This window comes from Physella acuta, unplaced genomic scaffold (genome assembly GCF_028476545.2).
Source record: "Physella acuta isolate Inbredline_101_S28 unplaced genomic scaffold, ASM2847654v3 ptg001231l, whole genome shotgun sequence".
NCBI lineage: Eukaryota > Metazoa > Mollusca > Gastropoda > Physidae > Physella > Physella acuta.
Genome location: NW_026732747.1, coordinates 426,492 through 498,580, shown reverse-complemented (window position 1 = coordinate 498,580; position 72,089 = coordinate 426,492). Strand labels below are relative to the sequence as shown.

Below are 72,089 nucleotides of genomic sequence, written 5' to 3'. Positions count from 1 at the left end.
ATTTAAAATATTTTTCAATATTTTGTAAAACACAAAAAAATAAATAAAAATAAAAATAAATTAATGCCAAAAGCATTCATGGACAAAAGAATTTTTTTCCCCTGGGAATTATTTTTTTTGTTGGAGCTTGCAGCTGCTTGCTTTGGGGTAGATGAAGTAGAGTTCAGTTGTTTCTGTGGCCTTCGGTATATGAGTGGATAATGTTACCAGCCGCCTTTACTTTCTTTAGCGTGCGTTGGGTACCCATCAGAGCTGGGTGGACTCAGGGACTTTCTACTGACTATAAACCGTATTCGAACTCGATAGCAGTCTAATGCTCTACTTCTTGGCAACGCGGTCCCATTTGATTTAGAATTGATTTGTTATGAAGGCTATGTATTTGATAAATTGCAAAATATTCATTTTAACACACTCGTATATATATATATATATATATATATATATATATATATATATATATATATATATATATATATATATATATATATATATATATATATATATACACACACTTTACGTTTATTCATATGATACAACAAATAAAAAGAGTTTTTTTATTATTTTCTCAGATGCTTGTCTCATCAAGTGTAGGAAGAGAGTGTAAAGGACTTGCCATTGTTAACAAAAATTTTGACAAGAATTTGTGAAGTTTCCCAAGAACGCCACGGGCGGTGTAGTTGTAGCACCACTTGAAGCAGACGTGAAGCAGAAACGCGTGACCGTCTGGGCGCCCAACGTTGAGTGCCTCTCACGACATTTGAATCCATTGTCTGTTGTGTCGAAAATTTTGGGGAGGGGGGATGTAGGAACTTGAGGAGGTGGATACTAGTTTGTGGACGTTAAGTTTTATGAATGGGGCGTTGTGTGTTGATCTCACCATGTCGTTACAGTTTTCTTAATGAGATCTTCAATGGGTTTAAAAAAAAAATTAAAAAATAAATTAAAAAACCCCACTTCATCGTTGATTCACTAGTTCTCAGAAAGTGCTGGAAATATCCGTGTACACATTGGGCGATGCTAGGAATACAAGCGTGGACTGGCTGTGGTAGGGCGTCTTGGGAATCTTTTTTTAAATTAAAGGCAGCTCTTCCTACGTAATGTATTTCCCCTATGTCCCCCCGCCTAATGAACATTTGACTGTCATGAATCACTCAAAAATTAGAATGTATAATATTAAAGTAAAATATATATAATAATAATAAAACAGCAGATGGGAAGGGTTAATTAAATAAATACATTAAAAAGAAATCAAAACACTATGCTCAACATAGCACCGATCCTATTTGTCCACCGTTGTTGTTTTTACTTGTTTCCCCCCCCCTCCCCCCGATGTCCTGCGGCCCAGGCCACATCAATATGAAGCTGTTTACAGGGCAGTTCAGTTGTTAAAATATCGTGGGCTCTTCTTCTTGTTCGTTCTTAATTCTAAAGTTGGATTGGATTTCTCCCATCACAATTATGTATTACGTGTTAAAATGTTATGCGACATAATAAACATAAATTCAGCCTGCTTTTTTTTCTGGATTTGCTACCATAGCCTTTGTCCAATCAAGAACAAACTGCAAGGCAGCAGTTGTTTTGTTTTATAGTTTCCTCTCCTAGATTAGTTATAGCCTCCAGCTATGAAGCCACATCTGCCCAGGGGTTCGAACTCGAGACTTTTCGGTTTAGCAACAAGGAGCTTTACCACACTGACTCCAGATATCTTTGTGTTGTCGTACGCTTGTTTTGTCATCCATATTTTAAAAGGAAACTTTGAATTTTTCTGTTATTTGAAAGTGCTGTCCATATGGCGTTGTAGTAAGGTGATTACTATTCGTTGCTTAATGGACATCTCCGAGTTCAAGAGAAGAAATGAAACTTAAGCCTATTTTGTCATCCACATTTTAAAGGGAAACTGAATTGTTCTGTTATTGGAAAGTTAGGTACATATCGTATTGTGTTGCTTAATGGGCATCACAGATTTGAGAATCCTTCAATCATATTTGTTGACATGGATATCAATTGTGTTTTTTTAGATTTAATCATCTAATCGGCCGTATATATATATATATATATATATATATATATATATATATATATATATATATATATATATATATATATATATATTTTTTTTTTTTTTTTCATCAAGCCTAAGTTATAACCCGATGTTTCACTTTCGTAAGACAAATCTTGGTGTACAGGATCTTCGAGATCGACATACTCAAAACGCCACTTCACACAAATCTTATGGTACTGTGTACACACATCTTTGCCGATACAATTTTTAAATACAATTATTGTTTTTATTAGCATGACCTAGTTCAGCCATGTTTATTGTCATTTTCAGTGACAAAATGTACACAAACACAATTTTTCTTTTTTTTAAAAAGTCTAGTTACCGAAAATACAAAAAAAAAACATCAAATACATCCAATCTTTAGCAGTCAAACAAAAAATTAAAAAAAAAAAGTCAGATTTTTATAACCTCATCGAACATTATTTTTAAAATATTTAATAGGCCTTTTGAAAAATTTCGAGACTTTTCTCGGTTCGGTCAATTCAACCCTTATCGTCAAGGTTTGAATGAAAGGTTTGCCTTGAGTATTTTGCTACATTTACCCAAGTAGTACGTTTATAAAAAAACATATATAAACACTTATTCAAAGCACTAAAGAATCATAGGTCATTAGATATTCATTCAGTGCAGTATTGTACGATTAGGCTACACCTACTATTTAAAGCAGCTCCAAAATAAGCCACAGACGTGGGAACTACTGCTAAATGATCTGGTATAAATAGAACTATTATTTTCACTTTTCTGATTGGCTATATAAACTGTGCAAAAAATAAACAACGCCGCTCATGACGTCATCAAAGTTTGTGTAAAAGTGGGCCGAGCGAGTGACGCGAGGGGACACCACCCTAAAACATCGTGAGTGCACGGAGAGATCAAGCAGGAAACGTTCCACTGCAATCACGAGCTGAACTTGAGTGGGAGGGGTGGAGGTGGGGAGGCCAGAGGTAATGGAGGGAGTAGGTCGAGTTGATATTTCCTTATTTGATCTATGTAGAGTAGTGTAGTGTAGAAATCATTGGAATACAATCAAGTGTGTTATTATAGTTTATATATATATATATATATATATATATATATATATATATATATATATATATATATATATATATATACAGAGGCGTAGCGAGGGGGGGGGCGGGGAACGCACCGGGTGACAACATTTAAGGGGGTGACACCAAGGCAAAAAATAGCAAAATATATAGAGAAAAACTTGAGGGGGGAGGGGTGCAAGTCGAAAGTTTGAGGGGGGAGGTGCAAATCGAAAGTTTGAGGGGGACGGTTGCAAATCGAAAATTTGTCCCCGGGAAGGGTCGCTACGCCTCTGGGGGGGGGGGGTGACACCATTAAGTGCCGCACCGGGTGACACCCGACCTCGCTACGCCACTCGTATATATATATATATATATATATATATATATATATATATATATATATATATATATATGTATAGGTATACACACAACATATATATGTATATACATATATTATATGTATCAATCCTTATACACATGTATATGCATACCATACATGCATGCGTAGATGTTTGTATATATATAAATGCATATTAATCTAATGTGCATATGTGCTAAAATAAAAATGTAATGCATATTACTATATATTGATTACGTAAACATTTTTAACCAATCAGCTTGAAGCAAGCAGTCCCCACCTAACAACATATTTTCCGGAGGTCATTTTTTTCCCACCGGATTCTGCTGGCACTCCTAACAGCTGGCGTCAGTGGTTGCTCCCGTAGTGTAGGTCTGATACGTGCGCCTGTCGGGCGAGCCTCCGGTATCAGACTGGTACAGACGGGAGTGGGTTTAGGCGTGGGGGTCGTGGGGGTCGTGGGGGTCAGGTGTTGGAAGATGCGTGACAGTGCTGCATTACTTTCCTGATACTTAGACTCTTTGGTGCAAGCAAATAATAATAAATATTCCTTGTATTCCTATCCTCAGAGTGGTAAGGGATGGGATGGGGGATGGGGGGGGGGGGGGGGTATGCGTGACACTGCTGCATTACTATCCTACGAGTCGGCCCGCGGCATAACATACGCCGCTATTTAGTTGTTGTTTTTTCTACTTTTCAGTAATTCATAATTTGTGAATTCGACAGTACCAACGCTGCCACTGAAAATATTTCTTTAAAACACTATAAGTAGCTCGTTAAGGACCATAACCCCCCCCCCCCCTTTCCTTCCCCCCCCCCCCTTACGTTTAAAATCGTTGGCTCTGCTTTTAAACATTTAGAGTGAACACAGCTCACTAAAACCATGTAGGGGTGGGGAGGTAGGGAGCGCGTTTACAGATTGTTTTCTAGGCGCGTTTGCAGCTTGTTTTCTAGCGGCTCCCAGAAGAGAATTATATATATAGATTACATAGACTCTTTTGGTGTGACAATCTATCTATATATATAATTCTCTTCTGGGAGACGCTAGAAAACAAGCTGTAAGCGCGCTCCCTACCACCCCACCCCTACATGTTCTGGTGAGCTGTGGTTCACGCTAAATGTTTACATTCGTAGAGCCGGGTTTAGTGACGGCTGTTAGGGGCAGATAATTTAGTTTGAAACTTCTTCTTCTTCTTCTTCGTTCTTAATTTTTAGTGTTGAAGGGGATCGAGATTTATCTGCCAGTGGGTTTGAACTCGAGACTTTGTTCGAATTTATCAACCATGAGCTTTGTGCCGACTCGACCACGCCTCCAACACAATTAAGCGTTACGTGTCAATTGGTTATGCGCCATTGAGGCCATTGACTCCGATTTCAGCCTGCTTTTCTTTTTGGATTTGCTTCCATAGCCTTTGTCCAACCAAGAACAAACTACAAGGCAGCAGTTGTTTAATTTTGGAGTTGTCTCTCCTAGAAGAGTGGCTGTCCCCAGCTAACGGGCCTCATCTCAGAGGCGTAGCGACCCTTCCCGGCGCCCGGGGCGAACTTTCAATTTGGCGCCCCCCCCCCGCTTATATATATATATATATATATATATATATATATATATATATATATATATATATATATATATATGCCTCATCTGCCCGAGGGTTCGAACTCGAGACTTTTCGGTTTAGCAACCATGAGCTTTACCGACTCGACCACGCCGACCCCTTTAGTTTGAAACGATTTTATCGTTCTTAACGACCTACTGATAGTGTTTTAAAGCAAATATTTTCAGTGGCAGCATTGGTACTGTCGAATTCACAAATTATGAATTACTGAAAAGTAGAAAAAACAACAACTAAATAGCGGCGTATGTTATGCCGCGGGTCGGCTCGTTAGATATAATCCTTGTATTCAGAGTTTCTTCCAGGCAAAAAAGTCTACCCCCCCCCCCACCCCGAACGAAATGGAATTTATATAGAAAATATATACATTTAACAGTGTCCGCCCCTCCCGAAGAAAGTCCACCTCCCCCCCCCCCCCCCCCCCCCCAAAAAATATTTCAAGTGCCCCTGAAAGAAACACTGCTTGTATTTTAGTCGTTAGAGGGGTGGGGGGGCATTGGTGGAATATTGGTTTTAGAGCTATCACAAATATATTAAAACATGTGTATTATCCTAGCCTTAGGGGTGGTGTTAAAATCTTTCGCTTAAAGATTTTAACGAAATTAACATATAAATACATAAATAATCCTTGTATCTTAAAAGCTTCCTTGGGTCAAGGATATAGTTTGTTCTAGCGGCCCTTTTACGTAATACTCAGCGTCACTGAGGCTTAAGGTGTTAATTAAAATAAAAAAGGATTATCATTGATCCCACTGGTATGTTACACGTCAAACGAACATATACCGGTATTTAGATACATACATAATGAGCCCGGGCAGACGTTAGACGATGCGCGAACGAATTTGATTGATGTTTATGTGGCATATGGGTTTTGTTAGTACGTTAGGATTGCCGGATACTTAGAAAAGGTTTGGTGTTTAACAGAGGACTGACGTCATTTCCTTCTTTAAAATATTGAGCTGAGGACACCTGGGATAGGTAGCATTAAACATTTAATACATTTTAATTTTTTTTTGTGATTCGCGAAAGATTACAGCTTTATTGTAAAAGAATAGATAAAAGAATATATATATATATATATATATATATATATATATATATATATATATATATATATATATATATATATATATATATATAGGTTAACTACAAAAATAATGAATGTAAAATAAAATGGTAGTATGGTTTCGTTCAATTTTTAAACAAGGAAACTAATTACTTTCTATGCCACTTTTAGCGATCTGTTTTAAAAAATTTTCTTATGTAAATTTTACAACAGTGAGCAATAATTAGATCTAATAGTATTTGTAAAACATACAATTGGAATTAAACAAAATTTCAGGAAAATATTAATGTAGCTTGTAAAAAAAATTAACATAAAATTGTCAGAGGTCATTTAGATTACACTCATCACTGCCTACCAATGTCTCAGCGATTCTAAAGTTGTGGAAAGGGGCTTTTATCATATTTTTAAACATTTGTAGAACAAAAAATGTAAGAGAATAAATATTTTTTTTTTTGCGTTCGAATCGCATATTCACTAGATGTAAACGCATTTGTAAAAAAAAAAGAACGAAAAAAAAAATTAAAAATACATTTAAATATTACGCCCAAATTTGTTACATTTTAAATTATTTTAAACATAGCTTTCCTTGTTCTTTCTGTTACTATGGAAAAACAATATATTTAATATATCTGAAAATTTCTGTAGACAGAGACATGGTGTTACCAAGATTACTTTCGATCCAGTTCACCGTTCGTGCAGATAAAGTAGAGTTCATCTATTTTAGGGACCTTAGCATTTGAGGGGATATTGTGGTCAGCACGATGCCCAACCGCTTTTACTTTTCCTAACGAAAGTACGTTCTACAGATTGAACCCGGAATCGAACTCGAGACTTTCAAGTTGGCAGTCTAGAGTCTAGAGCTTTACCTCTAAGCCACGCCATCTTACGAGTATAGTGACGTTGTATTGTTTTTTTCCAAGGGACTTGTATGATCTGTGTAGGGGACTGGTGAAAGCGATGCTAGGATCTGGTATAAGCTGAGTCAGCTCAATGACTAATTTCAAACTTTGAATGAAAAATCGACTACGAACAAGATTTTCAGCCCCCCTCTACGACAAACATCAACAACGAATCACGTGTGAGAATACCGCGGGTATGCCGAGAACGTATTTGAGCTGATTGAACTCATTGTCTACCGGAAGACACGGATTGCATCTTGACCCTTACTCGTACAAACTCTTGTCCCTGTTAATGATAACTGTTTAAGAACCACTGTAAAGGGATATAATCTGCTTATATTTTCCCCACCCACTCCCACTCGAGAGCCCTTATCTCACACCCACACACCGATGATTCCCCGGGGGCCACGGCTGTTTGAAACCCCCCTGCTTATATTCACCCACCCTCACCTACATGAGTACCCGCTTCTTACACTCTCACACCGATGACCCCTGGGGGTCATGCCTGCTTGAGACCCGCCTGTTTATATTCTCCTACCCCCACATACATGAGTACCCTTCATCTCACTCCTACACCGATGACCCCTCCCCCACCACCCCCCGGGGGGCCACGCCTGTTTGAGACCCACCTGTTTATATTCTCCCACCCACACCTACGTGTGTACGGCTCCGTGTCAACACGGATGTGGTACACGTCACGTGACTAGACACTTAGATGTGGGGGGGGGGGGGACGACGAGACGGATTTAGGCCAACAGGTAAAGTGGACCTCTATGTAGGTCATTCATGCTTTCCTGGGGGGTCTTGAGATGGTAGGGGGGGGGAATCGAACCAGCGAAACGAACAATGTTTGCTGACTATAGAAATACTCGTTAGCAAGCGTTACGACACTGTTTGTTTTACCTGAAACTTTAAACATACAAATCTGTGTATACCATATTTTAGATTATATTTATAATATGTTATTTCCATAGTTTTGATTTCTAGCTAGCATGTGTTACTTATTTGGATTCCTGTTGATGCTCTAATCTATGAATTAAAGTCAGCTAGTGGCGTCACAAGGGGGTGCTGGTTGGATCCAGAAGGGGGCACCAAAGAAAAGTAATGGAAATGGGCTTAATCCGAGTTTCTTTCAGTCATAATTTCTCCAAGGAAGGGGGTGGGGTAACTTGAAACTTCCGGTGGGGTCAATGGAATTTTTCAGATGGGTGGGGGGGGGGGGGGCAAGTGAAGGTATATTTCTATATAAATTATATATATATATTTTTCGATAGTCCCGGGGAGTGGGGGGTGGGGGTGATGAAAGCATGGTGGGGGCGATGTACGTGCTACGGGGATTGGGGGGGGGGGCGCAGAAATGTTATAACAATGTTTAATAGCAAAGCTATGTGGAAATCAACACGCAGTCAAATTATTTTTGTTACATGTTAGCGGGTGACCCTATCCCAGCCGCTGTGTGGCGTAGGGTCGTGGTAAGGGCAGAGTTTCTTTGAGCCATCTCTGTTGATAAGGAATTGAGAATTTTTAAGTCCCTTGGCGGTCGCGCACAAGCTTCGAATGAAATGTTGATTTGGATTTTTTCAAATGTGGTGTCACCCCAATCAACTTTGTTGGGCGGTGTATTTTGTTCTGATCAGTACATTCTTTGTCTGTGGCAGTTGCGATTAGTGTCACAGCCCCTCCTCCCAGTTTGCCTAATGTATTAGGCGTCAAATTGCACACACATAATATTATTAATTAATCCACCAATTACCAATTAATTGAACTGTCAAAAAACATTTTTCTTCCGGACCTTTTGCAATGTTTGCCTTGGTGTCACCCTGCTTAATAAAGTCATAAATAAAGATACATAAATGTCTTTATAGATGAAGTATGTCTTGCCGAGTTAAAAATCCTTTATAGCTGTTAATCAAGCTATTTCAGATTAATATATTCCACACTAATAAGGGAGACAACCAATACCTTTCATATAAAAATTTGTTAAATAGGAAGAAATTTAAAAAATTAAAATATAATAAATGCAAACATATTTTAGTTATTTTGTTAAAATGCACATTAGTTATTTTAAAGACATGTAGTCTAAATGTAATCCTTTAGTAAGTATAGCAATATTTATTAGATTGTAGTTTAAATAGAAAACTAATAGCTATATTTAAAAAGAATAGTTTTAAATATTTCACAAAACGTCAAAGTACTGTTTAAAATTTAGCACATAATGTTTCCCAAATATATTATTGCGTGTCTTAACATAAGTGACAATAAAAACTCAAGTACACCTTTTGGTGTTTCAAGTAAAGAAGGTCAACCAGAGCTCATTGTACCAGGGAGTAACCTGTTAAAAAAGAAAAATAGCCTCATGGAGGAAATAAAAGAAATTAAACTGCCAACACCTAAATATTCACTGAAACCAGTCGACTCCTCTGCTGGAAGAAACTTGGTGCTGAAAGTGGACTTGCCTGGAGTAAAGTCTGTAGCGGAGTGTGAACTTGACATATCTGAGGATGATGTGAAGCTGCTTGTCTCAGGGATGTATGAACTGAAAGTCAAACTGCCTTTAGCACCATAGAAGAGGATGATGCCAATGCCAAATTTAGCAAAAAGACCTCAGTGTTAACACTTAGCATGCCTGTAAGGACCTGAATACTGAAATTATAACTTTGAATTGGCTTTGGTTACATGTGTAAAAGTTAAAAAAAACAACTGACATCACTGATTTAACTCTTCGGTACAAAAAAAAAAAAAAAAAAAAAAAAAAAAAAAAAAAAAAAACTAGCGTGTCCTAGAGGTTGAAAGCTAGATTACCAATCTGAGAGGCTCGAGTTCAAATCCAGATTCAAATAAGTGAAACATCCCAGCTATGATGGGTACCCAACTTAGGTTGTGGATATGTCGAGGTCTCCAGAAAGAAATGAACTCTACTTCATCTGCCCGAACGGGAAATGATGATGTTAAAACAGTATCAATATCAAGACTCATCCACATAGTTTCCAACAAAGTGTGTTACAGTGTTCTCATAAGGGGATAAATAATCTCACAAAAAAAAAATAATAATAACAAATTCAGCTCTTGTTATAACCCCAAAACCCCTTCAACCCACTACACCGAAAATGAAAAACCCCTTTAATTTCGTCTTTTTGTTTTATTTATTTGAAAATAAATAAATAATCACACATTTGCATTTTCAGTTTTTAAAAATAAAATTATAATTAAGTGGCGTCCGTAAATGACGTCTCACTGGTAGGGGGAGGGGGGGGGGACCGTAATTTTGTGACGGTGTGTGATGGGGGGGGGGGGAGGGGGGGGGTTCTGAAGGTGTGGCGTCACACTTTTTCATTATAAAAATTAAATGTTAGAAAACGAATTATAGCCGTTGTTTCGCGTTTTAGATTACTGTTTTATTAAATTGTATTGGAAATTGATCAAATACTCTATATTGGCATATATTTCGATGTTTTAAGAAAAATTCAACTGCATTTTTGAGGGGTGGGGGGGGGGGTGTGGGGGTTGTAGGCTGAGGTGTGGTGTCTGACTTTTTGTGGAGGGGAGGGCAAGGTAAAAAACGTCAAAAAAAGCTTGACGTCATTTATTGACGTTTTGTATTATGTATAAGTAAACCATTTTAAATGAATAAAAGTTCATGTCAGAAAGAAGTATTACTAAATTTGTATCAGTCCTCACAAGCCGATGATGAAAACTCTAATACTAAAGCGAACATGGAAAGGCATATCGATGCTGTACATTACATGTCCGAGCCAAAATAATACATAAAGAAGTTTTAATAACAAGCTTTTAAGTAATAATGCACTAAAAAGGAGAAAATAAATGATTTTCTTTAAGTATATAATAATACACTACTATTTAAATAACTAAAAAGAAAAGCGTGGGTCTCTTCCTAAATATTAGTAAAGGTATCCAATAGATAAATTTATAGTAACCCACGCTTTCGTCTCATACAATTAAGTCAAATTTGATGGCATATTGCATTGCCATCCGGTCTTGACCCACGTGCCGAATTTCAGAGAAATTGGTCAGTTAGGAGTGCTAGAAATTTCGCTCGCCTGTTTCGATCTATGACGACGGAAACAAACATGACGAGCAAGCAAGTTAAATAAAAACTTGTAAAAATGGCCCTCCCAACTCTCCACAGAACATTGAATCACCATGTATGTAAATATTTGATATTTCAGGTTTAAAAAAAAATTTGAAGTTGTGTGTTATGTACAAGTAAACAACTTTAAATGAATAGAGGCACATACCAGGAAGAAAAATTACTTTTGTAAATCTATACCAGTCCTCGCAAGACGATGATGAAAACTGTAAAACCAAAGCAATATGGCACGGAAAACTATGCTGTAAATTATATGTCATTATAAAAAAATAGGGACGGAGTGGCCTAGCGGTAGAGAGCCAGACTGCTAACACGTAAGTCGAGTTCAAACCCGGTTTCAAGTCAGTAGACCGTCCGTGAGTCTACCCAGCTCTGATGTTAGGGTAGCTAAAGGCGGCGGGGCATAGTGCTGACCACAATATCCCTTTATATGCCGAGGTCACAGAAACAAGTTTGAAAAGGAACTTCAATTACTTACTTACTATAAAAAAAATCGTATATTACTTCATAATAAACAAAATATAAAAAATAATCTGGATTGAACAGATTAGATAAAACGGGTTTTCATTGTCTACCTTAGATATGCTTTTCTAAATCACTGGCACATTGACGACATTATGTGTGTTCATGAAACTACCCGATATGGTTTTTGAAACAACAGCTTGCTTATATTCCATTACATTGAGGGTATTCGTACAACTCATTTGTCATTCGGTTTGTTATAATCTTTATCAGGCACCATCATATGAGATCAAGACTTAATAAGTAAACAATACTTGTTTCTAAGCGATAGAGCAGCTGAAGTAGAGTGAGTCTGTTGTCGACAATTATTGTATACAAGAAAATGTATCGCTCCCTTCAGTTTTGATTAAACCCCCCTTCCCACACTTATTTGCTAAATTAGGCTTAACGCTAGGCGGACTAACGACTGAAGGAGTGGGAGGGTTGTGTTTGTGTGTGTGTGTGCGTGTGTGTGTGTGTGTAAGTGGATATGTGTGGTAGGGTGTCTGGGGGGTGGAGGGGTGGGGGGTGCAATCTTGCTTCCTATCGCAGCTTGTCAACAAACTCCATAAGGTCATAAAATGGGATACATCGGGATGCATTCAGGATAGATCTGGATATATACAGGATACACCTAACGCATGCCCCCCCCCCTCCCCCAACCCCACCCACAATAAACTTTGGAACTGAGTTTTTTTGTTGTTGTCATCCAATCCCCCAACACTTCACCTTGACCTTGCACCAATCATTCAAATGTTGTGTGTGTTTGTTTAGTGTGTAGGGAGTTACAGTTCTTGACTGCGTGTTTGGTTTGTTGTATCTCTACAATACGCGTGTGTCTATTTATAGATTTAGAGACATGGTTAAAGGCACGTTTTTTGTTTTGACTAAGATGATAAACACTTTGATTAAGAATAGAGGGTTCCGCTTGAAGTAAGACTTGTAATGCAGTTTACATTTTAATTGGAGTGTTGTACTTCTGTGAGAAGGTGTGTGGAATGTAGGTTATTTTTACTTAAAAAAATGGAATTAGACTTTTTGAATTTAGCGACACGTTTTAAGGGCAGTTGAACCCATGAACATCATAGCTTTTCTGACTTCATTTTAAAAAGAAATTATCATTATTTGCTTGTATGTTTGGGACGGAGTAGTCGAATGGTAGAGCATCCGACTATTAACCAGAAAGTCTTGAGTTTGAATCCGAGTTCAAGTCCGTATAAAACGTCACTGTATTCAGCTCTGATAGGCACCTGATTTACGTTAGGGAAAATAGAGGCGGCTGGGTATAGGGCTAGTAAGTAGGTCACCAAACAGTTCTACAGGTCAATAAAACCTGCATTAGCCATAGAACTGTTTATTGACCTACTTACCAGCCCTATAGTGCTGACTACACTATCCCTTCATATGCCGAGGTCACAGAAACTGGTGAACTCTACTTCATTTGCCTCATGGAAGGTGTGGGAAAATTGTATTGCAGATACAGATACATTTTACCTACGCACGTGATAAATTACCATGTTTTTACTTTCTCGTATACGAAGTATAGAGAAAGTCTTAAAATCGTGCAAAAATATAAAAATCGATATTTTTGCAAATCTCGACGTTTTACACCTCCCTGAGTTGGAAAAACATAGTTTTGCAACATTGTCCGTATGTCTGTGTGTGTGTTTGTATGTGTATATATATATGTGTGTGTGTGTGTTACTTGAGTACCGTTACAGCTAGGTTGATGAAATTTCATATACAAGTATAATATCGAAATCGTAGATTAATATAAACTTTTCAGCGATTTCCGATAATCGGAAGTGGAACTTTTTCTACTTTCAATTTTTCAAAAGCTTATAACTTGAGCACTATTTCAGATAGATAAATGAAATTTCACATGAAAGTAAAAGATCTAATTCACTACCATCCACTGTTGTTTGTATAAGGGGTCATCCATAAATGACGTCAGGCTTTTTTTGGACGATTTTTACCTCCCACCCTCCCCTCCGTCACACGTCGTCACAAAAAGCCAGACCACCCCCTAAAATGACGTCACATCTCAGCCTACAACCCAACCCCCCCCCCCTCAAAATTGCAGTTGAATGAATTTTAAACATCGATATTTTTTCAAAGTCTTGTCCGAAATATGTCAAAATAGAGTATTTTTTTTTTATCAATTCCTATTATAATTTATTAAAACTGTTTTCTAAAACGCTAAATAACGTCTAAAATTCGTTATCTAACATTTCTTATCTATAAAGCAAAAGTGTGACGTCGCACCATCTGAACCCCCCCCCCTCCCCCTCATCACACATCGTCACAAAATTACTGACCCCCCCTCCCACCTACGAGTGTGACGTCACTTATGGACGACCCCTAAGCAGTGTTTCTTCCAGACTTTTTTCTCCGGGGGTGCACTTGAAATTTTCTGTGGGGGTGGGCGGACAAAAATTTCCGGGGGGGGGGGGGGCGGGGGTTGGGTAGACTTTCTTCGCCCCCCCCCCCTTTCGAAGAGATGCCTGGAAGAAACTCAGCCCCAAAGAATATTTGAGAAAGTTTAGGGGAGATCACTCCCGGTTTATTGCTATTTCAAGACTCAGGTTATACTAAAGATATACTACGGACTCAAACATTAAAACTGCATTCTGGCTGGAAAGACGCTATTTCTCGCTACCATACCTCGCATTGTGGTAACTGGTACATTGTTTTTTTTTTTAAATTTACCTTATTTAAGTTCATGCTGTAAACAAAGTAATGTTGACAAAATAAAAACAATTTGAATAATTCTGTTTGATTTAAGCTATCTTTGCATTAGTTAGTGTATTGAAAACATCTTGTTATGTCCACTTTTGCATTTCTTCAAGATGGGAGAAGAAGAAACTGAACGATATGAAAAAATTGACTTTTTGGGCGAAGGACAGTTTGCTACTTGATAAATAAACAGATAAAATTGTAGCTGTAAAAAAGATTAAACTTGGCTCTCGAAATGAAGCTGCTGATGGCATTAACCGAACTGCTCTTAGAGAAATCAAATTGTTACAGGAACTCTCTCATGAAAATATTATAGGGCTCCTTGATGTTTTTGGTCATAAGTCAAATGTTAGTTTAGTGTTTGATTTTATGGAAACAGATCTTGAGGTTGTAATCAGAGACCCAAATATCATCATGACAGCTTCTCACATCAAGTCCTATGTTTTACAGACATTGTTAGGGTTAGAATATTTGCATAGCAACTGGGTCCTACATAGAGACATGAAGCCAAATAATTTACTTATTAATGAACAAGGTAATCTAAAGATAGGTGATTTTGGTTTAGCCAAATTTTATGGATCTCCAAGCAGACCATATTCTCACCAAGTGGTTACAAGGTGGTATAGATGTCCAGAGCTATTGTTTGGAGCAAGAGCTTATGGAGAAGGTGTTGATATTTGGGCTGTTGGTTGTATCATTGCAGAGCTACTTATTCGGCTGCCATTTTTACCTGGTGACACAGATTTGGATCAGTTGAACAAAATCTTTCAAGTTCTCGGGACACCAACAGAAGCTGATTGGCCAGACATGAAGTTTCTGCCTGACTATGTGACTTTCAAAGAGTTTCCCAAACAGCTAATGAAAGATATTTTCACTGCAGCTAGTGATGATCTGTTGGAGGTTCTCAACTCTATGCTCTCATTGAACCCCTCCAAGCGTTGCTCAGCTTCACAGGCTCTCCAGATGCCATATTTCAGCAACAAACCTGCGCCTACACCTGGTATCCAGTTACCTTTTCCAAAGTCCAATAAAATTCTGGACAAAGATAAAGAAGCCAAGAAAGTATCACTCAAGAGAAAACAAGATGGCAGTGATGCAGGTGGCTTGAAAAAGAGACTCATCTTTTGAGACAACTTGCAGCTATGTAACTATATCACTGTATAAAGACCATACCCTTGAGTCTCATTTCACTAGTTGACCACATCGCAATCTCACATGTTATATGCGTACTGTGTACTTTAATTAATGGAATAAATTGTAAACATATTAAAAAAAAAAAAAGTTATGTCCACTTTTATGCAGAACCTGCACCAAACTCTACAAAAGTATAAGCCTATCCCTCTGTTACAGTGGTATAAATAATTTATCACCATAATTTTTATGGCAAAAGTAAACATCAAGTAAATTAGTAAAAAAAAAAAAAAAAAAAAAATGTCCACTTTTATTACTGAAATGAGTAAATTTTAAATTAAATTTATGTGACTAATAGTTCATCTAATTAGATTTTTAAAAATTCGAAATGTCAGCTCAATCGGACATTGGAAAGTGAGTTAAATTAAGATTCCAAGATTAGCGGATTCCCCCCCCCCCACTCACCACACCCACACATATACAGAGTAGCGTAGCGAGGGGGGGGGGTGACACCATTTAGGAGGGGGGGGTGACACCAAGCCAAAAAATAGCAAAATATATAGAGAAAAATGATAATTCCACTTAATTAAGTAATTCGAGTGTTGAATAGTTAAGAGCAAATTTGACAATGAAAAATCCCGACAAGGGTGGAGCCTGGGGGGGGGGGGGGTGCAACAAATCCAAAGGTTGGAGGGGGGGGGGGTGCAAATCGAAAGTTTGAGGGGGGTTGCAAATCGAAAGTTTGAGGGGGGTGCAAATCGAAAATTGAAAGAATGATCCAGAGAGCGCACCGAATTGAAAGCGTGTCCCCGGGAAGGATCGCTACGCTTCTGGGAGGGCGACACCATTAAGTGGCGCACCGGGTGACACCCGACCCTGCTACGCCACTTCATATACCTAGCAAACTCAATAAAAGCTTTTAAAAATAAAAGACCATTTATTTAATTAGGTAAGCATTTTCCGAAATCATGTTTGTTAAGACGCCAAACTTAATTAATTTATTAATTAAACATGATGATTCAACTGAAATACGGAAAAAACAACAACATATTGCCCCTAAATGAGCATAGATCAACACAATATATCGACGTCGGAAAATTACAACAAACATATCCTTTTACAAATCCTTATCGGTTTCAGATAGTTTTAAACGTGTTTCATTTTACGCTTGTAAAAAACATAAACAAAAAAACAAATCGGGAATATCCGGAATTAATGTTTCTAAAAAAAAAGACATCAATTAATTTTTTTCATGCGGCAGACGCTCCGAACCTTATCTTTCCAGGATGTGGTCTGCTTCGTGTCTAAATATAGAATCTAAAAAAGGTCAGAGGTCACTTCTCTCCGTGTGTAGGTGGGACGCAAGGTGAGATTTACAACAGTCTGCTGGTGGAAAGATTTTTTAAAATTTCCTTTTTTGGGTTAATTTTTTTCTAAATTTAATTTTATACCGCCCCCTCCCCTTAACTACTTCGTTATGTAGCTATTATCTTGATACTAGTTCTGGACAAGTTAGGGCGACTTATGATCAGTGGGGGGAGGGGGGGGGGGGAAAGGGGGCACTTTCGGGAGGGGGGTGGACTAAATTTTTAGGGGGGGGTGTACACTTGTAAAAGCATATATTTTCTATATACATTCTACTTTATTTGGGGGTGGGGTAGGCGGTGGACTTTCTTCGGGGGGGGGGGGGGTTCCGAGATGCCTGAAAGAAACACTGGTGATGGTCTGTTTTCTACTAGCAATGAAAAGAAAACGTACACTTAACATTAGCAAAGAGAAATTATGTTTTTTTTTAAATCACTTTTTAAAATTTGATGTAGTTAGTTAATTAGTTCGTGAACAGATCCCCCCACTTCCCTCTTAATTAATCAAACAAAAACCATTTACAACTATAATTGATATAATTAAAATTTTCCTCTGTTCTTTGTTCTTAATTATTTTGTTATAATTAAACAGCTTTTAATGGCTTTTATTGAGTGATAGCCATAAGAGTTAATACCGGGGGAAGGGTTAAGGTTAAGTTAAAATTTAGTTTGGTGCTGTCTAGTTGAGAAAATGTATAGTTTGGCACCACAGAGGCGTAGCCAGTGGGGAAGCTAGACGCCCACCAGGGGTTATCTTTAAGGAGGGTGGTTTTTTTTTTAAATTTTTCACTCATTTAATTTAAAATACTAAAACAGGCAACACTAAACATGTAAGAAAATTATAGTTGGTAAAGCTCATGTTTGCTAAACCAAAAGTCTCGAGTATGAACCCCCCGATTAGATTAGGATCATTAGCTGGGGACAGCAACACTTCTAGGGGAGACAACTCCAAAATCAAACAACTGCTGCCTTGTAATTTGTTCTTGGTTGGACAAAGGCTATGGAAGCGAAATCCAAAAAGAAAAGCAGGCTGAAATTGGAGTCAATGGCGCATAATATGTTGTCACATAATACTTAATCCCTTATGACACTAGAATTTAGAACGAAGAAGAAAAAGAAGATAGTGAGAGGTTGGTGCCAATTAGGCAATCCTTTCTTCCACTACACTAAATGAGCGATTGCAAGCCGGTTTAGCTGATATACTGCATGCTAGGCTTGGTCGCTTAAGTAAAAATATACTGGCATGTTTACAAAGGGCAATTTCCCGTTAATTAATTTCCCAGACACATACCTTCTTCAAATGCAAAAATATGTTTGAACATGTTAATTTTCAGTTAAAACGATAACGGTTTTTGATGAATAAGATGTTAATGTATAGATATTTTTAAAAAATCGAACATAAAATAAAATTGAAAATCAAACTGAGTACGGTGCTCCACCCCCCCCCCCCCCCCCCCCCCCTTACAACCTGACTTCGCCAATTAGGTGACGTCACATACCAGTATCGTTCCCGGAGAAACTAAATATTGGATGAACTTTGGCACGGCTAAAGGAATTTAACCGAACGTATTAAGCCTCATCTTACTAAAAATACACGAAAACCTTCGTTCTAATAATAACCTATACACACGTTAAAAAAATTCTATAATTAATTAAAACATACCTTAAAAACATGCAGCCTGTGATTACTAATTAAAACAATAACATAATTAATGACTATTTTTTTAACAAAACATGTTAGTTGCATTAACACACGCCTGCAAACTGGCGGAAACCGTGAAGTTACTTCCCCTGAAGTGTCACCTACTTTCCGGGCAGTGATCCTATACTTGTCAGACTCGCTGTACTGCAAGCTATTTATCTCCCCTTACCTGTAAATAGTTTGTCTCCCCATTTTTTTCTCCCCGCCTTTTTTGGCATTTAACAAATTAATTTTAATATGACTTCTGACAATTGGCTTAATGCGGAGTTAATGCACTACATGAGGGGCTGGTTTTAAATGAATTAAAAAAGACATTTTTAGAGTTGAAATTGTCGTATCAACTTACCCACCTTTTTCTAAATTTACGTTCGGAAAATCCCGAATAACTATTGTTAAAATGACATAGTTAAAACTCAAGTCAAACGATAGTACCCAAAACACAGAAAAAGATATATTTGGGAAAAAATAATAAGGAATTGAATACAACAAACTATGTTTCTACATGAGGTCTCCATGGTAATAAAGAATACACATTTAAAATTAATTTATTTTAAAATGAAAGAGTTTAAGAAAAAATAAATCATTCGTTGTTATTACTCTATAATTCATTTAAAAAAAAATGTTCAAATTCAACACGCTTCTTATGTCACTATTTTCTCTATTTTAGTGTATAGGTAAGACTAATTTTTGGAAAAAAAAAAAAAAAATGTTTTAATAACAAGCTTTTATAAAATTATGCACTAAAAGGAGGAAAATAAAAGATGTTCTTTAAATAAATAATAATACACTATTATTTTAATAACTATAAATAAAAGTAAGGGCTGCTTCCTACATTTAAAAAAAGGTATTCAACAGATACTAATCGGCTCTTGACTCCCTGCCAAATTTGAAACAAATCGGTCCGGAAGGAGTGGTCAAAATTTCGCTCGACAGTTCCGATCAAGGACAGACGAACCAAAAACACGACAATAGCATCAATCACCACATAAAAAGCTTATAAAAACATGCTTTTGTCTCGTTGGATCGGTCTCGTAACCATAGCAACAAGTGTAACGAATTAGCAGCTGGAAGCCATTTATCTTGAAAGTCTATTAGCTGAAGAGGTTTATCTTGTATCATAACCGTCATACGACGATTGTAATTCTCATTTATTTATAGACTGAAGGTTCAGAACCAGTGCGACCAACCCCTAAGTTGAGAAGCTAACACAGTCAGTGGCGTAGCCAGGAATTGGTCATGGGAGGGGTTCAAATAGTTTTCCATATGGATAAAAAATCATATATATATATATATATATATATATATATATATATATATATATATATATATATATATATATATATATATATATATATATATATATATATATATATATATATATATAGGGGTGTGAGACAATGGGAGGGGTTATAACCCCCCCTAACCCCCCCTTGCCTACGCCACTGAACACAGTACATCATGCCAGAAGTTTTGTTTTATACACCATGTAAAAGGTGATACGTTATACCATGCTAGAAAGTGACACCTTACACCATGTTAAAATGTGACACCTTACGCCATTTTTAAGATGGTACCGTACACCATGAAATACGGTGACACCTACACCTAAGTTGAAGGTGACACCCTACATGTGTTAACAAAAAAAGGTGACGCCTAACCCCATTGAGACTTTTAACAAGTGTTCCGGAAAAGAAGGAAGATAAAACATCAGCCTCCCCCCCCCCTGCCATTCTTCGCCTCTCAACCCACTACAACTTTATGAAGAAGAAACAAAAGCACTTCAAACCTTGAAGAAAGAGATGAATGGAAAGAATATTTATTCTCGTGAGAAACGGGAATTCCCCTTGACAAATGCGGAGTTACCCAACTTGTGAGCTTATTAGCTTAACACTAGCCAAAAGGAAGTGGCCGGAAGACTTTGTTAAGTTAATTAGTAGTGCAATTTGTTAAGTTAATTAGTAACGCACTTTGATAAGTTAATTAGTAACGCACTTTGTTAAATTAATTAGAAATACCCTGTTTGTTAAGTTAATTATTCATGCAATTTGTTAAGTAAGTTAATTAATAATGCAGTTGATTAATTGAATTAATTAGTAGTGCACTATGTTAAGTTAATTAGTAACAACTTTGATAAGTTAGTAATCATTGCACTTTGTTACGTTGATTTGTAATGCATATGGTTAAGTTAATTGATCAAGCACTTTGTAAAGTTAATTAGTCATGAAAGTTTACTTTTTAATTCATATTTGCGATGAGGCCAATAATTTGATATTATCAAGTAATTCGGTAACTCGGTAAAAAGGTTAAGGGACCAAGGTGAGGGGGTTTTCCTGACCCCCTTGACCTATATAACAGAAGCCCATGCGGTTTAGTTATCTTCCATCTCAGCGATAACTTATAACAGATTGACAGAATTTTAAATACCTCACTCTAGCTAACTTCTGGGTAACAGCAGACAGAACATTCAAGAAAGTTGATAGTTTCAGGACAAAACCCTCTCAACATAAACCCAGATATAAACCCACTGGACGAACCCCTCCCCAATACCAAAAACCCCTTGACTTAGACCCCTTGACAAAAAAACAAGTACATTAGTTAACCTTATGTAACTAGTGCTTATTAGGACAGATGAAGTAGAGTTCACCTGATGGATTGACCCGCGTATTTACATGGATACTATGGTCAGCTCTATGCTTAGCCGTCTTTATGGTTACTTATCGTGAATCAAGTACCTATCAGAGCTGAGTGGACTCAGGGGCGTCGTACGGACACAAAGCTGGTATCGAACTCGAGACTTTCAGGCTGGGAGTCTTGCACTTGACCAAGCCGTCCCGTGAATCAAACACAAGTTGGCAAGTTGGAAATAAACACCCTAAACTGCATCGCCCCTCTTATTACAAAGGTCATGGTTGCTAAACCATGTGTCGAGTTCGAACCCTCGGGCAGATGAGGTTCGTTAGCTGGGGACAGCCACTCTTCTAGGATAGACAACTTCAAAATCAAACACCTGCTGCCTTGTAGCTTGTTCTTGGCTGGACAAAGGCTATAGAAGCAAATTCAACAAGAAAAGCAGACTGAAATCGGAGTCAATGGCCAATTGACACGTATCCTTAATTGTGATGGAGGCGTGGTCGAGTCGGCAAAAGCTCATAGTTGATAAATTCGAAAAAAAAGTCTCGAGTTCAAACCCTCTGGCAGATAAGGCTCGTTCTCTTCCAACACTAAAAATTAAGAACGAAGAAGAAGAAGAAGAGTTCGAACACGGGTTCAAGTCTGTAGTACGACCCTGACTCCGCCCAGCTCTGATGAGTACCTGACTCACGTTAGGAAAAGAAAAGGCGGATGGGCAAAGTGCTGACACCATCCATTCTAATACAGAGGTCACTAGAATAGGTAATACTAGTTCATCTGCCCCATCGACCGTCAGGTTCAAAATGGTACTTTATTTCGTTTTTTTTTTTGGACTTCCACCTCCCAAAAAAAAAAAATGTCGGGAGGGGTGTGGTCGGACTAAAAGCTCCGGGGGGGGGGGGGGAGGGTGTTGTTTGGGGGTTGCCAAATACACACACACACACACACACACACACACACACACACACACACACACACACACACACACACACACACACACACACACACACACACACACACACACACACACACACACACACACACACACACACACACACACACACACACACACACACACACACACACACACACACACACACACACACACACACACACACACACACACACACACACACACACACACACACACACACACACACACACACACACACACACACACACACACACACACACACACACACACACACACACACACACACACACACACACACACACACACACACACACACACACACACACACACACACACACACACACACACACACACACACACACACACACACACACACACACACACACACACACACACACACACACACACACACACACACACACACACACACACACACACACACACACACACACACACACACACACACACACACACACACACACACACACACACACACACACACACACACACACACACACACACACACACACACACACACACACACACACACACACACACACACACACACACACACACACACACACACACACACACACACACACACACACACACACACACACACACACACACACACACACACACACACACACACACACACACACACACACACACACACACACACACACACACACACACACACACACACACACACACACACACACACACACACACACACACACACACACACACACACACACACACACACACACACACACACACACACACACACACACACACACACACACACACACACACACACACACACACACACACACACACACACACACACACACACACACACACACACACACACACACACACACACACACACACACACACACACACACACACACACACACACACACACACACACACACACACACACACACACACACACACACACACACACACACACACACACACACACACACACACACACACACACACACACACACACACACACACACACACACACACACACACACACACACACACACACACACACACACACACACACACACACACACACACACACACACACACACACACACACACACACACACACACACACACACACACACACACACACACACACACACACACACACACACACACACACACACACACACACACACACACACACACACACACACATATACATGCATATATATATATATATATATATATATATATATATATATATATATATATATATATATATATATATATATATATATATATGCATATATATATATATATATATATATATATATATATATATATATATATATATATATATATATATATATATATATATATATATATATATATATATATATATATATATTTCTTATCTATTTGGACAATGAGTAATATTATCTTATACCAATGTGTATTCTGTTCTTTTCCATTTTCTGTTAGCAAATCAGACATTACACTTGTATTTATAAAACAAAAGTTTTTGAAAATTAAATTTGTCCTCATCACAACTTTTTCAAACAAACGCTTTTTATTGTAACACTGGAGTCTTGACCAGCCACTTCAAACCAAGGTAGATGACTCGGTAAATTCTATCGAGTCATAATTTCTGGTTTACTTCCCCTGAAGTCTTTGATAGGGCGAGAAAAGATGTATGGGTAACACGACAAAGGATAGTTTTAGACTCAAACATTCACCTTAAGAAAACTCGATTCGCATTTAACAACTTAAACATTACAGAGTAAATAAAGCCGGCGTGGTCTCCCCAAAACTTTCTCGAATATTCTTATATAACACTATGGGGGATGGCAACTCAATATATAGATATGATTTTTAAATTCATTTTTAATTACTTAAACTTTTTAAAATAGAATAGAATCTCGTAGAAAAAAGAATCGCGCACCAAGTGAATGGCAAAAGATATGTATAGAATAGTGCGAAATATTAGTACTTTATACATTTATATGTGTTTTTTAAGAAAAAGGAAATAGCGTAAATTACTCTTTCCGGGCAACGAAAATTACTAAAATTCGAAAGAAGGCAGGTATTCGAAAGAAGGCAGGTAATTAGATCTTTTACTTATGTGTGAAATTTCGTTTATCTATTTAAAACAATACTCCAACCTAGCTGCAACGGTGCTCAAGTTATCATGTTCACAGACAGACATACACACACACGGTCAGAATCGCAAAGCCCAGTTTTCCGACTCGAATACAGGTAAAACGCCGAAATTTGGATAAATCTGGATTTAGAAGTTTTGTTAGATTAAAATAGGTCTCCTATACTCCGTATTTGATGAAGTACTGAGAAGTAAAACGGTGAAAACTGAAAATTTCATGTGATTTCTGTGCACTATTACAATACTTCTTTTATACTCTTTATACGAGATAGTAAAAAGAACAGTTCTGTGGAGAATAGCTTGAAAATATTTTAAATATAGCCTCTCTGTTCTAAACAGACTGCTCTATGTCATCCAAAATATAAGGAATTGTTCTCATATACATGAAAACAAACTTAATTTCGTCCTCAATTCAAACATTAATTTATCCACTTCCTAAATCATTTTAATTAATGCAAAGCTGAAAAACGATTCAAAGTTTCTAAGGTATTAAATTATTTAGTAAATTATAATCTTTTTACCACATGCTTTTATTTACCTTGATTCCTCTTACAATAAGTCGTACATGTTGTTTTAATTATGTAAAGGCTTTTATATAGCTTGCTCAGTATGTTTTTATGTATGTGTGTGTGTGTGTATGTGTGTGTGTTGTAACATTGGAAATCATTCAAAAGGTGATAGAAACCATGCGCATATAAGCTAATACTTTTATATGAAATTTCGTCCATCTAATATGCATGGTACTTAATTTATCGTTTTTTTTAAAAGCCCGGAAGTATAGTACATACAACTTCCGATTACCGGAAATAGATAAATAGCTGATGGAAAATTACAAATTCGATATGTGAAGTTTTGTCAGCATAACTGAAACGGCACTCAAGTTTCCGTGTTTACAGACACACAGACATATATACACACATAAACAGACACACACATATATACACACACAAACAGACACACACACACAAACATACACACACACACACATGGACAGGATTGCAAAAAATAAGTTTTTCCGGTACCAGAAGGCTGTAACACATCAAGGTTTGTCAAAATTACAATTAGGATTTTTTTCATGATTACAATACATCTTTATATTCCGTACACAATAAATTAAAGAGGTTTAAAACGGCAAAAACTGATACAATTTCATTTTAACTTGTGTGCGCGATTACAATACTTTCTTTATACTCCTTATACGAGAAAGTAAAAAAAAAGTGATTTATTTTAACATATAGACAATATCATATTAATGAATCATTTAAAAAAAAAACAACTAGACGTTCAAATAGAAGTTTAATATATTTTTGACAGAAGAAGTCATAAATTACAGTGTCGAGTTACTTGTAGTGTAGATTTAATTTTATACCGCTGCCCCGCGTCACCTTAGCCCCGTAAAGATAAGCTCCACTGATTTCGTTAAGTGCCGTTGTTTAAATGGGGCGTTTTGTGAACTGCGAGAGGCACTATCGGTGTAAGGACAAGTTTGCACACGTAAAAAAAATCCTGTGTGATTTTTATTTGACACACCTGGGTGCTTCGTGTGTGTACATCGAGTGGTTTGTACACACGGGGAGGGAGTCGTGTGTGTACATAAGCTGGATGTGTATGTGTACGGTGAAACGTTGTCACAGATAGGACTAGGATAAGCCCAGAAGGTAAGTAGTGATTAGAGTAATTAGCTCTGATTAGATAATTGAGTTTGTGGGTTAATTTGATACATTTTAGAGATTGCGATTGTGATTTTTTAAAATGTAGGACAGGAAAGAATGTTTGGTTTAAAAAAGTGGGCCGAGGGTTTAACATTGAGTTGCCGGAAAGTTTAAATACAAGCCTACTCGATTTGTTTATTGACTGATAGTTTTATTTTTTAAATAGAGAAACAGATAGTGGAAGCTAGTGTTACGAATCAAATCTTTATTTAGGCAAATAACTAAGTATATAATTAATAGTGGATAATTTTTTTTACCTTTTGAAAAAACAATTTATAACAGGATGGTAGTGGGTCGGGGTAGTGTAACATTCAAGGAAGACAAGACACATTTGTCTTCAAGACACGGCATATTTAATCTTTAAGACAGGGCACGACAAACCATAAAATGACGTTTTAAGACAAGCCACCCTAGATCTTTATAACAAGAAACATTCAGACTTAAAGGAAAGCCACGTTCAATCTTTAATACAAGCCACATTCAATCTTTATGACAAGCTAATTCAATCTCTAAGACAAGCTACATTTAATCTTTAAGACAAGCCACATTTAATCTTTAAGACAAGCCACATTTAATCTTTAAGACAAGCCACATTTAATCTTTAAGACAAGCCACATTCAATCTCTTAGACAAGCTACATTACATTTTAAAGGCATGCCACATTTAATCTTTAAGATACGTCAGATTTCAATATACCTTACATCCCTATAGCGACTTTAGATTAAAGAGATAAAGTTCCTATAGAGTCATTGATTGGTCATAATGACCGTATGGCGTGTAAGATTGTAAAGGAAATGGAAATCACTCCGTTGTTGTAGAAAGTGAAACTAAAATCAACAAGAAAAAAAAATTAATGAACTTATTTAACACAAAATTCAGACCTAATTTATTAAGTCATTCACTCTCGTTTGTGTTCGAGGATTTTTTTTAAAAATTAGTCTTCATTAGCATTTTAAATTAATTACTATAGAATACGGGTTATGTATGTATGTGTCTACACTTCCCGAAATTACTCGCAAACTAGGAAAACATATTTTCTTCCTATACTTGAGTCTCATAAAGCTAAATAAGCTCATTCACCTCGAACCTACGCGGCCGAAGGTCAAGATTTATTTTAAGCAAACAGAAAAACTAATCATTACTCAACCCTCTTCAATTTAAAAACAACAAAGACGAATTCCTGAAATAATTAAATGTTAGATTTTCCAGTGTCATCATCTTTCCCGTTCGTGCGCAAATAGACATGAGGCAGATGAAGCAGAGTTCATCTGCTTCAGAGACCTCCGTAAATGAAAGGATTACGGTTGTCAGCACTATGCCCAGCCACCTTTGTTTTCACTAACTTGAGTCAGGTACCCATCAGAGCTGGGTGGACTCAGGGATATTCTACTGAATTGAACCTGGATTTTAACTCGAGACTTTCGGATTAGCCGTCTAGTTTTTTACCGCTAGGCCATGGTTTTTCCGTATAGAAAGCAGTTATTTCATAAATGTGTGACAATTTGAATACTTTTAAATGTATTTGTATATCTCTTCCAGAAATCCGTCACCTCAAATATTTATCGACGCGACGGGAATATAAAGTCTACTGTGATTGAAACAGTTTCTCGCTAACTCTACTCCACCATGGAAGATAAACGTATGACAGGTCCTAAGTACCTAATCCACGTCATCACCTTCATCTTTCTGCTGGGCATCGACCTAGCCGATTTCATCTGTGATTGGCTGTTCTTCACCGACGTCAGCTCCGCCGAGAAAGGACTTGTGTATGGGGTCCCTGACAAAATAATCGTTCGCGCCATCCTCGCTTTCTGCATCGTCGGGAGTGTGACGTTCATCTTGGAGATCGTTAACCTGTGGAAGGAGTTTTTTCACCAGAAGACCCGCATCGACTCAGACGTTCTCTCGGCGATTGTAATCTGGATAGAAGACGTTCCTCAGATTGCTCTGAGTTTGGCTCTTGCCGTCTGCCGAGAAGAACCCATCAGCGTTTTCCAACTCGGGAAGGCGGTTGTTGTCACTCTTGGAATTTTGATCCGGATTTTCGTACTCGTCGTGAAGTTCTGTAATAAACGGCTGTCGAAAAACCATTTGAAGATTAAGTTTGTTATTGCGGCGGGAAGTCTTGTGGAGCTGTCATGCGCAGTGGCGATTTTCATTTTGATTCACACCGAGAAGGGGAATAAAGGGGACGTGACTTTTCGAGTACCGACGACGATTTTAGAAAATCAGTTTAAAGACGCAAGTTATTTCAACAACGTCAGCGTTTTCATCAACCATCCAGTGTACTTTGATAACGTTAATCCGAACGTCAGCAAAGTGGATAATGTTGTCAATTGGTTACAACTGACCAGCATCAACCAGCTACGAGCTAGACCAAACATGGAAGTGTCGTTTAAGTTGGAGTATACACAAGTTGATAACGGAGCTTTACGACTGGCAATATGGAGAAAGAATTTGCATGAAACAGATTTAAAAAACAAATGGATGCTTTCTTCGTGTTTTGATATGGATAAGAAATCCCCCGTTATTCAACAGAAGATGAACACATCCTGTTCCAACACGTCTAGTATGGATGCGCTGTTTCTCACATTTAAATACGACCCGCCGGGGTATTTTTTCAAAAGAAAAATCTACGGTAATATTTTCTTCAACGCCAGGTACATGAGCAACGGGACCTGCGAGGACGTGGGGGAATACTCAGACGAGGTTCGAAACCAGCCCGCACCGCCGGTTAATTTAACTATGCATTATTTTCGCACGAATGAAACACTCCCGCGGTATGATGATCACGTGATGCGTGTGGAGGGCGTGGCCAGGTTTTACAGGAACGTGGACGAGGAGATGATTGACGTGACCAGGGTATGGAGAACCGGCTGGTTTGAATGCGAGGCCGCTGGTTATGTCGGGCCGACGCTGGACAGTGAGCTAAAGGTGGACTGCTCTTAACTACTGTGTGGGACCTCACAGTGAGCTAAAGGTGGACTGCTCTTAACTACTGTGTGGGGCCGACGCTGGACAGTGAGCTAAAGGTGGACTGCTCTTAACTACTGTGTGGGGCCTGACAGTGAGCTAAAGGTGGACTGCTCTTAACTACTGTGTGGGGACTGACAGTGAGCTAAAGGTGGACTGCTCTTAACTACTGTGTGGGCCTCACAGTGAGCTAAAGGTGGACTGCGAGCTAAAGGTGGACTGCTCTTAACTACTGTGTGGGGCCGACGCTGGACAGTGAGCTAAAGGTGGACTGCTCTTAACTACTGTGTGGGGCCTGACAGTGAGCTAAAGGTGGACTGCTCTTAACTACTGTGTGGGCCTCACAGTGAGCTAAAGGTGGACTGCTCTTAACTACTGTGTGGGCCTCACAGTGAGCTAAAGGTGGACTGCGAGCTAAAGGTGGACTGCTCTTAACTACTGTGTGGGGCCTGACAGTGAGCTAAAGGTGGACTGCTCTTAACTACTGTGTGGGCCTCACAGTGAGCTAAAGGTGGACTGCGAGCTAAAGGTGGACTGCTCTTAACTACTGTGTGGGGCCGACGCTGGACAGTGAGCTAAAGGTGGACTGCTCTTAACTACTGTGTGGGGACCTCACAGTGAGCTAAAGGTGGACTGCTCTTAACTACTGTGTGGGGCCGACGCTGGACAGTGAGCTAAAGGTGGACTGCTCTTAACTACTGTGTGGGGACTGACAGTGAGCTAAAGGTGGACTGCTCTTAACTACTGTGGGGGGCCGACGCTGGACAGTGAGCTAAAGGTGGACTGCTCTTAACTACTGTGGGGGGCCGACGCTGGACAGTGAGCTAAAGGTGGACTGCTCTTAACTACTGTGTGGGGGGCTCACAGTGAGCTAAAGGTGGACTGCTCTTAACTACTGTGGGGGGCCGACGCTGGACAGTGAGCTAAAGGTGGACTGCTCTTAACTACTGTGTGGGACCTGACAGTGAGCTAAAGGTGGACTGCTCTTAACTATCAGAGTCGTCCACGATCTTGGAAGTTTGTCATTAATTATTTTTGTTTAGACAGTTAATTAAAGATAAAATATGTCTCAGAGAACAATCTCAAAAAGGAATGAAACGTTTCTGTGCAAATCAAATGTATCTCTACAATCTTGACAACAAATGGTATGTGTCTCGACAATCTTGACAACAAACACAACGTTAAAATATTGCTCAACTCTCCTACTATGTTTACAGAATTATAATTTGCCATTTAAAACTGAATTAATGGAATTGGCATGTTTTAATGATACATTTGTTTATTGTTTACTTTGTGTATTTAAGTATTAAAAAAAAAACCCAAGCAGCGAAAGATGTTTAGAAATATGCACATATTCGTAATCATAAAGATCGATGTTATGTATCGTGATGTGAGGTAATATTATTATTGTGACTCACAAAATTTGTTGACATTGATTCTTCCATTTGTTGATCTACTTCAGGAAGTTGTTGTAATGCGAATTACAAGAAGACCAAGGTTCAATTTTTGTCGGACATTTTGAATGGAACACTGACGGAAGTTATAAGCTAGTGACACGACACTACCCACCTATTGTAAAGGGGATGGTTGGGGAAGGGGGAGAGATGTGACTTTAGTGACGCTTGGCTAAGTAGGGAATAGGGAATATGCAAAAAATGTGACTTTTGAATTTCTTACAAAACAAAAGTATGAAAAAGGTAATATTTGATGTTATTTCAAGAGGAGGGTGTCGAGTCATTAATAAGGATATACGTTAACGATGACGGGTAGACTTTGATTAAAAATACGTAATATCATAAAAGAGTGACAGTTAATGTAAATATATGAACATCAAACAATACGTGTACATTAGTAAATATATTAGCAAACAGTGTTTCTTCCAGACTTTTTTCTCCGGGGGGGGGGGGGGCACTTGATATTTTCGGAGGGGGGGGGCGGTCAACATGTTCCGGGAGGGGGCGGACACTGGTAAAAGTATATGTGTTTTATATACATTCCATTTCGTTAGGGGGGGTCTGTAGACTTTCATCGGGGGTGCGGAGTCGTCCCCCCCGCCCCCCCCCCCCCCCCCGAATAGATGCCTGGAAGAAACTCTGTTAGCAAAATAATCCAGAGTAGTATGTAGATCACAACGATGTCATAATGTCCACGTTAATTTTGTTTGGATTTATCTCAGATCAACAAATTTATATAAACTAACTCGTTGTTTAATTAGTGATCGGTGATTATGTACTAACACTATCTCGTTAAATTATTTTCTTGTAAATAAATAAACTGCTTAGTATTATATGTACAAAATGTAATTAAAAATGAAATAAGTATCTAAGTTTGCTTATGTCTATGATTGTTTTTTATAAGTTTTTACTTAAATAAAAACACAAATACCAAGGAATATAATAAGTTTTATAAGGTACATTTCATCATATTCATTATTTCATTATTGAAGGTAACCCGATATTTACGTATATATATATATATATATATATATATATATATATATATATATATATATATATATATATATATATATAGGCCTATATATATATATATAGGCCTCTCTCTCTCTCTCTCTCTATATATATATATATATATATATATATATATATATATATATATATATATATAATATTTAACAAAAATGATGATTTGCCAATGCTATATTAAACCGAACTAGTTCTCGGTGTGTCTGGCATTAAACCAACCTAGGCACGAGTTCTGAGACCACAGGGCTGACATTCACAGAGTCGTGTAGAAACCCAAGCCTCGTTCTGGTTCACTGACCTCCGTCGACCGCTCGTTTAACGACTTTCAACACACGTGACCGGGTTTCAAGACAATAGGTCAATGTCGAATGTAATGTGCTAGTTAGACATTTGTATTCATTTCTCCACACTTAGAAAAAAAAAACGGCTTATGTAAAAGTTTCTCCTTTTATTTTCAACACCGCCTTCTAGAAAACTTTCACCAAAACTATCTTAGTGCAACTTTTTTTTTACCCCCCCCCCCCCCCACCCGCTTTTTGTTAGAATAGACTTCTGTATATATTTCTGCCGATTAAGAACAAGCTTTTTGTATAACTTTCTCGTTAATGATATCACTGACTACCGTAAAACTCCCTATCTTTCATTTCTTGCATGATTTCTGTAAAAAAAAATCTCTGCCATTGAATTTTCTAACATCGCCTTCTTTATAATTTTCTCCCTTTATTTGCAACACTGCTTTTTTTATAATTTTCTCCCTTGATTCCCAACACCGCCCTCTGTGAAACTGCCTTCCCTACATGTTTAACATTGTCGACTTAACACACCCGATCCTATCATTATGTAAACACTGCGCAGGTCAACTAGGTCATGTTTACTGATAACAACACGTGTAAATCTTGCCACACAGCGTCATATCTTATTAGAGCGTAAATTAAAAGAAATCGGGAAAATCCAATCACAAACTAATAAAACGAACACTATATATAATCGTTCAATTAAGATGAAGAAGTCTTATATATATATATATATATATATATATATATATATATATACTAGCCGTCCCGGCCAGGCCCTGCTCTGGCTTCTGTGAAAAACCTTTCTGTTAAAGACCATTACCTGTGTGTTTAGTAATCATCATAAACCCGGCATTGCCCACCCAAACCAAAACCAACCAAAACAACAAAACGCAAACATAACGCTAACACAATTACAAATACAAACGAAAACAAAAACCTAACAACAAACCCAACCACAACCACAAACACCAATACAAACACAAAGAAAAAACAAACAAAAAAGCAAACGAAAACAAAACCTAACAACAAATCCAACCACAAACACCAATACCAACAAAAAAAAAACAACGAAAAAGCAAACGAAAACAAACCAAATCCAAACGCAAAACCAACCAAAAACACAAATACAAACCCAAAGAAAAAAAAAACAAAAACAAAAAAAGAAAGAACAAAAACGAACCAAATCAAAACGCAACCATTAACGCAAACCCACCTAAACACAAAGAAAACACTAACGCGAACATAAACGCCCGGGGCGGAATCACCTGTTTTAGCTTAATGAACGACTATAGTACCCCAACTTATTCATAGTCTTTTGCACTCACTTAAACGAACGCGCCTGTTTCAATTTAATGAACAATTTTAATACTCCAAGCTTATCCGTAAAATACCTACAACATTTGCACTTGATCAATCCCCGCTAATTATGTAATTATTTTTTTTCCCAACACCAAAACAAAGTAATAAAAAGTAAATTATTTTCCACTAATGCAATGGTTTTTATAAAGGGAAGTAATTGTGTTTTCCTAATTTATCAAAGGGAAGTAAGTGCTATAGGACTAAAGAAAGACATAATTAGAATTTTTGTAAAAGATGATATTTTTTTAAAACTTGTGTTTAATGAACATGCCGACAATTATTACTATAATTTGAAAAATGAAAATTATTTCCCAACACTTTCAATAGTAATTTTTTAACTCATAAATTTAGACAAATGCGCACGATAATTGTCTAACACTTAAATCCATCCAAGACCAACGACAAACATATGCGTTACATACAGAACTGAGCTTTATATATTAGATATATATATATATATGTATATATATATATATATATATATATATATATATATATATATATATATATATATATATATATATATATTTATATTTATATTTATATATATATGACCAGATTGTAGCTTATGGGATGATGTGGTCGAGTTGTAGCGCACCCTATTGCTTACCAGCAAGCCTCGTTCGATCCCCGGGCCCATTACCGTAGGGCAACCTCTGTTGTACTAAGCTCTGATGTTGACTGCTTTGGGGAGGTCCAAAGCCCCAACACACCCTATCCCACCCCCACACTCCCTAATCAGCAACTCTGCTTCAAACCGCCCCCAACCCCCCACCCCTAAAGAAAACTCTGGCCTGAATTGGATTGTTAAGGAGAGGGATTCAACAGCACCCTATCTACACCCATAGAAAATTCTGGCAGAGGTGAATGGTTGGGTAGGGTGGTACCCCCTACCCCACCCAACGTTCCGTATCCCCTAAACAAGGATCTGACAGGGGTTGATGGTAGGATAGTCTTACAACCGCACTTCACCCCCTTCACACAATAGATGCCTCTGAAGGTGATGTTTTAATATTACTAGTGCAATTTAGTTGTGCGTAAAAACATAAAAAACCACAGTTGATTTTAAAGAAATAGGTAAGTAAAAGTGTTTTAAATATTTGTTTTTGATAAAATTCTATTTTCATTTTAGCTAGTATCAGTCCGCCTGCCTATACAAGAAACTTTTAAAAAATCCATACAATTTTAACTGACTTTATCAAACAGCTGTCTATATAAGATACTTTAACATCAATTAATAACATTTAAACTAACTTTATCAACCTATGGTCTATATATAAACCGTATAATCAATCAATAACATATTGCTTTGTAAGGAGTAATTAGAAATAATTTAACTTTTAGATAAATATGGGAAACACTTTTAATAACAAAGTCATTCAAATGAAATCTACCAATTGCTTTTATCGACTGCTTTAATTTAGGATTAATCGATTTGTTTAAAATACAAACCAGATGGTTTGGACAGGGGAAGCTAAAGAAGACATGTCTAGTGGAGTTTAGCTTTAAATTGTGCATGGTAGTTTCTTGTATCTCTCATAAGGATGATATCTACTAGAGAGTCTCATGTTTTGGTTTTACTTCTTCATTTGAGCTTGCTCTACGTGGAAAATTCTACACTTCCATTGCTAAAGCAGCGGCCTCATCTGATGGAGAAGCAAGCTCGCAAGGTAAGGAACGTAGCGTTGGTTGACAAAGGAGGTATGTAAACAGGTAAATTTGATTGTAAATAGCTAGAGGTGCGTCATTTTCTTAATTTTATATCAGTTAACAATCGCAAGGTAAAAAAAAAAACAATGCTGTAGTGAGATAAGTACCTTTTCGAACCTGACGGTTTATGCGGATGGTGAAGTAGAGTTCACCTTTTCTGCGAACTGTGCATATGATTATGGGCATGTGATTATGAAGGTCAGAATTATGCCCAGCCTTCTTTACTTTCACTAGCATAAATCTGGTAACTACCAGAGTTGGGTGGACTCAGGGACGCCCATTAACATGTACTTTGGATTCGAACTGGAGACTTCCGTCTTAGCAATCGTATTCTCTACCATCCGACCACGCCGCCCCACAAACATATTGTGTTAAAAACGACAACTAATTTAGCAACATGTGTTTTTTTTAAAACTCAATATCCATTCAAAATAAAACAAAAATCGATTAAATAAAACATATAGAGTCCGAGGTGATAGATAAGTTACGCATAGCGACGTCAAAGTCTATAGGAGTAAAGTATTTAACATATTTAGTGGCGATATAAAGTTTTTCAGCTTCCCACCCGTGAGGTTGAAAGTGATAACAAAGCATCTTATGTAGAAGTAGAAAGGACATTGAAGAAGAGGTTTAATGAAGTGTGTACTATGAAACGAGAAACAGCAATGGAAATAATGAAAAAGTACAGTATTCAACTCAACTACTTTCTCATTTTACATTTATAGATGTAATTTTTATAAGATCAATAATTTTCGCTTTTTCAAATATCTTTTTAAATAATATATTTTTCAATCAAACGATAAATAAATAAATGATAAAAAAATATTTGTATTATATAAAAATGAAAACCAATTTTAGGTTTTAGTTTATTTGTAGAATGTTTGTTATTAAAATTAGTTTTGAGGATGGTCCATTTGAAATAGCTGGCCAGAACGATGCGACTACGAACATGGAAAAACAACGGATTGAATTTTACCTGTACAGGTATACATTTGCCGGATTTGTCAGGTAAGTAACGCCTCTATAATACGTTTTGTTATAAAGAAAAGTAAAAAGCTATAGCACATAGTTTTAGTATAATTGATCTCTATGTTATAAAGGTACGCTTACCTTTAACCACAGGTGCTTTGATCATAGTGGCTTTGACCGTAGGTGGTTTGACCACAGCGGGGGTTTGATCGTAGGGGAATTTACCATAGGTGTTTTGTGGTCAAACTTCGTTGCAAAAATTAAAATTCTAGCCAAAATTAAACCTTAAAATAACTAAATCCGACCGTCATTCATTGTTAAACAAATAAAAAAAAAAAAAAAAAAAAAAAAAAAAAAAAAAAAAAAGACAAGAAATAGCTAGATTCATCCATTTATTGTAAAACTTCGACAATAAAAGTCAGACTCTCATCCAGTTTCAAGTGTGATCTCAAATGTACGACATCAACATCTTAAGAGACAACAAGTTTATTGAAATAAATGCTTAATTCTTCAAGCTATGAAATCTACAAAAACAAATTTAATTTTACTACAACAACTATCGTATTACACTGACCCAAACAAATAAGTAAACATTCAAGGTTTTTGTTTTTGTTGTTGTTTCAGAAGGGTATACACTTTTGATACCTGTACGCAGGCACTCAAAGGAATTGATGTTCAAAAAAGTAAGTGGCTAAGAAATATAAACTTACATTTCATGGTATCGATTCTCATCATTTGATTATTAAATTGCAGAAAAAATAAATTACTGACAACAGACTTTATTTAATATTGATTAAATTTTTTATTTTATTATATTCGATCGGGGGATAGTGTGGTCAGCACCACGCTCGGCCGTCTTTGTTTTCCTTAACGTGAGTCAGGTACCCATCAGAGCTGGGTCGACTCTGGGAGGTCCTATAGACTAAACCCCGGGATCCGAACTCGAGACTTTGGCAGTTATAAGCTTTACCATTTGACCTGTTTCTTAATTTTAGAAAAACAGCAGACTTAAATTTGTATTTATTTTTGGAATCAATAAAACAATACCGAAATATTTATCTTTGAACGTCTAACATGATCAGTAGCGTAGCAAGGAATTGGTCATGAGAGGGGTTCAAATATTTTTAAATATGCATAAAATCATTTATATATATATATATATATATATATATATATATATATATATATATATATATATATATATATATATATATATATATAGATAGGGGTGTGAGTCCATGGGAGGGGTTATAACCCCCCCCCCCAAACCCCCCTTGCCACTGAACATGGTGCTTGTCTGTGTGTCACGTACAGCTGACATTGGAACCCCTTGCAAAGAGAAAGTATACGGTATAGGAGGAAGCTCTTTTAATGGACCAATCCTGTTTGGCCGAAAGCCATTCTGTCTACTGACGACCTTCTCTAACGTCACCAACAAGTGCGTTTTAAAAAACAAATACTGTAAAGGTAATTTCTTCTTTTCAAGAACATGTTTGTAAATGGTACTGTATAAAAGAATGACTCTATTACAAACCGTTTTTGCAATATATTACCTTAGTGTATTGTTCTTATAATCTGCCCGGAGTTCGTCAATCGCCCCCTTCCCGGGTTTAAATAGAAATAAAAATAAAAAATTATATAAAAATATGTTATATTTAAACCAGAATGCGCCCCCCCCCCCCACCATCCTACGAAAATTTTAAATGCGCCCTCCCCCAAATTTTTGGGGAGAAAAATGTCTAAAAGAAAATCTGCCTTAGTGTGTAGTTATATCTGTTAAAGAAAGTTGGTTATTTGGCTGTAAGTTTGGGATTATTATAATAATTTATAATAATAAAAATCTTGAGTACTGTTTTTCATTGCTGATTGTTATTTGAAATTTACATATTGGGTAAGTAAATTACAAATTAAATTATTGTTAGACTTTATTATTTTCAAATTAGCAAATGTTCAGAGACGTTTACTAAAAAAAATATGGCAATTTTCTACAATTAATGTACGCAAGTAAAGGAAGTTACCATTTTTGACCAGGTGGTCTTAGGCAGAGCAGGGGCGTAGCGAGGGGGGGGGGGCGGTGGGTGCGGACCGCACCGGGTGACACCATTTAGGGGGGTGACACCAAGGCAAAAAATAGCAAAATATATAGAGAAAAACTTGAGGGGGGGGGGGTGCAAATCGAAAGTTTGAGGGGGGGGGTGCAAATCGAAAACTTGAAAGGGTCGCAACGCCTCTGGGGGGGGGGGGGTGACACCATTAATTGCCGCACCGGGTGACACCCGACCTCGCTACGCCACTGAGGCAGAGGAAGTTGATTTCATGTTTATGATAGGATAGTGTGGTCTGTTCTATACCCAGCCGCCTCTACTTTCCTTAACTTAAGTCATGTACCAATCAGAACCATAAGGACTGAATCCGAACTCCAGACGATCAGTCTAACAGTTGTGAGCTCTACCGCCCGACCACACCGCCCATATCAAAAGTTGACATGTTATAACAAACATACTTACTTGTTATAACAAATATACTTTTTTACAAATGAAATATCATTATTAAAACGTTTTTCTTAACTCAGCTTCGCGTTTGTTTGTTTGTTTGGTTGTTTGGATGTTTGTTGTTAAAATTGACATCGAAAATTAGCCCACTTCTGATTGCTCTATAGATCTGAAATTTGGCATGCAGGTTACTTTCGCCTAACAATTTCAGATGCAATTATAAAAACTAGCAATTAGAGACCGTAATTAGCTTAATTTAATTACGCCCTAAGGACCATAAAATTGAGGACATGATTTCTAAAGATACCGACAAGACTGAAGACCTATTGACACAGTTACTTCGGCCCCAATCGATGTGAGCGCGCTGGCCGTGATCGTATAGTGGTTAGTACTTCGCGTTGTGGCCGCGACAACCCAGGTTCGAATCCTGGTCGCTCAAGATTTTTAGTCCGTGTATTTATAAACACTTTTTTAAAAACCACGTTTTTCATGTGTAGCAACGGACTAAAAAGGAGAAAATAAAATACTTAAAAAAAACTTTTTAAAAAACCACGTTTTTCTTGTGGACTAAAAAGTAGAAAATAACTATTTACATACATTTGATGACAAAAAACGTGGGTCGGGCAGATGGGTGGGAAATTTGATGGTGAACGTACCCACGTTTTTTGTCATCAAATGTATGTAAATAGTTATTTTCTACTTTTTAGTCCACAAGAAAAACGTGTTTTTTTAAAAAGTTTTTTTTAAGTATTTTATTTTTAAACTAGGATTGGACAACAGGGGAGTGAACATGTTATAACAAATATACTTTCTATAAACAAATGAATATTATTTTGAAACTAGGGTTGGACAACAGGGGCGTGAATATCTCGACGGATCCGTTCAAGACTTTGAAACCCGTAGAGTTCGACTGTAACAAGGCATACTTGGATGGGCTCCATGGTGCCGCATCGCCTCTCTTGGACGCCTTCTTCTACACCACCCAGGCTCTACAGATGCTAGAAAGTAGGCACTGGGTATATTTTAAAAGGAGATTTTCTAAAAGAAGTTTTGATGTAAGGGGGATGCAGAATGATTTGTATTTAATGTTTGTGGTGATGTTCTAATTATATAGTAACAACTAGCTTTAAAATCTACATATAAAACAAATAAAAACAACAACAACAACAAAAATCATGATTTTCTTATAAAATACAGTACAACTTGGAATAAAAATTACATTCTTAGCGTTGAAACATAACAACAAGCACGCATATGTGTACACGATTGTCTTTAAACAACACTTTGCCATGAGAATATGCAATTAAAAAACATGAAAACCATAACACTACTAGGCTTTATTTACTCTGGTTTTCTCGAGTAAAACTCAACCTGGTTTAAGTTTTTTTTAAAATGAGCATGTATGTAGTCATACTTACACTGCCAATCATGTATATAGTCATACCTACACCTACAACCATGTATGTAGTTATACTTACACTTCCAACCATGTATTGTTATACTTACACTTCACTTCCAACCATGTATTGTTAAACTTACACTTCCAACCATGTATGTAGTCATACTTACACTTCCAACCAAGATCATACGAAAACATATATTTTGACTTTGAAATCCATAACTCTCAGCGTGGTGTAACTTTTAAAAAATCAGTATTAATATTGTCCAACAAAGTTAAAATAAAAAATATATTTTGACGTTTAATTCTCTTTCTCTCAATGTGATTTAAGTTTAAAAAGATAACCATGTATTTAGTCATGCTTACACTTACAATCAACATTAGACAACGACAAATTATTTTGAAGTTTAATAATATATCTCTAAATGTGGTTTAAGTTTAAAACAGATGTAATCATGTTTACACTTCCAACCTAGATTAAACCACAACAAATTATTTTGATGTTTAATTCTACATCTCTCAATGTGGTTTAAGTTTTAAAAGATCACCGTGTATGATGTCATACTTACACTTCCAATCAACATTAGACAGTAGCAAATTATTTAATTTTTAAATCTCCACCTCACAGCGTGGTTTAACCACACGGCACTGCAACACCCCGGCATCACCGTACGGGTACATCACGGCATCAACATCAGTAACGGCTTTGCCGCCAACATCAACATCGCCTTTGGTGACGGCAACGGCTACCGGACGTCTTTCGCCACAGCCCCTGATGTTGTAGGGCATGAGATTGGACATTTGCTGCTCATTAGAGACACACGACTGCTCACCCAGTAAGTGTGGGAACGGTGTAGTAGAGTGGTAGAGCGTTCTGCTGCTAATAAGAAGGTCTCAAGTTCAGATCTTGTTACTTATATATGAAATTCCGTCCAAGTAATTTAAACGGTACTCACGTTGTTGATTTTTTGAGAAATCGGCAGTAGAGTTTGTAGCACTTCCGGTCACAGGAAATCGCTCAAAAGCTGATATAGGTCTACAAATGGGATATAATACTATTATATGGAATTTCATCAACATAACTGAAACGGAACATAAGTTATGGTTTTACAGACATACAGACAGACACACAGACAAACAGACAGACACACAGACAGACACACAGAATAACAGAATGACAAACAGAAGAACAGACACACAGACACAAAGATAATATCACACATTAGCCACATTTTATTTCAAAATGTTGTTAATGAGAAATAAGTTAGGTCTATTTTTATCGAATTGAGCTATTCTCCTTTGCAAGACAAGCCACTATTGCATCTGCTGCAATTTTTTTTCAAACCTTAATCAAAACTTGATTTTATTGTTCGATATATAAATAATTTTTAAAATTGTTTTCACAAAATATTTTAAAAACAAAACGAGCTATAAATACACTTTTGAAAACACCTAATTTAAAATTCGACACTATGACGTTACACTTCTTAACCCTTTGTTCCAGATAATCAGAAAAGTCCACCCCGTCACAGACACTACCCAGGGAATGTGACTTTTTTATGGAGGACCCTCTAACTAAGCTAATACATCATGCATGGATATCAAAACATTTCTATAATCAAATGCCTAAAATGTCTCAAAAACTCACAATAAACGCACTAAACTTTTAAAACAATAAATCTTCGCATGCACGTCTCTCAGTAGTGAATTAGAATGAAAACAAAAAGAAAGATTTCTTAATAGACTTAGCGATGTATTGGGCAGATGAAGTTCATGTACCTTGAACTCGGCATATATGGTCAGCACAATGTCCAGTTGCCTTTTTTTCCAATTGTTTAAGTCAGGTACACATCAGAATTGGGTAGACTCAGGAACATCATACAGTCACAAGTCAGAACCGAGATTCGACCTCGAGACCACCGACCTAGCAGCCATTTGCTCTACCATTCGACCACGCCGTTTTTTTTTCCTAGTGATTTATTTAGTAAATTTTCTCTCATTTGATCAGAAGACCAACCATCGCAAGTGCTGGCATACGGGAAGCGTTTTCGGACTTTTTTGGCAAAACGTTGGAGTTCTACATCTTCGGTATGCTGGAGTGGCGACACGGTCCGTGGCTGACCAAAGACGGCACAAGTATGCGGCCGCTGGACGCTCCCGGCATGCAGTTCGTGGAGGATGTGCTGCACCACACCACTGGTCACTACAACGGTGGTGTCTTCACTCGAGTCTTCTACCGCATGGCCAAGTTCTGGGGGATCAGGTAAGTGGCTAGGCCGTTTGTTTGAGGAGGGGGGGGGGATCAGGTAAGTGGTTAGGTCGTTTGTTTTGGGGGGGGGGGATCAGGTAAGTGGTTAGGTCGTTTTTTTGGGGGGGTGGATCAGGTAAGTGGTTAGGTCGTTTGTTTGAGGGGGGGGGGGTGGTTAGGTAAGTGGTTAGCTTGTTTGTTTTGGGGATAAGGTAAGTGGTTAGCCAGTTTGTTTGGGATGGGGGTTGGTTAGGTAAGTGGTTAGCCCGTTTGTTTTTTTGGGGGGGGGGTCAGGTAAGTGGTTAGGTCGTTTGTTTTGGGGGGGGGATCAGGTAAGTGGTTAGGTCATTTTTTTTGGGGGGGGGGATCAGGTAAGTGGTTAGGTCGTTTGTTTGAGGGGGGGGGGGATCAGGTAAGTGGTTAGGTCGTTTGTTTTGGGGGGGGGGGTGGTTAGGTAAGTGGTTAGCTTGTTTGTTTTGGGGATAAGGTAAGTGGTTAGCCAGTTTGTTTGGGATGGGGGTTGGTTAGGTAAGTGGTTAGCCCGTTTGTTTTGGGGGGGGTCAGGTAAGTGGTTAGGTCGTTTGTTTTGGGGGGGGGGGGATCAGGTAAGTGGTTAGGTCATTTTTTTTGGGGGGGGGGATCAGGTAAGTGGTTAGGTCGTTTGTTTGAGGGGGGGGGGATCAGGTAAGTGGTTAGGTCGTTTGTTTTGGGGGGGGGGTGGTTAGGTAAGTGGTTAGCTTGTTTGTTTTGGGGATAAGGTAAGTGGTTAGCCAGTTTGTTTGGGATGGGGGTTGGTTAGGTAAGTGGTTAGCCCGTTTGTTTTGGGGGGGGGGGTCAGGTAAGTGGTTAGGTCGTTTGTTTTGGGGGGGGGATCAGGTAAGTGGTTAGGTCATTTTTTTGGGGGGGGGGGGGATCAGGTAAGTGGTTAGGTCGTTTGTTTGAGGGGGGGGGGATCAGGTAAGTGGTTAGGTCGTTTTTTTGGGGGGATGAGGTAAGTGGTTAGGTCGTTTGTTTGAGGGGGGGGGGTCAGGTAAGTGGTTAGGTCGTTTGTTTTGGGGGGGGGGGATCAGGTAAGTGGTTAGGTCGTTTGTTTGAGGGGGGGGGGTTAGGTAAGTGGTTAGGTCGTTTGTTTTGGGAAATCAGGTGAGTGGTTAGCCAGTTTGTTTGGGGGTGGGGGGTGGTTAGGTAAGTGGTTAGCTTGTTTGTTTTGGGGATAAGGTAAGTGGTTAGCCAGTTTGTTTGGGATGGGGGTTGGTTAGGTAAGTGGTTAGCCCGTTTGTTTTTTTTGGGGGGGGGGATCAGGTAAGTGGTTAGGTGGTTTGTTTGAGGGGGGGGGGGTTAGGTTAGTGGTTAGCCCGTTTGTTTTGGGAAATCAGGTGATTGGTTAGCCAGTTTGTTTGGGGGTGGGGGGTGGTTAGGTAAGTGGTTAGCCCATTTGTTTTGGGGAATCAGGTGAGTGGTTAGCCAGTTTGTTTGGGGGTGGGGGTGGTTAGGTAAGTGGTAAGCTTGTTTGTTTTGGGGATAAGGTAAGTGGTTAGCCAGTTTGTTTGGGATGGGGGTGGTTAGGTAAGTGGTTAGCCCGTTTGTTTTGGGAATAAGGTAAGTGGTTAGCCAGTTTGTTTGGGGGTGGGGGTGGTTAGGTAAGTGGTTAGCTTGTTTGTTTTGGGGATAAGGTAAGTGGTTAGCCAGTTTGTTTGGGATAGGGGGGTGGTTAGGTAAGTGGTTAGCCCGTTTGTTTTGAGGAATCAGGTGATTGGTTAGCCAGTTTGTTTGGGGGTGGGGGTGGTTAGGTAAGTGGTAAGCTTGTTTGTTTTGGGGATAAGGTAAGTGGTTAGCCAGTTTGTTTGGGATGGGGGTGGTTAGGTAAGTGGTTAGCTTGTTTGTTTTGGGGATAAGGTAAATGGTTAGCCAGTTTGTTTGGGATGGGGGGTGATTAGGTAAGTGGTTAGCCCGTTTGTTTTGGGGATAAGGTAAGTGGTTAGCCAGTTTGTTTGGGGGTGGGGTGGTTAGGTAAGTGGTTAGCCCGTTTGTTTAGGGGGGTTAGCCCGTTTGTTTGGGGAATCAGGTAAGTGATTAGTCCATTTGTTTTGGAGATCAATGTTTTGGTTAGGTCACTAATCTGAATATGTGCTCATCATCTGCTAATCCATTTTTATAACAATTTCTTAATTCTTCAATTTCGTTCGTGTGTTTGTTTATTGAAGTAAATAAATTGACCTTTTTCTGATTAGTCCGTGCTTATTTGCACATAGGATGGTAATTTTACTTAATCCACCCCTCTCATAGATCTACAATGGAAGCGCTGATGTGTGCTAAGGATTTGATAGGAGATACCGAAATGAAAACCTACTATGACATCTCGTGTAAGATCATTGAAGCCGGGTATCACGTGGGCATGAAGTGAGTGGTGACTACAGAAACACATTTTATTATTATGTGCAGAAAATTAAAAACATATGACATAGTACAGAGCTTAAGAATTTCATAAGATTATATATGTATGCATTGATACACACACGCACGCACCCACGCACGCACGCACTCACACACACACAAATACACACACACACGCATGCACGCATGCACGCATCCACACACTCACACACACACACGCACGCACGCACGCACACACACATACACACTCACACACACACACACACACACACACACATATATATATATATATATATATATATATATATATATATATATATATATATATGTATATATATATATATATATATATATATATATATATATTTAAGTTTACTCAAATGCTTTTCTTAGCATGTATGAAATCGACCGATATTTTAAAACTGTTGGCATCGACTCTGCTTTTATATGCCCAATTGAAGGGTAAATTTTATTTTTGGTTCCAACAGAAGTTTTTAACTATGTGTTGTACGTTTTGTCTGTACGTTTATTTGTTCCAAATATCTTGCCTGTTATACACACGTTTCTAAATATAGACACACACACCCACTCAAACACACACACACCCACGCACGCACACACACACACACACACACGCACAAACACACAAACACGCACTCAAACACGCACGCACACATACACAAACACACGCACGTACGCACACGCGCACCCACTCACACGTACGCAAGCACATACACAAACACACGCATGCGCACACCCAAAAATCACCCACATAAATATACATTTATAATATATTCATGTAAACAAAATGGAATGGCAAGACAAATCATTGACGACTAACAAAGGCTAATACCTTGTCACACCACCATGATACCCAGGATGCCAGTGGAACCCTTGACCACCTACCAAAAGGTCATCGTCTCCAGTCGGCGGCGTCCGTTCTTTAGAGTGCCCAGCTCAAAATCAAGATACATCCTGTATTCGACTGACCCAAACGCGGTAAACATTTGTTCTGACAATCAATTTTAACCAATGGACGTATCATAGTTTAAAATAGACCCTGGCGTCGACTTGGGGTCTATGCATAAGTTAAAACAGGTTAATTTACTCAGCATATGAAACTAACAAGATTTGAGGGTTGTAATTCAGTGGATTTGAGTTCATTCATTACTTAGTGATTGTAGTGATAAGATACTGCTTTTCTCTTTTATTATTAAGAAAATACCAATACGTTGAATATGTTTTAAAGAAATATCATCAATACGTTGAATGTGTTTTAGAGAAATATCATCAATACGTTGAATGTGTTTTAGAGAAATATCATCAACGAGCCGGCCCGCGGCATAACATACGCCGCTATTTAGTTGTTTCTAATTTTCAATAATTCATAATTTGTGAATTCGACAGTACCAACGCTGACACTGAAAATATTTCTTTAAACCACTATAAGTAGCTCGTTAAGGACCATAACCCCCCCCCTTCCTTCCCCCCCCCCCTACGTTTAAAATCGTTGGCTCTGCTTGTAAACATTTAGAGTGAACACAGCTCACTAAAACCATGTAGGGGTGGGGAGGTAGGGAGAGCGTTTGCAGCTTGTTTTCTAACGGCTCGAAGAGGAGAATTATATATATAGATACGTCGATTGTGTTTTAACTGTCATGATAGAAAAATATCTATAGGTTAAATATGTTTTAATTCTGATCTAAGTATTTACTTAAGCTTTCTTTAATGAATAATTATTTGTCTCTCGTCCTACCTGTTTCCTTTTGCTGCAAGCTTCCAATAGTTAATATCGTGTATAAATGATGGCGTTGCAAGGTCGGTGCCAAGGCGGCACTTCGTGGTGCCACTTAACCCCATAAATAAAGTATATATATATATATATATATATATATATATATATATATATATATATATATATATATATATATATATATATAAGCGTAGTTGTATGTGTATAAGCTTTAATCACTGCATAGTAACCATGTTCATATATAGTCAGTTAATAATATAGTTGGATATAGCATTGTTTTTTCTGTGGTTCGCACGTTTTCGTCATGGTGTCACCCCCACTCTTGTAATAGTTGCCGATTTGTACTTAAAAGACTATTTAACTTTAATCAATTATTAATGGAACTGGCAGAAACGCATTTTTCTTCTGTATATTTTGCAATTGTTTGCCTTGGTGTAACCCTACCCCAAATGGAGTCATCCGGTGCGATCCGCACCCCCCCCCCCCCCTCACCCTCGTTACGCCTCTGTGCATAAACAATGTTATTTTACCACTATAAAATAATTCACGTAACTAATTGTATACTGTGTATACCATACTGAGCACGTCTAATTACAGGTGAGGATAACGGTCTCGAGGGATCGAGAAGGTAGACGACTGCTACAATCAGCTGGGCTGGGCAGGATCAAAATTCGCGGCGACCTGTCGAAAGAGAACTCACCAGTCTTCGTTCATTTCTCGACCGGAGTTTTAGCCAATAAATTAGTCAAAATTTTTGTAAGTCACGAAGATTGACGGCCGGATCAAGATTGTAGTCGGATTATAAATGTTTGGCATGTTAAATAAATTTTTTTACTATTACGAATTTTATGTGATTTTAATGTGTTACGCCGTACAGTGGCGTCACTAAGTGGGGTGTCACCCCCCCCCTTCTTACAACAATATTGCATTTTAGATTAGGTGTTACTCATCTCTCCTGATTTTTTTATTTTTTTAATTGGAGAAAACATGGTTTAGAACGGAAATTTTTCAATTTTTCTTCATGGTGTCATATCCTAAATGGTGTCATCTGGTGCAAACATGCACCTCCCCCGCCCCACCTTGTGACAAAAGTACTGTATCCAGTGACTATATTATGACATAACGATAGCAAGTGTACTCTTGACTTTCGAACCGTTAAAAATGAACACATTTAACCTTTAACAAAAATGTATTTTTTGAAATGTTTTTTGCTTATTTGATATAAAATAAATAAAAGTAACGACACCTTACGGAGAGTAGAGCGTCACTGTGTTCACCCAGATTGTTTAGTGCAAATCTATTAAAATGTGCTTAGGGGTAGTCCATAAATGACGTCACACTCGTAGGGGAGAGGGGGGGGTCCGTAATTTTGTGACGGTGTGTGATGAGGGGGAGGAAGGGGGTTCAGATGGTGCGACGTCACACTTTTGCATTTTAAAAAAAGCATTGTTAAAAAACTAATTTTTAGAAGTCATTTCGCGTTTTAGGAAACTGTTTTAATAAATTGTAATAGGAATTGATTAAAATACTCTATTTTGACAGAGTTCAGACAAGATTTTTGAAAAATATCGATGTTAAAAAAAATTTCAACTGCAATAAAACGAATGAACTTATTATAAGGGACACAATCGCGTTCAGTACAAACATTCCAGTCGATGGTCTCGGTCTCAAGCCGTCTAACTCAAAAAAATTAAATTTTCTTTTTTTCTTACATAAATCAAAAGCTAATAAAATTCCCCAGTGGCGTAGCCAGGATCGTCTCAAGGGGGGGGGGGGGGTTCCAATTTTTACCCGGGGACAAACTTTCGATTTGCACCCCCCCCCCTCAAACTTTCGATTTGCACCACCCACCCTCAAACTTTTGATTTGCAACCCCCTCAAACTTTTGATTTGCAGCCCCCCCCCCCTCAAACTTTCGATTTGCACCCCTCTCAAACTTTCGATTTGCACCCCCCCTCATACTTTTTATATATCCCGAGGGGTCTATGGGGGGTTATGACCCCCCTAACCCCCCTGCCTACGCCACTGAAATTCCCCATAATGCCTGAAAATATTAGAGAAATCTGTAGAATGATTATCGAGATATAATCATTTGAACAAACCGCCTATTATTTCAAGCGCTAAACATCTCGGCGCAAAACGAATATCGCTATATTTGTCAGTACACGGGAACGCAGTAGCACGCCGCAATCACACAATTTTACAGCACAGCAGTCACAATACTACAACCTAATTCAAATTCAAATTAACTATCTTTCTGAAAAAAAAAGCAGCAACAATACTTATAGGTAAGGATATTTGATTAATTATGTTCAGATATTCTATTACACTATCATTAGAAAGAATAATAAACAAATAGTTTTTGTTTAATATAGTCTATTTCCGGATTTTCAATAACCAAACTGATGTTTACAATTGTTTAGGCTAACACAATACTTTGAAACTAGATCTTCATTCTAGAAACTTAATATAAATCAAAATAATATTATTCGAATTATATTTCCACAAGATTGTGCAATAAATTTAATTGTTTTTAATTCACTACTAGCTTTGTATTGAGGTTTTATCTAAGTGTTAAGAAATGTTTTTATGGTAGGTTACAAAATGTTTGGCGTACATGTTCAACGACATGGTTAGTTGTCTTTAGTAAAGGCTTTTATGATTTATTTTTCAACGGACAAGCCCGTCTAAACACACCAGATTCTCTCAACAGACCAGCCTATCTTTGACATACCAGCCTCTCTCAACAGACCACCCTCTCTAAACAGACCCGCCTCTCAACATATCAGCCTCTCTCAACAGATTAGCCTCTCTCAACATATCAGCCTCTCTCAACAGACCAGATTCTCTCAAAAGACCAGCCTCTCTCAACAGACCAGCCTCTCTCAACAGACCAGCCTCTCTCAACATACCAGATTCTCTAAAAAGACCAGCCTCTCTCAAAAGACCAGCCTCTCTTAACAGACCCGCCTCTCAACATATCAGCCTCTCTCAACAGATTAGCCTCTCTCAACATATCAGCCTCTCTCAACAGACCAGATTCTCTCAAAAGACCAGCCTCTCTCAACAGACCAGCCTCTCTCAACAGACCAGCCTCTCTCAACATACCAGATTCTCTAAAAAGACCAGCCTCTCTCAAAAGACCAGCCTCTCTTAACAGATCAGCCTCTCTCAACATACCAGCCTCTCTCACCACACCAGCCTTACCATATAACTTACAAGCCTCTCTCAACAGACCAGCCTCTCACGACATACCAGCCTCTCTCAACAGACCACCCTCTCTAAACAGACCCGCCTCTCAACATATCAGCCTCTCTCAACAGATTAGCCTCTCTCAACATATCAGCCTCTCTCAACAGACCAGATTCTCTCAAAAGACCAGCCTCTCTCAACAGACCAGCCTCTCTCAACAGACCAGCCTCTCTCAACATACCAGATTCTCTAAAAAGACCAGCCTCTCTCAAAAGACCAGCCTCTCTTAACAGATCAGCCTCTCTCAACATACCACCCTCTCTAAACAGACCCGCCTCTCAACATATCAGCCTCTCTCAACAGATTAGCCTCTCTCAACATATCAGCCTCTCTCAACAGACCAGATTCTCTCAAAAGACCAGCCTCTCTCAACAGACCAGCCTCTCTCAACAGACCAGCCTCTCTCAACATACCAGATTCTCTAAAAAGACCAGCCTCTCTCAAAAGACCAGCCTCTCTTAACAGATCAGCCTCTCTCAACATACCAGCCTCTCTCAACAGACCAGCCTCTCTCAACAGATCATGCTCGCAACATACCAGCCTCTCTCAACAGACCAGCCTCTCTCAACAAACCAGTCGTACCATACAAGACATCAGCATCTCTCAACAGACCAGCCTTTCACAACAGACCAGTCGTAACACACAAAAGACCAAACTCTCTTAAATGACCAATCTTACCATACAGTACACCAGAATATCTCAACAACTAGTCTAACCCTCTAAGACACCATTAAATCTCAACAGACCAGCCTCTCTCAACAGACCATTCTTACGATACAAGTGACCAGTCTCTCTTAGCAGAACAGTCGTAATATACAAAAGACCAATCTCTCTCAACTGACCAATCTTACCCTCCAAGATACCAGCCTCTCTCAACAGACCATCCTTACCATACAAGAGACCAGCCTCTCTCAAAAGATTAGTCTTATCCTACAATAGACAAGCCTCTCTCTACACACCAGTCCTATCATACAAGACACCAGCCTTTCTCAACAGACCAGTCGTAACAAACAATAGACCAGCCTCACATAACATACAACAGACACCAGCCTCTCTCAAAAAGACTAGTCTTACCATACAAGACACCAGCCTCTCTCAAAAAGACCAGTCTTACCATACAAGAGACCAACCACTCTCAAAAGACCAGTCAGACCTATCAAGAATTCAAAGCGACAAATATTCGTGCACTGCAGTACAACCATGATGCTACAATCCACTTCAAAGTGAATTAGCAGATAGCTGGCAATTGCTAAGCTAGGGTCGTAAGATTATGATCTCATCTGTAGCCCCTGACAAGTTGTACAAGAGCAGAAAAAAAAGATAAAAGCTGTCATATTTGAGCACCTAAAAGCAAATCATAAACACACCTTTTTATGATGATTTCCCTGATTTTAAAAATATGTTTCCATTTTAATGTTTCTTCATGTGACGTTCATTCAAAAAATAAATTTTAAAAATAAACACTTTCTTTTTTGTTACATTTTGTAAAATAAGCAAACATTAAGTCATTATTAATGTGATTAATGTGTTATGTCTCATTTGTAATATATCTGACAATAAGGTTTATATTTTTACTATTATCATTCTATAAACCCAGCACCCACCATATTTAATAAAATAAACTGTGAGAATAGAAAGATGTAATACATAAAGCATAACCTTCAACAGTTAACAAGTCTAGTGCTAAATACAGCCATAATGAATAAACAGTCGAAAGCGATAAAGCCATACTAAAACATCTCTACTAAAATTAAACTGACCCCATAATGTAGAATAAACTCAAATAATTAAAATATGAGCCCAAAACTATAATCTAAATATTATGAAGTGTTAATTATAACTTAAAAACATAAACATAACTAAATCACGTTCATTGGACAAAACGAACGAACGCGGCTGAGACCGAAATTCTCGGTTCAAAACAGCTCAGTCTGCGCGCGCACAGATAGACGGTTTGCAGCGAGAGTTTTAGACCGAGCGAAACCGACTATCTTTTAAACCCAGAGGCGTAGCGAGGGGGGGGGGGGGGGCGGGGGTGCGGACCGCACCGGGTGACACCATTTAGGGGGGTGACACCAAGGGAAAAAATAGTAAAATATGTAGAGAAAAATTTGAGGGGGGTGCAAATCGAAAGTTCGAGGGGTGGTGCAAATCGAAAGTTCGAGGGGTGGTGCAAATTGAACGTTCGAGGGGGGTGCAAATCGAAAGTTTGAGACGGGGGGTGTGCAACTCGAAAATTGAAAGTTTGTCCCCGGGAAGAGTCGCTACGCCTCTGGGGGGGGGGTGACACCATTAAGTGCCGCACTGGGTGACACCCGACCTCGCTACGCCACTGTTTAAAACTACTATAATTTTGTAAATATTAGCAAAACTCATTTTAAAACGCTACAGTATAGTCGGTGGAGAGTTTGTATTAGAGCGATCAATAATGAAATAATCAGTTTTTGTCTCTGTTGTAAAATTTACATTTTCGGAGTTAGAACGTTTGCGACCGAGACCATCGCAGTGTTGTCACTGTAAGTTTGTTCCAAGCTAGAGTTATCATTCTTTTACCGTAATATACTGAACATTTTCTGACAGCATTATGTAAAGTGTAAAAACATCGTTTTTAAATATGTGATTTCTTTATGTTAATTAAGCAAAAGTTTTATTTTCAAGTGAAACAGAATATTGTGAACAAATGGTGGAAAAAAATTTAGTGTTCGGATTATGACTTTGTTTTTACATTATTAACTTGAAAACTTCGTCTATTTTATTAAAAGTAACAGCTGCTAAATAAATTTACTTTTTCAACCTAGATATTTAATAAATAAAAATTTGTCAATAAGATATTTTTTTTTAAATTTTGTCTCATAGCCCAAATTAAACACCTAATTTTAAATGCGCAGTTTAGCCAAAACATTTTTTTTATCGGCTACACATGAGCCGCTACCTTAAACCGGGTTATTCTCGGATAACACCTAACATTGTTCCAGGTCCTATTTTAAAATAAAAACAAAAAACAATATTGTGAAATACATTGTGCAAAAACTCCTGCTGATTTAAAATAATCATTCAATAAACAAGTTCCGTTACTCACTGCTCAACTTTTTAAAATCTCTCACGTCACACGCATTAATTCCCCTTGAACTTTTTACAACTGCTCGACCGATAGGAAATTCTAATTGAGATATCAGCCGATCGCCTTGTTTTGATCTATTCACGTCCCCCGCTTGGAAGTAATAGACTGCCCACACACTCGAAAAACCATCAACAAAACATCAGGGAATTTAAGCTGCAGTTGCAACTGTGAAAACAAAAATTATTTTTTCAATTTTCCATTCAACCCCCATCTTTGAACAAAAACGTATAAAAACCATCGTTTTCATTCACAGTAAGTCAAACTTGTTTTTGTGTAAAGAGTATTTAATTACAACTGCAAATCTAGAGAGAGAAAAGTATCTACATTTAAAATAATTAAATTTGCTTGAAGAAAATAAAAAGAGTTTAACGATATGGAGATAATGCAAGTGATGGTTACAATCGTGCTTGTCCTTAACGCAGCACAAGTAGAGGCTTCCTCCACTTACAGGCATGCTGACCGCAGCCTAGTCCACAAGCTACAGGCAGGAGAAACAGCAGCTAATCATCGCCTCGTCGACTACAGCCAGAACAAAAAGCTCCGTGCAGCCGAACCAGCAGCTAATCAGCATCTAGTTGACTCCAGTCAAATAAAAAAGCTCCAAGCAGCAGAACCAGCAGCTATTCAGAGCCCAATTGATGCCAAGCTCACACGGAATCCTACACACAAACCCTCAAGGATGAGACGTAGCAGAGCATACCAACCAACCATTGAGCAGATGTTGACGGGCGTGAGCACAGTGGATGTGAACGACGAAGATAAAACCTTAGCTACGATCGCAGAGTTGTACCCCAGCATAACAGGCTACATAAACAGAACATCCAGCTGCCCTCACAAATTTCAAGTTCTAGATCTAGGAGTCGCATTTTACCCACGGTGAGTCGTAGGAACTAAATTGTACACCTTCTGATTCTTATCAGCTCTGTATTTTCTCGCTTTTCTTTATTTCCTGTCCTTAATAAAACACCAAAAGTCGAAACTTACGAACGTAATTTCACCTACTTCTACTGAACCGAACCAAATCGTCTCAAACTTGATGCTTAGTTAAAGAACCGATGACAATGCAATATGACATAAATTTTAAATAAAAACGGTTATAATAACAAGTATTTGTATATGCATTAAAAATAGGAAAATAGCATGAATAGCTTTTAATATATAAATATATAAAGCTATACAACAAAAAGCGTGGGGTCGCTAAATTATGAATTGAAAATATATAAACTTTTATCTTTAATATAACCTTACAAACAATACGTACAGTGGAATGTACTATACCGTTTCCTAATAGATAGCATCAATATTATATTACAAATAAGTACAGTTCCTCAAATTTATTTGAGCAACACAATTTTTCATATCGGTTAGATATTTAAGAAAAATAATTTTAAAATACTGATTGACAAAAAGATGAAAGTAAATATTAGTAGGCCTACATTAAAAAAAAGGTTATAATAAAAATTTATAAATTTTTACTGATAGAAAAAAATGGAATGATTAAAAAATATTACTGAATCGTTATTTAAATATTATTTATGTCCATCACATGAACAGATACTTGCTCGAAGCAGATTGTAACTGCAACTGTGAAGACGATAGCTACACGCCAAAGGCCAACATGGGGGTCGTGATGGTCATGGGGATCAACTCGTCATGGTCACAACCGGCTCTGGTCAAGGTCGAGATTGCAACCAGCTGCTACTGTAAGCCACCCGTCATTTCAGGCTAACAACATCTTCCCACGGGAACTACCCACGACAGATGAATGACAAACATATGTAGACTTTATCGGCTGTGGTGAATGGTTAATCAAACAATACCACGTAATACGTCAGAAAAGCCATATTTGTATTATATACAAAGCAGCACAGTATTATTGTATATATTTGTATATAGATCTGTATTTAATTAATTAAATGTATTCTGTTGTGTTTCATTATCTCATGATTATTTTGTAATTAATGTAATTATGTTTCAAAGGGAGATTGGGAGAAATAATGGAAAAAAAATGTGAACATGTTTCAAAAGCGCTATGTTGAGAATATGTCAAAACAATAATCAATGTAAATAGTAACATGGCAAAAATATTATTTTTATTACAAAAGTTACAAACATTTTACATAACGCATGTATAATGTTGTCTCACCACATGTCTCAAATACATTTACCAACATCCTACAAAACTCATGCCTAGTCAATATCTCCAACTGTCTCTAAGATACTAGATCTAGTTTTAATCTTATTTACACGTTTTAACTGTAGACAATAAAAAAAAATGAAAAAGAAAACAACAAAAAAAAATGCCTTAAGAGAATTAAAAATGCCAAATGTTGAATCAATGGTTTTTACTTAGAGAAAACATGATTAAAATGTACTTATTTTTTAGTTCAGCAATGTATTATAGATACATGTATCTGAATGATTCTGAAGTTATAAAAATATTTCGTTTTAAGGTTAAAAACTATTCTTATGAGAAAATTATAGCCTATATCTTTATATATGATAAATGTGATATATTTGTGATACATTATATTTTTTAAAATGCCAACTATCAAATGAAATATTTATTAATTACTCAAATTGAAAATGTTATAATTTTAATTAGAGTACGATTTCTATGTTTCATATTAATGTAATTACTAGTCAGGTAGTCACAGTGAGATGATACAATGTTACTCAGAGGTTGGAATATTTTTTTTTAAATGTCTCTAGAAAAATGTGTCTTTCAAATAGATTGTAATACTTATTGTTATTACAAATTTTGAGGTGTGTTGTATTACTTATCCATGTACAGTTACCCATCTTTATAAGATGAGTTCTATCATGCAAAATAAAGACATAAATTCTGCACATTATTACTTGTTTTTGTGTGAATGGTGGGATGGTGTGGATGAGTGGTAGAGCGTACACTTGCTAATGTGGGGGCCCCTAGATCAAGTCCCTGGCTCGAGTCAGTAGGAATGCAGTGAGTTCTGATGGATACCCGGATCGTTGCGGTCACAATATGACGTCACGTGTCAAGGTCACGGGACTCAGGTGAACTTTATCTGTCTCATAGACGGTCAGGTTCGCAAGAGTAAATTTAATTACTTCAAGTAACTCTGGTTTAATAACATAAACTTTATTGTAAACAAGTATATTAAGCCTTCTACGGGACAACCAAAAACTGCTAGAACTCTTCTTTACCCGCTTAATTGGAAGCGTGTTTTTTACTCAGATGGTTGCCTGACTCACGTTAAGAAAAGTAAAGGCGGCTGTGCATAGTGCTGACCAGTGACCACACTACCCTTGTATATACCGAGGTCCCAGAAAATGGGAAGGCTCCTACCTCTGCATTATGGACGGTCAGGGATTAAAGTGTAACTTGACAACCTTTAACTGACCCAGGATAGCATATATAACCTTCTGGTACAAATAATTTGTTTCGCCTTCTATATGACAAACAATACCCCCTAGACGTATTTCAACTATGTGGGGATTCCCCTAGCAGCGTTTACTTTTTTAACTAAAGAAAATCAAAGAATAGAATTTTTAATTTCTTTTTTTTCTTTTTTGATTTAAAGGAAGAAATCATGATATCTATTTTTATTTTTTGGGACTCTTTTTATAAAAATTTCATACTTTATAACAAGGCATGTGGGATGGGGTACACACAACGTATACAAAGTTGAACGACCACACAAATATCGACCATGTATTTGACCAAGAAAAACACGGAAGGACAACCTTGTTAAAAAAAAAAAAAGAACCGAAAATGTCTTTCTTTTTTAGAGTGGCAGATAATCAGATAATCAGATCAATCTTTCAAGTGGCCCTTGTGAAAACTTGTGTTCTAATTTAAAAAAAAATTATTTAATATTAAGTTCGCGAGCATTACATGTACATGTACATTACATGTAATAAAACAGTACTTTTTACTTAGATTAATAACATTTACGCCACATATTTTATTCATATATAGTTATGTAAATTGATAAAAAATAAAAACATCCTGCAGTGGCGGAACTAAAGAAAAATAACGTCTTTACTTCATATATATTTACAAAAATGTCTAAAGTCAGACCCAACTAAAATTTTCTAAAAAAAGGAATTTTTAAAATACGTTTTGTTTTAATAACATCAACATTATTCAAAGGGATATGCTCAGTTTATTTCCATTTCTTACAATGTAAGATCTAACAATTTTTAAATAATTTTACTATGTTTCTCTATGTACGGTATATAAAAATAAAAGTCGATTGCGGTGTCATGCCGTTCATCCGATCGCCAGCAAACTTGGGTGGGTTCATTAAAATACTCCAGGGAAGGGTTCTGTAAAAAAATCATTTTTAATTTCACAAGGGCCTCGCCAGGCTTCTAATAATAGACAATTAGTAACGCTAACAAATTGCATCAGTTACACTGATGCAATTCTTCTACCACCTCACAAAATATCAAGGGAGGAGGTTGGACAGCATTTTTTAGCGCAATTTCCATACGGACAATTGCGATTATTAACTCGTTATTTCTGGTGATGGATGGATGGATGTGTGTCCGCAGCTTTAAGTCGTATCTCCTCCTCAACGAAGCAATATCGAGGACTAGTTCCAAAAGCAAATATGTTAAGCAAGTTCCGAGGATGATTGTGGGCCAAAAAATTCCCGGAATTCCTTCCTGGATTTCCCGGAAAAGCCAAAAAATCTTTTAAAAAGTGCAGTTTTTGGCCTATATCTCGGCAACCAGACCACTTAGCGACTTGAAACATTTACCAATCGATTTCTGCCATAATTTAGAACAATATTGCCGAAGAAAGTTTTCAAAAATATCCTTTCATTCGGTCACAAAAAATTAATTAAGGAAATTGCGCTTAAATTGGCACTAGACTTTTTATTAACTTGTTTTTCGTTTTATATATCACATGAGGAGAATTTCACTCGTAGTCATCTTTTAACCCTCGTCGAGGTCTATGAGTCAAACCGACAGTTTTGTCATAAGGTCTAGCCATTTATCTAGGAGTTTGCAAAAAATTAGCAAGATGTGCAGACCGTAAGTGCCCTGACCATGACGTCACTCGGCGCCCGAGGGAACACAGCAACAGAAATGGCGGAGACACTAGGAGTTGGCTCCCTTGGTTCTACCGTGCACACGGCCTACAGAGAGCTCATTACAGAGGTTTGGTTTTCTGTAGAATTTTTTAAACAGTTTTACATGGTTGAATGGTTTGATGACATGAGAATTAATGCTTTTTTAAAATTTAAATCAACCATGAATGGAACGGCGAGACCTAAGCTGTAGAGCGCTAGGCTGCTAACCAGAAAATCACGAATTCGAATCCGGGTTCAAGTCAGTAGAACGTCCTTGAGTCCATCCAGTTCTGATGGGTACTTAACTCTCGTTAGGGAAAGTAAAGGCGGCTGGGTGTTGTGCTGAGGTCAAGAAACATGAGCTGTAGTTCATCTGCCCAATGGATCGCTAGGTCTAAAGAGGATTCTTTACTTTTAGACCTTATACTTACAGACTATTAACAATTAAAATGTATTAAAGTTGTGAATGAGAATGATTTTACACAACCACAAAATGCTATCGCAGCATTTTAGCCGTTTAATTTTTGGTTCCGTTTTCAAAATATTTTTTATAGCCGACTAAAAGTAGTTTATTATAGATTCTTTCTATTTCAAAGTGTTTATAAAATCGTTTTTATAAAATAAAAATCTTGATTTTTTAACTGCGGTGGTTTTTCTTTAGGAATAATCAACGTGATTGGAAAATGGAAAATTTACACAACTTTATTATATTTTTTAGCGCAATTTCCATACTGACAATTGCGATTATTAACTCGTCAAGGATGGATGTGTGTCCGATGTGTGTCCGATGTGTGTCCGCAGCTTTAAGTCGTATCTCCTCCTCAACGAAGCATTATCGAGGACTAGTTCCAAAAGCAAATATGTTAAGCAAGTTCCGAGGATGATTGTGGGCTCAAAACATTCCCGGAATTCCTTCCTGGATTTCCCGGAAAAGCCAAAAAACCTCGAAAAAATGCAGTTTTTGGCCCATATCTCGGCAACCAGACCACTTAGCGACTTGAAACATGTACCAATCGATTTCTGCCATAATTTCGAACAATATTGCCGAAGAAAGTTATAAAAAATATCCTTTCGTTTGGTCACAAAAAATTAATTAAGGAAATTGCTCTTAAATTGTCACTAGACTTTTTATTAACTTGTTTTTCATTACACCACAATTTCATATCAATCAACCGGAGAATTTTCCTTGAAAGAAAATCAGCCCCGAAAGACTGTCTCTGATGAAGAAGAGGAAAGGGTGGTTGGCATTAAAGTGGCCCATGTGACCACGGTCCACGACGTAACCTGCCGTCGCTGCCGCAGCCACTGTCCCCGTTTCCATGACATCAATCTTCGTTATGTGGATCACCTTGTCGACAGCAACATCCGCTGTGGGGTGGGAACAACAGCAGGTAAAGGTTGGTATTCATGTGATAGCAATTATATAATTTGTAATGGAACAACAGCAGGTAAAGGTTGGTATTCATGTCATAGCAATTATATGATTTGTAATGGAGCAACAGCAGTGGTTGGTATTCATGTCATAGCAATTATATGATTTGTAATGGAGCAACAGCAGTGGTTGGTATTCATGTCATAGCAATTATATGATTTGTAAAGGAACAACAGCAGGTAAACGTAGGTATTCATGTCATAGCAACTGTATGATATGTAATGGAAGAACAGCAAACAAAGTTTGGTATTCATGTGATAGCAATTATATGATTTGTAATATAAATTAATATTATAATGCCAATTAATTCACTATTTCAGTACCCACCCTTATTTAAAACCTTATACCACTCCCAGAGAAAGTAGAGGAAGGTACACAATATAACCCCAGAAAAGACAGAGTCGTTTTAGCGAGGCGGGATTCGAACCCACCCCTCCACACGGCATCGAATCACCTGCATTCAATCCTTCTTCGTGTGTTTATGCAAAAGCGGTGTATGAACTGAAATTCTATTTACGAGCCGGCCCGCGGCATAACATACGCCGCTATTTAGTTGTTGTTTTTTCTACTTTTCAGTAATTCATAATTTGTGAATTCGACAATACCAACGATGAAACTGAAAATAATTCTTTAAAACACTATAAGTAGCTCGTTAAGGACCATAACCCCCCCTCCTTCCGCCCCCCCTCTCCCCAACGTTTAAAATCGTTTCAAACTAAATTATCTGCCCCTAAAAGCCGTCACTAAACCCGACTCCACGAAGGTAAACATAGCGTGAACCACAGCTCACTAAGACCATGTAGGGGTGGGGATGGTAGGGAGCGCGTTTACAGCTTGTTTTCTAGCGTCTCCCAGAAGAGAATTATATATATAGATTACCTGATATTTTTCTTCGGGGGCGGGGGGGGGGGGGGGGTTGGCAGCGCGGACTAAATTTTCTGGGCTAAAGGACACTGGCTGAAGTATATATTTTGTTACTTTGTATATATATTCTATTTCAATTTAGGGTTGGGGGGGGGGGGGGTGGGAAGGGTAAGGCAGTTTCCCCCCACCCCCCTCCCTTCCTAGAGGTACCTGGAAGAAACGATGTACTTATGATTGTCTTACATACTCTACCAGTTGTATAACTATTTTCATGAACCGTACTGTAACTATCATGTCTATTTATTTTGTCAACTTTGTTTATTTCTAGTTTCGGTTGAAATGTAACCCACCTCCTAACTACCATGTCTCTATGGTCATAATCTACACCTTTTAGATTGACTCTACTGTTCCAATTTTCAAAACAAGTTTTGAACCAAATTTAGTGCATTTGTAAAACTATTAAAACGAATTAAGCAAGGTACTTTTATTTATTGGCAACAATATGTAAATATACCTAATTTATGTTCTTGAGCATGAAAGTACAATTATTTTTAGGATTTAATTACTGTGGGTGTAAACTGGAACCATTCGGGAATTCTAAAATCTAGATAAAATTTAGACAACACGTAATAGGAAAAATTGATAATGCAATTTAAAATATAATGAATTTCTTTAAATTCAGTACTTACCCTAATTTAAAATCTTATACCACAACCTGTGAAAGTAGAGATAAGCAGTGGCGTAGCTAAGTAGCTAAGTCGGGTGTCAACCGGTGCGGCACCTAATGGTGTCACCCCCCAGAGGCGTAGCGACCTTCCCGGGGACAAACTTTCAAACTTTCGATTTGCACCTTCCTGAAGTTTTCGATTTGCACCCCCCCCCCCTCAAGTTTTTCTCAATATATTTTGTTATTTTTTGCCTTGGTGTCACCCCCCCCCCCCCCTCGCTACGCCTCTGGAGATAGTATGCAACCCCAATAAAATGAACCATGCCTACCTTGTTCATCTTTCACTATTTCAGTGCACACCCTTATTTAAAACCTTATACCACACCCAGAGAAAGTAGAGATGAGAATACACCCCCAATAAAATGAATCAATCCCACCTTGACCATCTTTCACCATTCCGGTAAAGTCCGCTGATTCAAAAGCTGCCTCCATACCCAGACTTTTCAAACTCTCACTCAGTTCCAGCTCAGTCTCGATTGTAAATTTAGGAATACTGATCGAAGAAATCGATCGCTCTATCAGACCTGTGAGAAGTTCATCCACCATACCATGTGTGGCGAGCAGTTGTTCTGTGGGAAAGTTGGGAATGTATACGTTATAAAATAAAAAAAAATACTTTTTCAAAATTATATACTTATATTATATATATATATATATATATATATATATATATATATATATATATATATATATATATATATATATATAAATATATATTTTTATATATAGTTGTACCTCGGGATACGAGTTTAATTCATTCCGTAACATATCTTGTATGTCGAATTGCTTGTATTTCAAAGCAATTTTCCCCATTAAATTTATATGAAATGCAATTAATAATCCGTTTCAGTTCACAAAATGCCACCCCAGTTGTTTTTGTTTCGTGTTTATGAATAAGAAAAGAATATTTATAAATAACAAATGTATAAAGACAATAAAGGAAAACGTAAAGAAGTAAACTGGTTTTTATAAAGTCTATAATCTTGGGAAATCAGCCGAGTTCAGCTTAAGGACGATGCCGACAAAGATAGACGGACGAGTGTTTGTTCGTTCACTTACTCACTACACTGTTAAAATGCTCAATCGTTCAGTCACTCTAATACGATTGCTCCTTACACACTTAATGCTACACTTTATCCCTTCATTTTCATCTCCTCTGTTCTCGAAACGCGTCTTAGTCCTCTTAATGACGCCTTCCTTACTTTCACAATAAAGTTTGTTTCTTCTTCACATTTAAATTGATGGCGTGATCGAGTCGGCAAAGCACATGGCTGATAAACCGAAAAGTCTCGAGTTCGAACCCTCGGGCAGATGAGGCCCGATAGCTGGGGACAGCAACTCTTCTAGGAGACACAACTCCAAAATCAAACAACTGCTGCCTTGTAGCTTGATCTCGGTTGGACAAAGGTTATTCAGCAAATCCAAAAAGTAAAGCAGGCTGAAATAGGAGTCAATGGCCTATATGACGCACAACAAGTTGACACGTAATATTTAATTGTGTTGGAGGGAATCTCTCCCTTCACTACAATTAAGGACGCAGAAGAAGAAAAGTTGCTGCAGAAATATTTTTTAAATAGCAGCAAATTTTCAAGGGTTTTTTTTTTGCATCCCGCGGATTCGGTTAATTGTATTTCAAATTTTGCTCGTAACTCAAAGCTAAAAACAAATCATTCTCGACTGCTCGTATCTCGAAAATCTCGTATTTCGGAGCACTCGTATGTCGAGGTACCACTGTAATTTTTTTGTATCCACGCACCCAAATTACTGATGCCATCAATCTCTTCCGGTAAGGCAATGAACAGACTGAATCTTTCACCCCTAAACGGTAGCTCAACCACTCCGACTTTGTTAATGTTGTCATGCTTGTAACTGACCTTGAAAAGGCCGTTCATCATTTGGACCTGCACGTTCAAACATACACCAGAGTGAGCATTGCTATCTTGAGACATTCGGTCCAATATGGGTGAGTTTGTAATTGTGCGTGTTAAGTGTGTAATTTGTATGTGTGAGTACTATGTGACTATGTAATTTTTGTGTTTACATGTGTTTATGAGCCGGAGTGTGTGTATATTGTGTATGTGTTTATGTGTGTGTTTGTCAAAGTTGGTGTTAATTTAAAAAAAAAATCATATGCTCATTCAATAAACAGGTTTTTTTTTTAAATTGATGTAAAAATTGAAGCTTCATATTTTAAAAAAAAGTTACTTTATATAATAGACTACCGGTTTAAAAAAAAATGATGTTTAACCTTAAGGCTGATATTTTTTAAAAAAATGCCATTTAACTTTAAAGTTGACTTAAAAAATGCTTTTTAACTTAAAGGGCTAGTATTTAAAAACAGTTCAAGTTCACCTTTAAATCCGGTATTCAAAAAAACAAGTTAATTAAAAAAGTCTAGTGACATTTATGCGCAATTTCCTTATGTTATCTAAAAATAGCTCTGACGTATAATGCTGGGTTGCGTTCAAGCTAGAAGAACGATCGGTTTGTAGGTGTTTATGTAATTTTAAAATTTGTGACCGAACGAGAGGATATTTTTGAAAACTTTCTTCGGCAATATTGTTCTAAATTATGACAGGAATCGATTGGTACATGTTTCAAGTCGCTAAGTGGTCTGGTTGCCGAGATATGGGCAAAAAACTGCATTTTTCGAGGTTTTTTGGCTTTTCCTGGAAATCCATGAAAGAAACCCGGAATTTTTATGGCCTATGTTCATTCTCGTAACTTGCTTAACATAATTGCATTTAGAACTAGTCATCGATATTGCTTCGTTGAGGAGGAGATACGACTTAAAGCCCGGACACACATTCATACATCCATACATTCATTCATTCATCCATCCATTCCCAGAAATGACGAGTTAATAAACGCAATTCTCCAGAATGGAAATTGCGCTAAAAAAAATTGCTGTTCAACTTTAAGGCCAAAGTAAAAAAGAAAAATGCTGTTTGACCTTAAGGCAAAAAATAAATTGCTGTTTAGCTTTTAGGCCAAAACTAAAAAAAATGCTGTTTAACTTTAAGGCCAAAACATTTTTGAAAAAATTGCTGTTTAACTTTAAGCCAAAATTTAAAACAAATGTTACCTCGCTGACAAGGCCACCGGGCTTGTAAAATTCTCCAGAAAGTGTCATTTCTTTGTAGAACGGAAACTTCCAAGTCGCGTTGAAGATAATTGTGCTCACCAAAAGCATAACCGTGTTAGGTTTGATGAAATCTTCAATTAGAATGTAGATATTTTGCGTTTTACAACAAATATTGTCGCCTAGCCAGGGACTTAGCTTTATCTGTAAGAACAGCCACAGCCATAGCCATAGCCATAGTCACGGCCACGGCCACGGCCACGGCCACGGCCACAGCAACAGCCACAACTACAGCCACAGCCACAGCAACAGCAACAGCCAGAGCCACAGCCAGAACCATCGCCATCGCCATCACCATCGTAGCCGTAGCCGTAGCCGTAGCCGTAGCCGTAGCCGTAGCCGTAGCCGTAGCCGTAGCCGTAGCCGTAGCCGTAGCCGTAGCCGTAGCCATAGCCGTAGCCATAGCCATAGCCATAGCCATAGCCATAGCCATAGCCATAGCCATAGCCATAGCCATAGCCATAGCCATAGCCATAGCCATAGCCATAGCCATAGCCATAGCCATAGCCATAGCCATAGCCATAGCCATAGCCATAGCCATAGCCATAGCCATAGCCATAGCCATAGCCATAGCCATAGCCATAGCCATAGCCATAGCCATAGCCATAGCCATAGCCATAGCCATAGCCATAGCCATAGCCATAGCCATAGCCATAGCCACTATTTCCCACCTTCCTTAAGGGCGTGTTGAATGTTGTTCTTCGTTGCCTCAGAAATGAAGTCGTTGATCTTCTTCTCGTTGCCACCAAGGACAGATAAGTTAAAGTTATCCACCTCGGCGAAGTAGTTGTTCCTTACGTCTTCAACAAACTGGGTCTCGATCTCGTACTTGGGATTGAGAAAAATGGCGCTGCATGTGTTGATCTCAACATCCGTATACGAGTTTAGCTAAATGTGTTGGACACTTGAATCATTATCATGAAATATATTGGTACTTTTATTTATGAATATATATACAAATACACATACACATACACACGCACACACACACACACACACACACACACACACACATATATATATATATATATATATATATATATATATATATATATATATATATATATATATATATATATATATATATATATGTGTGTGTGTGTATTTGTGCTTGTGCTTGTACGTGTGTTGTAAAGAAGTAGTAAGTATCCCTATCGAGCCTGGGAAAGATACAGTACATTTCACCTATTTCTGTAACCTCAGCATGAAGGGCTAGTGTGGTCGGTACTGTACCCAGCCGCCTTTACCTTCCCAACAGCGAGTATGGTACTCATCAGATATGAATGGCCTCATTGACGTCCGACGGTTCCGATCTCGAGACTATTGGATTAGCAACCGAGCGCTCTACCGACCGACCACTCAGAGTGTTATGCATACAAATTTAAAAGTAAAGAATCCTCTTAAGACCTAACGATCCATTGGGCAAATGAAGTAGAGTTCATATGCTTCTTGACCTGGGCATATGAAGGGATAATGTATACAGCACTTTGCCCAGCCGCCTTTACATTCCCTAACATGAGTTAGGTACCCATCAGAGCTGGGTGGACTCAGGGACGTTCTACTGTCTTCGAACTCGACACTTTCGGGTTAGCAGCCTAGCGCTTAGGCCACGCCGTTCCATGCATGGTTGATTTAAATATTTAAAAAAAAGCATTAATTCTCATGTCATCAAACCATTCAACCATGTAAAACTGTTTCAAAAATTCTACAGATAACCAAACCTCTGTAATGAGCTCTCTGTAGGCGGTGTGAACGGTAGAACCAAGTGAGCCAACTCCAAGTGTCTCCGCCATTTCTGTTGCTGTGTTACCTCGGGCGCCGATTGACGTCATAGTCAGTGCCGAATGGATGCTGGGAGACAAAAACACTTAATCAGGTACACGCTGGGTGGAGCGGATATCGAAACACTACACTGGGGCTGGAGCGGATATCGAAACACTACACTGGGGGTGGAGCGTATATCGAAACCGTACTCTAATAGGAGAGGACATTAAATCTTTACACTGAGAGGAGCGGATATCGAAACCCTCCAGTGGGGTTGAAGCGGTTATCGAAAACCTATACTATTTACTGTACACCAAATACGCATTCACAAAAAATATAAACACCCCGGCACACACACAAACATACATACACATGCATACACGCAACTTCACATACACATGAACACATACACATACACAAACAAATACAAATCCTCACAAACAGAAAATTGCGCAAATGCAAATTAATTATAATAATACACTCTAATTTTGTCCTATTTCCTGGAAATTAATTTTATAATTTAAACACCCCGGCACACACACACAAACATACATACACATCCATACACGCAACTTCACATACACATGAACACGGACACACACAAATACAAATCCTTACAAACAGAAAATTGCGCAAATGCAAACTAATTATAATAATCCACTCTAATTTTGTCCTATTTCCTGGAAAAAAGTTTTATTATGCATCAACGTACATATGGTCATTCTCTGTTACTGTCTATGAATGCTAGATTTAAGAAAAGAACAAGGCCCTTGGGCACATTTTTGTGCACATTTTTCCGTTACGCAACTGTCCGGTCACCCAAACACACACAACCCTACCTGTATGGTTATACGCCATGTATTATAAACACACAATCGCAAACATAGGGGCCTACACGAATACAGTCACAAACAAATAAACACACACATACCCTACCTGTATGGAGGTTATAAACCATGTATTATAAACACACACTCGCACACATACATGAATACAGTCACAAACAAATAAACACACACATACCCTAACTGTATTGAGGTTATACGCAATGTATTATAAAAACACAATCGAACACATACATAAATACAGTCACAAGCAAACACACACATACCCTAACTGTATGGAGGTTATAAACCATGTGTTATAAACACACAATCGCACACATACATAAATACAGACACAAACAAACAAACGAACACATACCTTACCTGTAAGGAGAGAGGACGACATTATCTCTGCCCAGGGCCACCTTCTGGTACAGTCTCTGGGAGAAGCCAGAGGTCGCTGCCGACAGGGCCAGCTGCTGTATTGGGTCGGCACTGACCAGCTGCCCAGCTATGGCTAGAATCACGACAAGATGAGCCATCAGATCGCTGGAGTGAAAACAACAGAATCACGACAAGATGAGCCATCAGATCGCTGGAGTGAAAACAACAGACTTCAAGGGTTTAGTACAGGGGCTCTAAAACTTTTGGAGGTACCGTACCCCAGCAGTTGTATATGCGCATTCAACGAACCCTTCTTAATAGTTCTATCGCACAGACTGAAAAAAAATCCGATCGTAAATCATTTTAGTCGGGTGAGTCCCCTGGTCTAATGCCCAGCTGCTTTTGCTTCCTTAATTTGTGTCAGGTACCCATCATAGCTGAGTGGACTCAGGGACGTTCTACAGACTTGAATGCGGGATCCGAACTCGAAACTTACGGGTTAGCAGTCTATCGCTCTACGGCACGGTCACCTTCATACTTACTAACTGTTAATGTATTTCTCTACACCAATGGTTCTCAACCTTTTTAGAGGCACAGAACCCCACAAGTTTCATATACGCTTTCATCGAACTTTTCTTAAAAGTTATATCGTCCGTAGTGTAGAAATCCAATCGCGAATAAGTGAATCAAATGAGTCAGGTGTGCACCTTGACCTCTGCCGTACGCCTAAGACGGACTCACTGAACCCCTGGGTCTCGATTGAACCCAGGTTAAGAACCACTGGTTTAGTATGGTAAGCACCTCAGTATTTAAAATTTTATAACATAAACCAATAATTACTTACGTGTAAGATTTTTCAGTGTGGTTTGCGATACCTTTTCTTATCACTTATCATTTATATTATCATTTATTTTACAGCAGTTTTAAAACCTAAACTACTTTCAAAATAAACAGCACCTTGAACATATTAATACTTTATATAAATGAAATAAGCTTTTAAAAATATAATTAATGATAACATATTAAAGATATATTAAAAAACGAATCAAAAATGTATATGAAAAATATATTGTTATTCGAATACGTATCACAGTTCTTTTATCAGCAGACCGTATTTAGTTATAAACTAGTTCGAACAGTGATTTATAAGACATGAAGAGAACTCTTTTGTTTTTTTACATATAAACTTGACAACAATGAATCCTACAAAACATAGATTGACTCTAAACCTACCTTGCTTGTGGAGTGCCCAGGTAAAGATCCACACAGGTAATATTTAGTTTCCTTACGAGCCGACAGTGCTTATTAATTTTTTGTGGCGTTGCACGCGAGATCAGAGGTTTTTTTTTACGTGAACTCCGGCTAGACGTTGTGTTAATGTTGACTCGGTCTAAAGTTTAAATTTTTTGGCGGCCTCGAATATTTTAAGCTAGAGTTAAATGCCGAGGGACCGCGTGGCCTAGCGGTAGAGCGGTAGACTGCTAACTCGAAAATCTCGAGTTCGAGTCAGTAGAACGTTCCTGAGACCACCTAACTATATTGGGTACATAATAAGTTAGGGAGGGAAAAGACTGCAGGGGTTAGTGCGCACCACACTATCCCTACATGAACCATATGAACTCTACTTTATCTTCCAATTGTATCGCTAGGTCTAATGAGGAAATTTTACATTTTTAAGATGCTGAGAGTACGTGCATTTAATTGTAATAAATAAAATTTTAAAATAACATAACCATTAAAAAAACGTTGGTAATTGTAGTATAGACTTGAATTCAAATAAAACGGTACTGAACAGTCAAAATTCTTTAAATATCATATCTACTTTAATAATTCTCTTCTTTTAAACCTCAAAAATAATTTTAAAAAATTTCTTATATGCTTAGAAACTTTGTAATTATCAAGCTCATCAATACATCATTTACGATGTTGATGTTTACATCGGTCAGCCTAACCTGACCGCCTCATAATGACGCACGTCAAACTAATTTTAAACGTTCTATTTTTTGCCTGCTAACTGACATAAATATACATTGTATCTCCATTCTGAATACGCTCGTCTTTAAATATTGTCTTGCTGGAGACATACATTTTTTGCCCCCAGAATATGAATCTATTATGGGATTAAAAAAAATAATTACATATTTTCGGGCATGTTGTACTTCTTGATTACTGTTACATAATAGGAGGTAGGTAGTGTTTAGATTTGTGTTGATGAAGGTAAGGAGACAGACTCTGCACTGTTGAGTTTTAATGACAGCACATCAAACAATATATATATATATATATATATATATATATATATATATATATATATATATATATATATATATATATATATATATATATATATATATGATTTTGTCTTAAAATTGATTTATCTTCTCCGTATTAATAAATTAATTAAAATCGCTATTCTGATAATTTATGTGTTTATTTTCTTCTCTAGGTAAATTTGAACTTGAAATAACATAAACATCACGCTAAAATATCATCTCAATTCTGCATTGTCTTGGATCATCTACAGCTGTTCGTTATCTTTCCTTCTAATCAGACCAAAGGTTGAATTATAGTGTTTTATAAACATTGCTGGGTGTCTCTTTCAGTTGAAAGGGCTTGAAATGGATAAACATAAAATGTGGTTAAATGAGAATAATGCTATATGTAAGTTATGCCGAAGGGAGATTTTTTTGTCAGGAATGGGCGAGAGCTCAGTTTGGTCTCTTGCATCTGGTAAAAACGTCAACAGAGTTTCTTCCAGGCATCTCTTCCGTAGGGAGGGGGCGAAGCCCTCCGAAAATTTTTTACCGCCCCCCCCCCCCGAACGAAATGAAATTTATATAATTTATATAGAAAATATATACTTTCAAACAGTGTCCGCCCCCCCCCCCCCCTCCGAAGAAAGTCTAACGTCCCCCCGAAAATTTAAAAAAAAAAAAGTCTGGAAGAAACACTGAACGTCAAACGTTCATAAACATCAGGTGCTTCCTTCTATGAAATCCTTCCGGTAAAAACAAAAACTGTTTTAATACTAGAGAACAAGCAATTTTTTTCTCTACAGCTTTTTAAAGGTACATCCGAATATGCGTGTCCACTAAAAAAAAAATTGGTAAAATTTTTTTGGTACCTATGGCAACGGCGGTTCTATTCTAGTCCGTTGGTCTCTTCTTAAAACTAGAATTCGTATTTCTAATAGACTCATTATGAATTACAAGGGTCATAATCCTATTCTTCCTCTTAAAAATATTGTCACTAACTTTTTCTAAGAGCGTATTTTAAAAACATTAATGTTCAGTTTTTATTTAAAGTAGATTTTCTTTGTAATTTAATTTTAAAGATGCCAACATTGCACATCCTAAAAATACCAAGAAATTTATTTCAATTTTAGACTATCAGTGGTCAGTTACTGACATCCCTGGCTAGGTCTAGCTGTGTTCCTTTTAACTGGTGGTTGGTGCTAGTGTCTTGGTACTGTCTGGTAGTCTTAATTATAGTAATTGATTATTATTTGTATTCAGCTATCTTCCAGAATCACTAATCATCCAGGATATTTTTCTGTTAGTCTATATGTGTCAATTGGTTTCAGATATTTTAAACTGATTAGTTGTTTGTAACCATTTCTTTAACTATCGATATGTTTCTCAAGGGTCTCACTTGTCATCAAACTCTCCAATACACAATTGGGATTTCTGAGTGCCAATCTAAAGAAACAATTGACTATTTTAAGGTTAATCCAGCTATCAAAAGAAGACCATTCATTACTTACTTCATTCCATTCTCACACACAGAGATTCTTTTTATTCTTAATTGTAATATTGGAGAGGATTTCTCCAACACAATTCAATATACAGGTCAACATGTTATGCACCATATGGCCCTTTGACTCTGATTTTAGCCTGCTTTACTTTATGGATTTGTTTCCATAGCCTTTGTCCTCCTAGAACAATCTACAAGGCAGCAGTTGTTTGATTTTGGAGTTGTCTTTCCTAGATAGACTGCAGTTCCCATCTATGTGCCTGAAGGTTCGAACTCTGGACTTTTGGAGTTAACAGCCATGAGCTCTCCAACCAGAACACTCGCTCTACATAGATTTAAATCTACACCATTTATTTGTTTATACAGTTCATTTTATTGTTTTACCTATTCTAATGAAAGAACTTTTGTTTGATGTTTCAATAGATCTTTATACAAGAAACAAAACTATGTAGAGTCTCTACAATTTGTTGAAGAGGCGCTGCAAATCTTTCAAGATCCTGGCCTGGAACAAATGGCAGATAAGATCAGAGCAAGAATATCTGAGCAATCTTAATCCTACGCCTTAATCCTTACTGGCCACCACGGCTAATTTAACACAACTAATATACCAACGAATCAGTTCAAATATCTGAAACACATCAATAGTTAAAGAATATCTGAGCAATCTTAATCCTACGCCTTAATCCTTACTGGCCACCACTGCTAATTTAACACAACTAATATAACAACTAATCAGTTCAAATATCTGAAACACATCAATAGTTAAAGAATATCTGAGCAATCTTAATCCTACGCCTGAATCCTTACTGGCCACCACTGTTAATTTAACACACTTGTAGATGAGCAATGTCAATATGCCTATTCCTAATGTCAGGCAATGTTAAGCCACCTGTTCTAATTGACCATCAATGCTAATCCCGAAATTGTTTTGGTTAATCCAACACTTCTATTGTCCAGGATTGATAATCTACTCATCATAGTTTATCTGTATAATGATATTAATTAAACTCATCGATATATCTCCTTTATGTCCATAAACAACTAACGACCTACAGACTTCTTCGCCATGTCCGTTGTTGTTAGCCTGGGCAGCTTTACAATGGTAGGTCATTACTTGATAACAATTTACGCATAATGCTATGTTTGTTTGTTTGTTTGTTTGTTTGTGAGTTTGTGGCAAATTTTGTAGTGCACTTCTAATGCAGCGATTTCGTTCAAACTTTCCAGATACGTTCCACTTTGATGACAATACAAGTCTGTCTATTCTTAAATTTAATTAGATGTTTAATTAGTCATAAAAATCAATTAAACAGTTTCGAAACTAAGGGGAGATAACAAAATGAAATCACTCAATAGATTACTATATTCAATAGCAGAAGGGGAGATAACTTATATCAACTACCTAGACGCGATCACCCTAACAGTCTGATGAACTGCGCTTCACCGGAATACTTACAATCGTCGAGTCGGTCGATCTAGTGAAGGCTATTAGGGGCAGATAATAAGGCTTTTAAAGATTTGATAGATTTGAAACTAAGGGGAGTTAATAAGATTTAGAGCTACTGATGGTATTTTAAATCAAATATTTTTAGTCGTGTCGACTTCATAAATTAGGATTTACTAAAAAGTAGAAAATAATAACAAATATAAAAAAACCTCTATAGCAACAAGCTTTTAAACG

General features: G+C 37.7%; 3 protein-coding genes and 1 pseudogene across 3 annotated transcripts; 3 read left to right on the top strand and 1 right to left on the bottom strand.

Moving 5' to 3' along the window:
• Positions 1-14,487: 14,487 nt before the first annotated feature.
• LOC131957281 (cyclin-dependent kinase 7-like) lies at positions 14,488-15,585 on the top strand (annotated as a pseudogene).
• Positions 15,586-27,551: 11,966 nt separating this feature from the next.
• LOC131957299 (uncharacterized) lies at positions 27,552-29,587 on the top strand. The gene is made up of 2 exons (XM_059322024.1): positions 27,552-29,490; positions 29,561-29,587. Exon 1 carries the CDS (start codon positions 27,633-27,635, stop codon positions 28,953-28,955), a length of 1,323 nt encoding a protein of 440 aa, XP_059178007.1. The 5' UTR covers positions 27,552-27,632; the 3' UTR covers positions 28,956-29,490; positions 29,561-29,587.
• Positions 29,588-39,109: 9,522 nt separating this feature from the next.
• On the top strand, positions 39,110-46,888 carry LOC131957291 (neutral protease). The gene is made up of 6 exons (XM_059322014.1): positions 39,110-39,293; positions 40,316-40,523; positions 41,696-41,950; positions 44,222-44,335; positions 45,208-45,328; positions 46,680-46,888. Exons 1-6 carry the CDS (start codon positions 39,110-39,112, stop codon positions 46,854-46,856), a joined length of 1,059 nt encoding a protein of 352 aa, XP_059177997.1. The 3' UTR covers positions 46,857-46,888.
• An 11,795-nt stretch (positions 46,889-58,683) lies between these two features.
• Positions 58,684-66,813, bottom strand: LOC131957290 (serpin B6). The gene is made up of 7 exons (XM_059322013.1): positions 66,656-66,813; positions 65,405-65,534; positions 64,355-64,571; positions 63,627-63,757; positions 62,298-62,442; positions 60,919-61,110; positions 58,684-58,886 (listed from the first exon to the last, which is right to left on the bottom strand). The coding sequence occupies exons 1-7, from the start codon at positions 66,811-66,813 to the stop codon at positions 58,687-58,689; spliced, it is 1,173 nt and encodes a 390-aa protein (XP_059177996.1). The 3' UTR covers positions 58,684-58,686.
• Between the last annotated feature and the right edge of the window lie 5,276 nt (positions 66,814-72,089).

Excerpts from the sequence above, each read along its gene's own strand:
- LOC131957299 (XM_059322024.1), top strand. The coding sequence starts at position 27,633 with ATGGAAGATAAACGTATGACAGGTCCTAAGTACCTAATCCACGTCATC.
- LOC131957291 (XM_059322014.1), top strand. The coding sequence starts at position 39,110 with ATGAATATTATTTTGAAACTAGGGTTGGACAACAGGGGCGTGAATATC. Across the intron at positions 39,294-40,315 it reads GGCTCTACAGATGCTAGAAA|CGTGGTTTAACCACACGGCA; the intron begins GTAGGCACTGGG and ends TCCACCTCACAG. Across the intron at positions 45,329-46,679 it reads ATTCGACTGACCCAAACGCG|GTGAGGATAACGGTCTCGAG; the intron begins GTAAACATTTGT and ends GTCTAATTACAG.
- LOC131957290 (XM_059322013.1), bottom strand. The coding sequence starts at position 66,813 with ATGGCTCATCTTGTCGTGATTCTAGCCATAGCTGGGCAGCTGGTCAGT. Across the intron at positions 62,443-63,626 it reads CCGGTGGCCTTGTCAGCGAG|GTCCAAATGATGAACGGCCT; the intron begins GTAACATTTGTT and ends TTGAACGTGCAG. Across the intron at positions 58,887-60,918 it reads AATGGTGAAAGATGGTCAAG|CGGATGTTGCTGTCGACAAG; the intron begins GTGGGATTGATT and ends CCCACCCCACAG.